Below are 72,089 nucleotides of genomic sequence, written 5' to 3'. Positions count from 1 at the left end.
CCATTGTGTTCAGAATAGTGCTGCCAGGGTCCTGATGAGGGTGCACAAGGTCCTCCTGCACACCCACCACCTGCCTCACAGAACTGCTCACCACCACTCAGGCCAACAGCACCGTCTGCTCCGGCCCAGGACACGGTTCAAGACCAAAGGGGACAGGGCCTTTTGAGGCTGCTGCTCCCCGTCTGTGGAACGCTCTACCGGACCACCTCAGGGCTCCACAGATGGTGAACTGATAATGTTCCTAGTATATTTCTGCTAGTTTCAATCTCTTGTTGTTTTTCTTTAGCTTCACAATGTGCCAATTTGAGATTTACTTGAGCAATGTTTTGTTATTATTAGATTAGGGAGAGAAAAAAATTGACTTATGTTTATGAAAGCCTCATGTTTTTATCAAAAAAGGACTCAGGTAATACAATCTCTGGCGGCTCTTTTTCATCACGGCTGCACAGTTCTCATCAAAGGCTCACAGTACAAATTTCATCAGACGAGCATCCATTGTAACCCTGAGTTTGATTGCCTTCTGTGAGAGAGTCTTTGGTCTTTGGTAGTTTCTCTAATGTAATGCTCTGTGCAGGTTTCATCACTAAAATAAATTTAATACACTACATTGCTTTGTTTTGTTTGGGTCTTGTGTTGCCAGGTTTAAAGTTTCCCTGTGTACTGCTCTTGAGCTCTGTGTTGTAATGTCCTAATTGTCCCCAGTTTATGCTGCAGTGGACGACAAGAACCAAAGAGCAGGTCCTGATCTGTATTCAAAGGCCAGACGGTTCAGAGGCATTTGAAATAATATCAGCTGCTGCAGCCAAACTAAATACAAGCAGCAGTGAAAGCAGCCAGGCAGATCGAGAGGCAGGAGGACGCAGTGATGCCCAAGAACATCACTACTGCTGGTGATGTGACATTCATGAAAGAGTCGGCTCTTTTGAACAGTTCCTTAACATGAACTGTTGTAACCAGATCTCATTTTTCTTTCTAATTTCTATGTATTTTTACACTGATTAACCCTGAACCAACACAACAGTCAGTGCAGAAGCAGAGTAAGTGACACAAGTGAGAGTTTTGTACACACCTGAGCCTTGGTTGTTTCTCTCTGTGATTATTTTGTTGTTAAACTGAGTTCTCACATTGGCTTCTGTCATAAATTAACAGTAAAAGAGCCTTTTACTGTTAATGTAACCCAACATGTAACCAGAGGCTGCTATATTATTGATTCTATGTGTTCTATGTCTGGACTGGAACTCAGCTTGAACACAACCCGAACTTGAATTAATTGTATTCAAGTTGTTTGGGATTTTTTGCACTTGCACTAAAATCACTCAAGAATACTGTGACTGCCATTAACACAGTGAGAACTACCTGGGTGTGTTATATTGTTACTTTTTATATTATCTTATAGCTTTATTTTTTACAGTTATCATATATGTTTTAAGGCTGTAAAACCCCTCACCACACAGTTTATATACTTTTTTATGCACATTAACATTTTCTCACATTTCTCTCTTGTTTAAACACTCTCAAGTAAGTAAATCAGAGTAACAGTAAATCAGATGTTGCCTCCAAACAGGTCATTTAGTAGCCTAGTATTTCTGTCAATTGCTTTTTGCTCTTTCTTTCTAGAACTATTTAATTAATTTAGTTTTAATGTAAAAGTGCTTGGTCTACTCAGTAGATGAATTCATTTGTTGGGTTAATTCATTCTCCTCAGTTTAGCAACTATAACCTACCCCAGAATGACTGCATACAAACCTTCTGTATCCTGATCATATTTATTCCATTCTAGGACATGTATCTGTGCAGGTGGCCACAGCACTACAGGACATCAGAGCAGGTGTCTGCACAGCTGTCAGCTGGGCCTACTGGAGCAAAGTACAATCCATCAGTAGGCTATTTACAGGGATCTTAGTTAGATTGAAAAAAAGGATAAACAGGTCTATTAGAAATCTGACACATGTATCAATTTTGGCCTGGATATTTTAGACTAGTGGACTTTGAACAGAGAGGGACATTCAGCAAATTGTCAAAGAGAGTCTGCTGTCCCGACATTGAGACAGGTCGGCCTACGATGCATGTAAAAGGAGCTATAGATCATATTTGACAGGCTGTAGGTTATATACACTGGTGGAACTTAACAAAGTAAACATAGTAAAGTATTGTACTTTTAGGTATCTGTACTTTACTTAAGAAAAGTTTAAAGTAAATACTTTTTACTTTTACTTCACTTCATTTGAGAGCAGTATCTGTACTTTCTACTCCATTACATTTTTTAACTGGACTGAAAGGTAAAAGTATTCTTATTATTGCTTGAGCCCTGCTGAAAAGGCTGAGGGTTTATTTTTAACAGGTTCATAGTTTGAGCAAACAAAGATATACAAATAAAAACAACTAGATTCAGTAGTTTCTATTGAGCAAAATTCAGCACAAATCTACGGAGCCCCGCATAGGACATTTGCGAAATATAATATTAACGCGTGGCCACGAGATAATATCACGTTCCCACACAAAATTATCTTGAGGGAACGAGTTAATTATCACGAGGGAACGAGATAATTATCACGAGGGAACGAGATAATTATCACGAGGGAATGAGATAATTAAAATGGAGCCCCGCATAGGACATTTGCGACCTCTTGGTGGCGCACATGTGCTAGAAGTACAGGTAGAAAAGGGAAGCACGGTAAAAAAGAAGGGAAGAGGGGCTTGTATGATGGATCGGGACAGTCGGGACCTCAAAATCAAGCATTATTTTATGCTGGGGATGAGCTACAATGACATATTAGCAACGGTTGCTTTGGACGGCTATATTTTAAGCAAAAGACATTTGATGAGGATATTACGGACTTATGAACTCTACCGTCGTCAATATGCTAACTTTGAGCTAGTTGTTGACTTCATACTTGGGCAATTGGAAGGACCAGGGAGACTCAATGGTACTTCAGTCAAATGGGGTGATAGGGCCACAGAAAGACAGCGTATCCACGATCACGCTGCCCAGATCTCTCTGCGCAGCACTTAGTACCCGCACTGAGAGGCGCTTCAATGCCGCCCCACGAGAAAAACATGGGCAAAAACAAGGAGCCTATCCTGTTTCTTTGTGGTGAATTTGTATGAACAGTGGATATGTTGGCCCATTTCCTTGTGGAGCTGCGCTCAGAGCCCTGTGCCAAGTGCCCATTTCTTTTCCCGGGCCCAGGCACCGGGTCCCGCACAGAGGTAAAGCCGCGAGCAAATGAGGGGATCTGGGCAGGGTGATCGTGGATAGGCTGTCTTTCTGTGGCCCTATTACCCCTATTTGAAACCGAGCAGTCAGAAGCAGCGCTAGTATCACTGCTTGAGGCTGCGACAGAACGTGTCTCTAGCAGGACGGGGGAGCGCCCGCTGCGGCTGACTCGCTGCGGAGGCCGGCCGGGTTTCTCGGACAGTCCGCTGGCGGATGCCCCTGTTGCTTGCCGACGTGGACACTTTGCACGCCGTCGTAATGGGATTTGTGTGGATATTTGTTTTATTACAACATTCATGAGTTTAATTAACAGCTTTTGGAGCTGTGCGTAAACACGAGAGTAAGGTACGCCCCAAGCAAGCGTGCATGGCAGGAGGAGCTCACGAGAATTTGGAGACGAGCATAAGGCGTACACTTTAATCCATTAACAGCACCGAACGGGGTGCGCGCTCCGTAGCCTTAAGTGGACCAGGGATGAGGATGGTCGTGCCGCGCCATATGGTCAGTGTAGCCGGTGGTTTGTGTAGCTGCAAACAACTCAACAACGGAGCTTATACCACAATGAAATTGTCTCTAAACGTGACAACCCGCATACAGCTGAACCAAAAGGTACTCACCGTCCGAGGCTGGCACATGGGGCCATGCGCCAGCCTCGGACGGTGAGTACCGCTCTGAGCATATCCACGATCTGCCCAGATTTCCTCACCTGCCTGCGGTTTTGCCTCTGCGCATCACCGGGTGCCTGGCCCCGGAAGAGATGCGCTTCACTGGGCACTTGGCCACAGGGCTTTGAACAAGGAAAACATGAACAAAAACGAATATATCAAATTTCCAAACAAGTTCACCACAAGGACTTGTTTTGAATTTAAAACCAAAATTTGAAAACGAACAAATTCCCCCAAAATCCAGATTTTCTATTTAGTCTTTAGATTGGGGGAAACGGGCAACAGCCGTTTTTCTATTTTGGATTTCCCGTTTCAAAAAGAAAATGTATGTATGATGATTTTATTATAGCTTGTACTATTTTATTAACATATCCATAATTTTGCAGGAGGACCTAAATGACATAAAAAATGTTTGGAACTCACATTGTATCAGGCCTTCAAGAGATACAAGTGTGCCTTCAGGAATACCCAACGTTATGCACCATGCACCTCACCTGTGGGGCACAGTGGACTTTCTTGTACCCTTAAATGAGGACATTTCTGCCTGCAAAGAGCGCTGCAAGTTCCTTACTTCTGTTCCTTGTGATGAAGATGTATTTGATTGTTGCACTATTACAATGGAACAGTTAGGTCAGACTTTTCCAGGCAACAGGACAGAAGCACTTGATCTGTATGTATCACTACGTGATAATATTAGGGCCCAGCTGTCTGAATAAAGTAGATAAAATTGCATGATGGCTGATTTGTTGCCATGTTTTATCAAAACAAAAACACCACAATAAAACAAAGTTTCAACAAAGGTTTATTGACAGGCTGTATTTCAAAGCCTAAACATTATCTTTTAAAACAAAAAGAGCACAAAGCTTTTTCCATTCTGTAATGCGGTAAGACTGAAATAAAATAATGTATTTCTATACATTGTTGTTTTTATAGCTGTGTAATCCAAGTCCAATTGGCACAATAAAACAGCTGTTTCAGTTTGGAATGTGCATATCAAGTACAGTAACTCAAGAGACTAGCTCTTTTAAGTGTAAACATGTCACTTTTGAACCCACCAAGAACAAGTTTTAAGCATTTTTGGCCTTCTTATGTAAATTATGGAAACAAAAGTTGCATTTATCAGCCACCAAAACAAATTAAAATCCGCAAGAAACAAAAAATAAAAATGCAACTCTAATGCATCATATAATGTCCATAACCCAGACTGAACTCATGAGTACAGTGTCAAAATCACTTCTAAGATCTGGATAGTTTTGGTAGTTTATAGGTAGCATCAAAAGAGACCCACATGTGTGTGCTTGAGGCCTACACTGAAACTGGGATGTCTCAATGAACTGAACAGTGATAGGCTGGTCAAATAAAATATCTGCCCCTGTGCAGAAGCGGAGGAAGCATTTAAGCATTTTATTGTCACATTCCCCTATGTATTTCTTTAAGTGTCTGGCCACAGTGTTCTGGAGTGAAGTCATATTTTCTGGAGATTTCAGAAGTTCACGGACACGTCTTGATGTGGGTACACGCTCCTTTGTTATTTCGACAAGTCTTTCAGGATACAAGGTGTCAGCCAGAGTGTTCAATACTGGTTTCCAACATTCTATGACATACATTGGAGTTTGAATAAGTGTTTTATGTGCCAACTGTGACACAATTTCCTTAATTGTGTTCTCTGTGGGAAGATAGTGGCAGTCGTGAGCATCTAATACATCAAAAAGTTCCTCTTTGATAACAGAGTCAAATGATTCCAATGCATTTGAGAGAATCTCCTGTTCTTCTTTAGTCACATACAGGAGGAAGCTTTCCGTCAAACTGGTATAGGTTGTGCCGTACAATATTTCTTCCAAAAAAGGAAGGGAGAGAAAAAGAGGGAAATATTGCACACTTTTCCAGCCAACTAAAAGAATCCTTGCCACTGCTTGCCATTCCTGGGCTTGGTATTCATGTCTGAGGTATGGCACTTTCACATTCCTCCCAAGGGTGCATTTGCTATAAAACTCACCCCAGAACTCAGAAAGACAATCCCGAAATACGCCTGAACCCTCACCTTCCTCTATCTGTCCATTGGGGAGCCTTCTTTTGACACTAACATCTTTGTTTATTATTTCAGGGTCAGCAAAGGCTTGTAAAAGCTCAAAGAGACAATTGCTTCTACTTATGACAAGCACTATCTTTGTCTTTGATACATCCCAAGGCAATGTGTCATCCAGATTGACTGAGTTATTCAAAGATGCCCCCAAAATCACTTCACTCTCAGTTGAATTGTCATGTGATACTGCTGCATTTTCGGTCGCACTCACCTCTGAAATTTCTCCATCTGTATTTTCATGTAGCACCATTGCCAACGCATTTGATTGGTCCACTGCTTCATCAATGAATACAATTTCAGTCTCCTCATTTAGGTCCAAATTAATGATTTCAGCCTCAGATTCTTCTTCTTCTTCTGTTGTAGCTTGAATTAAGCGATGCTTAGTGTAAAGGTACAGTCTGAGCATTTTTACCTTGTTTTTTTCATATAACTGCTCAACCGTGATCTCAAGATCAATCTTTTCCTCTAAAAGATCACAAATGCTGCAGTCGTACTCTTCTAACTTCAATGATTTGCACTTTCCATTGGGGAAAAAGAGAGATTCCGCCATTACTTTTATCTCCATAACCTTAGTGTGTCTGTCAACAGATATGTGTCTGGTACCACCACCTTTTGCTGTGCGCACCTGTTTGTTTTGATTATTTTCATTGCTAAAGTTCATCCATCCAAGTTCTAGTCTTCTTGTCTTTTTTTTTGCATTCCTATTCCCCATTTGTCTTTGAACATTTTGAATTCTTTTCTCAATACTGGTAGATGAGATCTTTGTTTTTATTTTACCCAGCAGCTGACTCCTTGAAATTCCTGGTTGACTTTGACGGCAAAAAGCCACCACTGCAACTCTGTCCCCAAACCGAGGGATATACTTTGCCAGATCTACATCAGACATGAGGCGAATGACAGAAGAATCAATCTGAAAATAAGCATAACATTAAATAGTTTGATTGTCATCTTAATTTGCAGTAGAAACAATTCTCAATTGGGTATATGTTTTCAATTACTCTTTTGTCTTTTATTTCAGTTAATTACAACACACTCTCACAAAATGGCTGCACTTATTAGAAAATAAGCTACCTTATCATTTTGGAGCTTCAAAATGATCTCTTCCTCCACATTTCGCTTACGTAGGAAAGCAAACAGCTCCTCTTCTTCACTCGCCATTACAAAAGATGCTGTAACACAGCAACACAAAGTTAAAAACATTGCCTACAATAAAAAGGCATCCTTAATTTTAATAATCCACACTTAGGCTACTCTCAAGTTGTTATTGGAGTGGGTTAGTTCATAAATTATCCTGGAGCGCCCTCTTGTGACTAAGCGTTATTACTGTTGCAATAAACAATAGCTCCCACATTATCACGTAGCTCTGTCTTTTACTGTAGCCAACACTGATAAACACATAGACATCTCAACAGACTGCTCCAGTTCTGTTGGTATCATAGACTGTATAAAGATTCATAAATTGACTGTATATAGTCTATGGCTACCGTATTAACAAGTGATTAGCATGGCTGCTAATAAACTTGAAAGTTTAACAACATTTATTAACCACTGCTAAAATCTGTACTCTCACCATACGTGGACAAAGGGTCCACGTAAGCAACTTCATTCTTTTTTCTAAGCTTTTCATGGTTTACCGATGGTTTGCCTGTTGTTTATTTCTTGTTAAAGTGTTGGGGAGATGTTCTTGCTAACCTAGCAGCTAGCTCCGTGTCATTCACGTAACCTAAACATGCACTATTTCTCATTAATACATGCAGTTTTGTGATTTAATGTTATTACCTTCATTTAACAGAACTCTCCGTGGATCGGTGCTCTCCGAGGTGCTCCTTCTGATCCTGCACCTGCTGCACGCAAACTGCGCATGTCTTAATTAAGTCGTTCCCTCAAGAAAATATCTCATTCCCTCAATATAATTATCTCGTTCCCTCATGATAATTAAGTCGTTCCCTCAAGAAAATATCTCGTTCCCTCACGATAATTAAGTCGTTCCCTCAAGAAAATATCTCGTTCCCTCACGATAATAATCTCGTTCCCACAAGATAATATATTTTTTATTTTGTAAATATTACTCTTCTCCTTTCCGTCATCTGCGGGGCTCCGTACCATTCGTTATCAAAGTCAATACATTTGAAACCTTACAGGACCTCAAAATATGAGCAAACTTACTTCTTACTCTTTAAGTACATCTGAAACAGGTACTTTCTTTGCTCCTGTATGTGAACTTTTACTTAATTAACAAAATAGAGTATGTCATCCAACCCAAAGCACGTCAGCACGCGCGCATCCACGCAAAGATGCGCGCGTGCTGACGTCAGTGCGCACATGCGTCCTGTTTTTGTTGTGGTTGTTGTTGCCAAGCGCCTCACTGCAAACTTTGCAAACCTCGGCTGCGCCAAAACCTGCACTTGTGAACTTCATTTGACGATTTCATCGAAAAGACATCACTTTGGGACCCAGACTTCACCCACACTTCTACTGACCGCCTCCTGACTCTGACTGCGAGACTTCTGGGAGAAAAACACGTGAGGTTTGTGACTTTCCATGTTCACGTTAGTCCTTATGTCAGAGGTGTTCATTACGTCCATCGCGAAGGCATTTTGGGTAGACCACGTCCCGTCATCCATCCAGTCACACGACTAATATACAGGACAACAGTCATACAAACCTTCAGTCAGATTACACCTGACCGTAGGTCACATCATGGGCGCTGCACACGCATAAACAAGCGCGAGTTAGTTTAACCCTATAGCGTCGGATCCTATCGTCGCCGATAGAGCGCGGTTGCGGACTTTTCAGCAGCGTAACTCCGCAACCAGTCGTGCTCTCATGTAAATTCAAACGGCGTCTCAAAGCGGAGACATGGGGCTATCTAAATATTTTACCATCATTACAGTAATCTGCCTCTGTTGTCCCTCGAAGGTGACGAATGAGAGCGCGGGGCTGCAGGGATTTTCCCAATCATTTATTCGATGCGTAAAGGCAAGGCAAGTTTATTTGTATAGCACAATTCGTACACAAAGTAATTCAAAGTGCTTTACAGAATAAGAAGGACGTTAAAATCACACAAATAAAAACATGAATAATCACAAATAATCATCATAAATCATCGTAAAAGAAAAAATACGGATGGATGTGTAAAATAGAAGTAGTTGTGTGAAAAAATGGCGTAAATTCTGATACTTCGTTTAACATGATTTTTATGGCTATAAAAAAAAAAGACAAAACCGTAATCAACATGATTAGCTCTGTTATCGCTTTCAAACGAAAAATGCAATTTTACTCCTGGCTGGCTGTCAGAAGCTACTGCCCGAACTATGCATCCCTCACTCATCCCATTCAGTGTCATCAGAGCAGTAATCATCATTCAAGTAATTATGAACATGTAAGAGGTTCAATTGTGTTGTGCAGTATTATCTCATGACGTTGTGCAAGGTACATCAAAATGCACTGTACATGTAAGAATTCATAATACATTTACAAATAAATATATGTTTAACATTTTTGTATTAGGTGGTAGATCTTTCAGACGCGATCAGTGTGTGTGAGTTTATGATTTCCGTTTCATACAAAATGAAAATGATTAGGCTGTGTGTATAGGCCACAGAGGCTGGGAGTACTCAGTACTCAAATACAGTACCATATTTACTCTAGTAACTTTTTAAAGAAATTGTAGTTATTTCACAGTGCTTTTCTAGCAGCATACTTTTACTTGAGTAATAGCTTATTATTGGAGTAACAGTACTCTTACTTGAGTAAAAGTTTTGGCTACTTTCTCTTCTCACTGTGAGTAAGATTACAAGTTTTTGTTGACAATACAGTACTACATTGTTTGAACATTTGTGTTTCTTGCAATATGCCTCCAGATGTGATTTCATTTTGCTAATTTTTATGGTCTGTCATTTGAAAATACCAGATTTTGTGCATTATTGAATATTTTGTCCTTTCAAAAAAACTATTAACCTTCTGGACTTAACGTTAGACTACCAGAAGACCATACATTTTCACCTACTGCTTTTTGCATTGTTGCCTTTCAGTGGCTGAGAATAAAGTGTTGTACAGGACACTTTTGAGGTCCACACAGTGTGTCAAATGAATGTGTATGTTGAAATAGAGATGCACTCACTAATTGGGTACCTCTGTGCATAAAAGCATTGTAACATGTGTAACATGTCTTCGCTCTACAAATATAGTTGACCTTAAAACATTCACTTTATTAGTTCAGAGTAATACATAAGTTACATAAATCAATCAAAATACTGTTGATCAAAACCACTGTTGATCTAGTACTGCAGACAGTGTGAGGCCAAGCATATATATATATATATATATATATATATATATATATATATATATAGTGAGGCAAATAAGTATTTGAACACCTTGTGATTTTGCAAGTTCTCCCACTTAGGCTGTCATTTCTCAGCGACAGCCCAGAAACTTTACTGATCTAGAGAAGATCTGTGTGGAGGAGTGGGCCAAAATCCCTCCTGCAGTGTGTGCAAACGTGGTGAAAAACTACAGGAAATGTTTGACCTCTGTAATTGCAAACAAAGGCTACTGTACCAAATATTAGCACTGATTTTCTTAGGTGTTCAAATACTTATTTGCAGCAGTAACATACAAATACATTATTTAAAAAAATCATACAATGTGATTTCCAGATTTTTTTTGATTATGTCTCTCACAGTGGACATGCACCTAAGATGAACATTTCAGACCCCTCCATTTGCTGTATTCTTGTATGTGAGCCCTGTTTCATCAATGTCTGACACAAATGTTTCTCTCATTCTCTCAGGTCCAGACCTCCTGCACAGGTCCAGACCTCCTGCACACGTCCAGACCTCCTGCACAGGTCCAGACATCCTGCACAGGTCCAGACCTCCTGCACAGGTCCAGACCTCCTGCACAGGTCCAGACCTCCTGCACACGTCCAGACCTCCTGCACAGGTCCAGACCTCCTGCACAGGTCCTCATATCTGGAGCTAAGTCCTCACACACTCATGGACATAGTCGTATACACATTTTGGCAAACACACACCTACATAAGCACACACATATACACTCACCCACTCATGCAAACACACACACTGCCTCCTTCTTTCATTGCTCCTGCTATGCCCACCTTTGCTGCTCCTTCTGTGCCTCTCCCTCCTGCTATCCCCCTCGCTGCTCCTGCTACCCCCATCCCTGCTCCTCCTGCTAGCCCCCTCCCTGCTGCGCCCCTCCCTGCTGCTCCTTCTATCCCTCTCCCTGCTGCTCCTGCTATTCCCCTCCCTGCTCCTTGTGCTATGCCGCTCCCTGCTCCTCCTGCTATCCCCCTCCCTGCTGCTCCTGCTATTCCTCTCCCTGCTCCTCCTGCTAAGCGCCGCAATGTTCCTCTTCTTCTCCCTGCTCGTCTTGCCATGGCCCGCCCTGTTCCCTTTGCTAAGCCCTGCGTTGCTCCTCCTGCTACTACTGCTGTGCCCCGCCCTGTTCCTCTTGCTAAGCCTCTCCCTGCTGCTCCTGCTATGCCACTCCTTACTTCTCATTCTCTCTCTGACCCTGCTCCTCCTGCTTTGCCCTACTCTGCTCCTCGTTGGCGGCTCAGGCTCCCCCCTGCTCCTCCAACTAGGAGACCAAAGTACCCCTTTCCTGCTCGACCTAAGCTCATCATTCCTACTCGTGTAAATTCTCTCGCTGCTCCTCTTGTTGAGTTCCTCACTCCTCCTCCTCCTCCTCCTCCTCCCCCTCCTCCTCTTAAGCCTTTCTTGGATCCTCTTCCTATGCCCCTCTTTCCCTCTATCGCTAGGCGTGCAAAGCTACCCTCTGCTCCTCCTACTGTGTCCCTCTTTGCTCCTTCTGCTAAGCCCCGCCCTGCTCCTCTTGCTAAGCCCCGCCCTGCTCCTCTTGCTAAGCTCCACCCTGCTCCTCTTGCTAAGCCCTGCCCTGCTCCTCTTGCTAAGCCCCACCCTGCTCCTCTTGCTAAGTCCCTTCCTATTCGTCACCCTGTTCCTTTTGCTAAACCCCGCATTGCTCCTCCTGCTAAGTCCCTCTTTGCTCCTTTTGCTGCTGCTATTGCCAGGCCCTTCAGACCATTCATCTCCCATGTTCTATCAGTGTTGTGTGTTTTAGTTATCATTGTGTTATTTCTGTTGTAAATCGATTGTAAATAGTGTGATTATTGTGTTTTTGTGTGAAACAAAAAACAAAAAAAACAAAAAAAAAACATTTTTTTTAGAAATCTGCCAAAATATGACAGATGTTTAGTATAGTGTTGTGTGTTTTAGTTATCATTGTGTTATTTCTGTTGTAAATCGATTGTAAATAGTGTGATTGTTGTGTTTTAGTGTGAAACAAAAAAACACAAAAAAAAAATAATTTTTTTTGAAATCTGCCAAAATATGACAGATATTTAGTATAGTGTTGTGTGTTTTAGTTATCATTGTGTTATTTCTGTTGTAAATAGTGTGGTTCTTGTGCTTTAGTGTTAAACAAACAAAAAAACAACATAAATAAGATGTTAAGGATCAGATATTGTGTTTTCTGCTCCTCCTCTTCTTGTGTTTGTTCTTACAGAGCTGGTGGTGACGAGGGCTCCTCCTGCAGCAGACCAGACCAAGCTCCCCCATGCAGAGATGGAGAAAGACGGATGGCCCAAAACAAAAAAACAAAAAAAAAAAGAAATATCGATCAACTTACAACAAAAAATTACTTTAATAACATTGTTTTTTAATCTGTAACAGAAAATACGTAAAACGCATCAATTTCCATAAAATTCATAAACAATATAATCCTCATTTAAACTATAGATATTTTTTAACCAACTGATTATCGATACTGAAAAAATATATATAATAAAATTAAATAAATATCAAAATAATACATTTAAATTAAATATCAAGCTAAAAAACATTCAAATTAAATAAATGTCAAAATAATACATTTAAATTAAATATCAAGCTAAAACATTCAAATTAAATAAATATCAAAATAATACATTTAAATTAAATATCAAGCTAAAACATTCAAATTAAATAAATGTCAAAATAATACATTTAAATTAAATATCAAGCTAAAACATTCAAATTAAATAAATGTCAAAATAATACATTAAAATTAAATATCAAGCTAAAACATTCAAATTAAATAAATGTCAAAATAATACATTAAAATCAATATCAAATCAACATCAAATAAAATCAATAAACTTTTAAATTAAATGAAATTGTGTTTGTTTTTTGTGAGTTTTGCCAAATGCCATTTGAGATGAAATAAGATCAGGTTTATTCTTAACAAAGATGGAAGGTAGCACCAATTCAGCAAGAGAGATCTCCCTTAAGTTTCCAATCGTAACATTATTGTTCTGCAGGGTTTACATTCCAATTTGTCAGCTCGTCATAATCTGTCTCAACTTTTCTTTGTCCTGACTGCTTCTTTGTTTACACAGTATTCTCAAAGTACTTAAGCATAGGAATACTACTATATACTTTCCATGCTGCAAAACTAGCACCCTAAGCTAAATCCAAACGCATTGTTCACTTCATAGCATTGGCTCTATTTTTCGAATGCTCCTTGCCTGTTTGTTGTTTGGGTCTTTGCATTGTATACCTCTAAATATATTTTTAGAGGTTTTATTTCTTTGAAGTGCCATGAAAAGATGCATCCTTCAGTCATTCAGCGACCCAAATCCTAGTCGTTTTCCACTGTGAAAACCATGTCGGGTGCTGGTACGGAGAACATCCAAGCCATCAATGCCTCCGTGCCAGCGCCGTGCCAGGCAGAGACAAGAGGTCAAATGGAGGGCCCGGCAAGTCCCACTACAGCGAGAAGTGGCATTAGGATGAAACATATCAAGATCAGGCAGAGTTTCACTGGATGACTGAACGATGCGCTGGGATCATGTGTTCTTAAATCAAAGACAGCAAAGCGCTCTACTGTTATTTTGTTCATCTGTTTTGCTCTAAAAGAAGGATTTAACTTATTTGCTGGGATAGTAATGGAAAATTGTAAACTTATGGGATGGGAGATGGGTATCAAGTCTTAATATAATGCATTCAGCAGTTTTATTTTATTTTATTTTTTTAAGAATATCTTTTTTGTGTTGGCTGCCTATCAGTTAAGTATAGTTCAGGGCACCGCTTAAACCACAAACAGGATCTGTCTGCACAGTGTCTCTCACCACAGCAAATAATAATAATAATAATAATAATAATAATAATAATAATAATAATAATAAGTATAGTATTATAAAATGAAATCAATGTTTAGGCTATTTTCAAGAATATTGCCCAGTATCTTATTTTCCTTTGCCTAATCACACAGGCGCTACAAGTGGGTTATGAGTAATCAAACATGTGACCACCAATTAGACAGTTTACATTGTCTTGACCTTGCACTAGTAGAAGCACTAATATAAGTGTGTGTATACATTGACTGTGAGTTTAATGAACTAGATGCACCAAAGCACTTTAAGATTAGGATTAAGTCAATTGACTTTTCTGCGATGTATGTACCATGTCTTATAAACGACTCTTTAAATTGATGGAGAAAAAGAGATAATCTTGTGAACAATTCTTTAAAGTGCACAGATCCTGAAGGTTTGGATCCTTTAAAAGAGACATTTTTCATACATCACTAGCTACACATGTGCTTTAAAACTACAAACTACAATACAGGCTGCTATATTATTGATTCTATGTGTTCTATGTCTGGACTGGAACTCAGCTTGAACACAACCCGAACTTGAATTAATTGTATTCAAGTTGTTTGGGATTTTTTGCACTTGCACTAAAATCACTCAAGAATACTGTGACTGCCATTAACACAGTGAGAACTACCTGGGTGTGTTATATTGTTACTTTTTATATTATCTTATAGCTTTATTTTTTACAGTTATCATATATGTTTTGAGGCTGTAAAACCCCTCACCACACAGTTTATATACTTTTTTATACACATTAACATTTTCTCACATTTCTCTCTTGTTTAAACACTCTCAAGTAAGTAAATCAGAGTAACAGTAAATCAGATGTTGCCTCCAAACAGGTCATTTAGTAGCCTAGTATTTCTGTCAATTGCTTTTTGCTCTTTCTTTCTAGAACTATTTAATTAATTTAGTTTTAATGTAAAAGTGCTTGGTCTACTCAGTAGATGAATTCATTTGTTGGGTTAATTCATTCTCCTCAGTTTAGCAACTATAACCTACCCCAGAATGACTGCATACAAACCTTCTGTATCCTGATCATATTTATTCCATTCTAGGACATGTATCTGTGCAGGTGGCCACAGCACTACAGGACATCAGAGCAGGTGTCTGCACAGCTGTCAGCTGGGCCTACTGGAGCAAAGTACAATCCATCAGTAGGCTATTTACAGGGATCTTAGTTAGATTGAAAAAAGGATAAACAGGTCTATTAGAAATCTGACACATGTATCAATTTTGGCCTGGATATTTTAGACTAGTGGACTTTGAACAGAGAGGGACATTCAGCAAATTGTCAAAGAGAGTCTGCTGTCCCGACATTGAGACAGGTCGGCCTACGATGCATGTAAAAGGAGCTATAGATCATATTTGACAGGCTGTAGGTTATATACACTGGTGGAACTTAACAAAGTAAACATAGTAAAGTATTGTACATTTAGGTATCTGTACTTTACTTAAGAAAGTTTAAAGTAGATACTTTTTACTTTTACTTCACTTCATTTGAGAGCAGTATCTGTACTTTCTACTCCATTACATTTTTTAACTGGACTGAAAAGTAAAAGTATTCTTATTATTGTTTGAGCCCTGCTGAAAAGGCTGAGGGTTTATTTTTAACAGGTTCATAGTTTGAGCAAACAAAGATATACAAATAAAAACAACTAGATTCAGTAGTTTCTATTGAGCAAAATTCAGCACAAATCGTTATCAAAGTCAATACATTTGAAACCTTACAGGACCTCAAAATATGAGCAAACTTACTTCTTACTCTTTAAGTACATCTGAAACAGGTACTTTCTTTGCTCCTGTATGTGAACTTTTACTTAATTAACAAAATAGAGTATTTCATCCAACCCGGTTATAGGTCACGCAAAGATGCGCGCGTGCTGACGTCAGTGCGCACATGCGTCCTGTTTTTGTTGTGGTTGTTGTTGCCAAGCGCCTCACTGCAAACTTTGCAAACCTCGGCTGCGCCAAAACCTGCACTTGTGAACTTCATTTGACGATTTCATCGGAAAAGACATCACTTTGGGACCCAGACTTCACCCACACTTCTACTGACCGCCTCCTGACTCTGACTGCGAGACTTCTGGGAGAAAAACACGTGAGGTTTGTGACTTTCCATGTTCACGTTAGTCCTTATGGCAGAGGTGTTCATTACGTCCATCGCGAAGGCATTTTGGGTAGACCACGTCCCGTCATCCATCCAGTCACACGACTAATATACAGGACAACAGTCATACAAACCTTCAGTCAGATTACACCTGACCGTAGGTCACATCATGGGCGCTGCACACGCATAAACAAGCGCGAGTTAGTTTAACCCTATAGCGTCGGATCCTATCGTCGCCGATAGAGCGCGGTTGCGGACTTTTCAGCAGCGTAACTCCGCAACCAGTCGTGCTCTCATGTAAATTCAAACGGCGTCTCAAAGCGGAGACATGGGGCTATCTAAATATTTTACCATCATTACAGTAATCTGCCTCTGTTGTCCCTCGAAGGTGACGAATGAGAGCGCGGGGCTGCAGGGATTTTCCCAATCATTTATTCGATGCGTAAAGGCAAGGCAAGTTTATTTGTATAGCACAATTCGTACACAAAGTAATTCAAAGTGCTTTACAGAATAAGAAGGACGTTAAAATCACACAAATAAAAACATGAATAATCACAAATAATCATCATAAATCATCGTAAAAGAAAAAATACGGATGGATGTGTAAAATAGAAGTAGTTGTGTGAAAAAATGGCGTAAATTCTGATACTTCGTTTAACATGATTTTTATGGCTATAAAAAAAAAAAGACAAAACCGTAATCAACATGATTAGCTCTGTTATCGCTTTCAAACGAAAAATGCAATTTTACTCCTGGCTGGCTGTCAGAAGCTACTGCCCGAACTATGCATCCCTCACTCATCCCATTCAGTGTCATCAGAGCAGTAATCATCATTCAAGTAATTATGAACATGTAAGAGGTTCAATTGTGTTGTGCAGTATTATCTCATGACGTTGTGCAAGGTACATCAAAATGCACTGTACATGTAAGAATTCATAATACATTTACAAATAAATATATGTTTAACATTTTTGTATTAGGTGGTAGATCTTTCAGACGCGATCAGTGTGTGTGAGTTTATGATTTCCGTTTCATACAAAATGAAAATGATTAGGCTGTGTGTATAGGCCACAGAGGCTGGGAGTACTCAGTACTCAAATACAGTACCATATTTACTCTAGTAACTTTTTAAAGAAATTGTAGTTATTTCACAGTGCTTTTCTAGCAGCATACTTTTACTTGAGTAATAGCTTATTATTGGAGTAACAGTACTCTTACTTGAGTAAAAGTTTTGGCTACTTTCTCTTCTCACTGTGAGTAAGATTACAAGTTTTTGTTGACAATACAGTACTACATTGTTTGAACATTTGTGTTTCTTGCAATATGCCTCCAGATGTGATTTCATTTTGCTAATTTTTATGGTCTGTCATTTGAAAATACCAGATTTTGTGCATTATTGAATATTTTGTCCTTTCAAAAAAACTATTAACCTTCTGGACTTAACGTTAGACTACCAGAAGACCATACATTTTCACCTACTGCTTTTTGCATTGTTGCCTTTCAGTGGCTGAGAATAAAGTGTTGTACAGGACACTTTTGAGGTCCACACAGTGTGTCAAATGAATGTGTATGTTGAAATAGAGATGCACTCACTAATTGGGTACCTCTGTGCATAAAAGCATTGTAACATGTGTAACATGTCTTCGCTCTACAAATATAGTTGACCTTAAAACATGACAAATTCACTTTATTAGTTCAGAGTAATACATAAGTTACATAAATCAATCAAAATACTGTTGATCAAAACCACTGTTGATCTAGTACTGCAGACACTGTGAGGCCAAGCATATATATATATATATATATATATATATATATATATATGTATGTATATATATATATATATATATATATATATATATATATATATATATATATATAGAGGCAAATAAGTATTTGAACACCTTGTGATTTTGCAAGTTCTCCCACTTAGGCTGTCATTTCTCAGCGACAGCCCAGAAACTTTACTGATCTAGAGAAGATCTGTGTGGAGGAGTGGGCCAAAATCCCTCCTGCAGTGTGTGCAAACGTGGTGAAAAACTACAGGAAATGTTTGACCTCTAATTGCAAACAAAGGCTACTGTACCAAATATTAGCACTGATTTTCTTAGGTGTTCAAATACTTATTTGCAGCAGTAACATACAAATACATTATTTTAAAAAATCATACAATGTGATTTCCAGATTTTTTTTGATTATGTCTCTCACAGTGGACATGCACCTAAGATGAACATTTCAGACCCCTCCATTTGCTGTATTCTTGTATGTGAGCCCTGTTTCATCAATGTCTGACACAAATGTTTCTCTCCACAGATCTGTGTGAGCCAAAACCCAGACCTCCTGCTCAGGTCCAGACCTCCTGCTCAGGTCCAGACCTCCTGCACAGGTCCAGACCTCCTGCACACGTCCAGACCTCCTGCACAGGTCCAGACCTCCTGCACAGGTCCAGACATCCTGCACAGGTCCAGACCTCCTGCACAGGTCCTCATATCTGGAGCTAAGTCCTCACACACTCATGGACATAGTCGTATACACATTTTGGCAAACACACACCTACATAAGCACACACATATACACTCACCCACTCATGCAAACACACACACTGCCTCCTTCTTTCACTGCTCCTGCTATGCCCACCTTTGCTGCTCCTTCTGTGCCTCTCCCTCCTGCTATCCCCCTCGCTGCTCCTGCTACCCCCATCCCTGCTCCTCCTGCTAGCCCCCTCCCTGCTGCGCCCCTCCCTGCTGCTCCTTCTATCCCTCTCCCTGCTGCTCCTGCTATTCCCCTCCCTGCTCCTTGTGCTATGCCGCTCCCTGCTCCTCCTGCTATCCCCCTCCCTGCTGCTCCTGCTATTCCTCTCCCTGCTCCTCCTGCTAAGCGCCGCAATGTTCCTCTTCTTCTCCCTGCTCGTCTTGCCATGGCCCGCCCTGTTCCCTTTGCTAAGCCCTGCGTTGCTCCTCCTGCTACTACTGCTGTGCCCCGCCCTGTTCCTCTTGCTAAGCCTCTCCCTGCTGCTCCTGCTATGCCACTCCTTACTTCTCATTCTCTCTCTGACCCTGCTCCTCCTGCTTTGCCCTACTCTGCTCCTCATTGGCGGCTCAGGCTCCCCCCTGCTCCTCCAACTAGGAGACCAAAGTACCCCTTTCCTGCTCGACCTAAGCTCATCATTCCTACTCGTGTAAATTCTCTCGCTGCTCCTCTTGTTGAGTTCCTCACTCCTCCTCCTCCTCCTCCTCCTCCTCCCCCTCCTCCTCTTAAGCCTTTCTTGGATCCTCTTCCTATGCCCCTCTTTCCCTCTATCGCTAGGCGTGCAAAGCTACCCTCTGCTCCTCCTACTGTGTCCCTCTTTGCTCCTTCTGCTAAGCCCCGCCCTGCTCCTCTTGCTAAGCCCCGCCCTGCTCCTCTTGCTAAGCTCCACCCTGCTCCTCTTGCTAAGCCCTGCCCTGCTCCTCTTGCTAAGCCCCACCCTGCTCCTCTTGCTAAGCCCCGCCCTGCTCCTCTTGCTAAGCCCTGCCCTTCTCCTCTTGCTAAGCCCCGCCCTGCTCCTCTTGCTAAGCTCCACCCTGCTCCTCTTGCTAAGCCCCGCCCTGCTCCTCTTGCTAAGTCCCTTCCTATTCGTCACCCTGTTCCTTTTGCTAAACCCCGCATTGCTCCTCCTGCTAAGTCCCTCTTTGCTCCTTTTGCTGCTGCTATTGCCAGGCCCTTCAGACCATTCATCTCCCATGTTCTATCAGTGTTGTGTGTTTTAGTTATCATTGTGTTATTTCTGTTGTAAATCGATTGTAAATAGTGTGATTGTTGTGTTTTAGTGTGAAACAAAAAACAAAAAAACAAAAAAAAAAAAATTTTTTTTAGAAATCTGCCAAAATATGACAGATGTTTAGTATAGTGTTGTGTGTTTTAGTTATCATTGTGTTATTTCTGTTGTAAATCGATTGTAAATAGTGTGATTCTTGTGTTTTAGTGTGAAACAAAAAAAACTAAAAAACTAAAAAAATATATATTTTTTTTAGAAATCTGCCAAAATATGACAGATGTTTAGTATAGTGTTGTGTGTTTTAGTTATCATTGTGTTATTTCTGTTGTAAATCGATTGTAAATAGTGTGATTGTTGTGTTTTAGTGTGAAACAAAAAAACACAAAAAAAAAAAAAAAAAATTTTTTTTGAAATCTGCCAAAATATGACAGATGTTTAGTATAGTGTTGTGTGTTTTAGTTATCATTGTGTTATTTCTGTTGTAAATAGTGTGGTTCTTGTGCTTTAGTGTTAAACAAACAAAAAAAACAACATAAATAAGATGTTAAGGATCAGATATTGTGTTTTCTGCTCCTCCTCTTTTTGTGTTTGTTCTTACAGAGCTGGTGGTGACGAGGGCTCCTCCTGCAGCAGACCAGACCAAGCTCCCCCATGCAGAGATGGAGAAAGACAGATGGCCCAAAAAAAAAAAAAAAAAAAAAAAAAAATATCGATCAATTTACAACAAAAAATTACTTTAATAACATTGTTTTTTAATCTGTAACAGAAAATACGTAAAACGCATCAATTTCCCTAAAATTCATAAACAATATAATCCTCATTTAAACTATAGATATTTTTTAACCAACTGATTATCGATACTGAAAAAATATATATAATAAAATTAAATAAATATCAAAATAATACATTTAAATTAAATATCAAGCTAAAACATTCAAATTAAATAAATGTCAAAATAATACATTTAAATTAAATATCAAGCTAAAACATTCAAATTAAATAAATGTCAAAATAATACATTAAAATTAAATATCAAGCTAAAACATTCAAATTAAATAAATGTCAAAATAATACATTTAAATTAAATATCAAGCTAAAACATTCAAATTAAATAAATATCAAAATAATACATTTAAATTAAATATCAAGCTAAAACATTCAAATTAAATAAATGTCAAAATAATACATTTAAATTAAATATCAAGCTAAAACATTCAAATTAAATAAATGTCAAAATAATACATTAAAATCAATATCAAATCAACATCAAATAAAATCAATAAACTTTTAAATTAAATTAAATTGTGTTTGTTTTTTTGTGAGTTTTGCCAAATGCCATTTGAGATGAAATAAGATCAGGTTTATTCTTAACAAAGATGGAAGGTAGCACCAATTCAGCAAAAGAGATCTCCCTTAAGTTTCCAATCGTAACATTATTGTTCTGCAGGGTTTACATTCCAATTTGTCAGCTCGTCATAATCTGTCTCAACTTTTCTTTGTCCTGACTGCTTCTTTGTTTACACAGTATTCTCAAAGTACTTAAGCATAGGAATACTACTATATACTTTCCATGCTGCAAAACTAGCACCCTAAGCTAAATCCAAACGCATTGTTCACTTCATAGCATTGGCTCTATTTTTCGAATGCTCCTTGCCTGTTTGTTGTTTGGGTCTTTGCATTGTATACCTCTAAATATATTTTTAGAGGTTTTATTTCTTTGAAGTGCCATGAAAAGATGCATCCTTCAGTCATTCAGCGACCCAAATCCTAGTCGTTTTCCACTGTGAAAACCATGTCGGGTGCTGGTACGGAGAACATCCAAGCCATCAATGCCTCCGTGCCAGGCAGAGACAAGAGGTCAAATGGAGGGCCCGGCAAGTCCCACTACAGCGAGAAGTGGCATTAGGATGAAACATATCAAGATCAGGCAGAGTTACACTGGATGACTGAACGATGCGCTGGGATCATGTGTTCTTAAATCAAAGACAGCAAAGCGCTCTACTGTTATTTTGTTCATCTGTTTTGCTCTAAAAGAAGGATTTAACTTATTTGCTGGGATAGTAATGGAAAATTGTAAACTTATGGGATGGGAGGTGGGTATCAAGTCTTAATATAATGCATTCAGCAGTTTTATTTTATTTTATTTTTTTAAGAATATCTTTTTTGTGTTGGCTGCCTATCAGTTAAGTATAGTTCAGGGCACCGCTTAAACCACAAACAGGATCTGTCTGCACAGTGTCTCTCACCACAGCAAATAATAATAATAATAATAATAATAATAATAATAATAATAATAAGTATAGTATTATAAAATGAAATCAATGTTTAGGCTATTTTCAAGAATATTGTTCCCCCCTGCTCACTAGGCTTTAAACGTACCTTATATAAACTAAGTCCCAGTAATGTCTGTTACCTGTGTATCTGTCAACTATTCATTACAATTTTGTCAGCTTTTCCATTTAAAGTTAACTTGACTGTGACTCTTTTTACTCATCATTCACCCCTCCTTCAAACCTATAACTGGCCCAGTATCTTATTTTCCTTTGCCTAATCACACAGGCGCTACAAGTGGGTTATGAGTAATCAAACATGTGACCACTAATTAGACAGTTTACATTGTCTTGACCTTGCACTAGTAGAAGCACTAATATAAGTGTGTGTATACATTGACTGTGAGTTTAATGAACTAGATGCACCAAAGCACTTTAAGATTAGGATTAAGTCAATTTACTTTTCTGCGATGTATGTACCATGTCTTATAAACGACTCTTTAAATTGATGGAGAAAAAGAGATAATCTTGTGAACAATTCTTTAAAGTGCACAGATCCTGAAGGTTTGGATCCTTTAAAAGAGACATTTTTCATACATCACTAGCTACACATGTGCTTTAAAACTACAAACTGAAGTTGGACTATATCAACCATGTCCCAAAAACTATGTCCTAGATGCAGGGATGTCCCATGTTAACGCATCAGCACCTAGTCGCTGTTTGTTGTTTATCACTACAGCAAAGGGCATCAGTTTGCATGGTTACAGACGGCATTACATCATTTTAGGCCAACAATACTTAATATAGATGGGGACATGAGGATTATTAGTTTGTAAAGTTGCTGTACCTGAGTTTTACTTTTAAAAATGTGAAAAATAACTGGTTCATTTTAGACAGTTTGCAGTGGCCCAGAGTTATTTCTCATTTACTTTTATGGATAAGTTTATAAGTGCTTCTCCCAGTTCTCAGAGACCAGAGTGGAGTTTTGCTGTCACTGTATAACTAACAACAACTAGCATGCTAACAGTGCACAACCTGATATTAGACAATAGAACTCTGGATGATTGGATGCAGACAGGATGCAGCGGACATATTTTGAAGAGCTGCTAACACAATAAATCTGTACTGGAGATTAATTAATTTTAGACGACATATTTTACTCAGGTGACAGCGGGGCAACAGTGATAAAGGTTAAATAGTTTTCATCTTTCAGGACTGCGTCGCAGGCCCTCATGTGCACGTCGACACGCTCAAGCACAAGCACTACTTTTGCTTGTCACCTCGTTACAGTAGACTGGTGATTTTGGCATTATTGCACAAGTTCCATTGGTATCGGAGAAGGAGTAATTTCGCCCCCAGACCTGTCACCATAATGACTACAACAGCTTATTGTTCAGTGCATTAAAGCTGGAACAGTATATTTTTGTGCTCAGTATTTATCGTATGGGCATTTTCTTTGCAATAATGGGGAGATTTTTGTTATTTTACTCACCATAAGATTTGAGCTGTAAATGGGTGAATCATTGTCTAATTATTTGATTGTTCTGCTGTTTATTTGTGGTAGCTCAGGCCTTTTAATGTTACTGTCTATTTTTTATTCACTGGGATTATCCTGCTTTATTTGAACTGCTTGAGTGACATAGTAGTTTTAAGTATTATTGTTTATCATGATATTTCTCTGTAGCAATATGTCGTGCTTCAAAATTTGTAAAATTTGTACCGTGACAGGCCTGATAATGTCACTCCATGTTTGTTGAGCTCACGCAGAAAAGAGTACAGTTTACCTCAACTGTGTACGGTCTGGTCCATGACAATTCATCAGCTGAATCTCCATGATCCACACACTTTTACAAAAGTTTACAAAGACACGTGGGTCTGAAATCATATCCTGTCTCCTTGATTTCTGATAGGTGAGACTGACAGGTGGATCAACCGGTCAGGGAAACGCACAGGCTGTGTGAAAAAAAAATGTGTAAAGTTTAATGTTATACCCTGGAACATTCCAAGTGAAACAAAAACATTTTTTTATGGGGAAACAGGTCACTACCAGAAAATGTATGTCATAATGTTACTTTAGATCAGGGGTGTCAAACACATTTTCACCGAGGGCCACATCAGCGAAATGGCTGCCCTCAAAAGGCCAAATGTAAAATAAATCTAACTACTTTTTTTTAACTCATTAATTAACTGTTTCTCTATTTATTACTTATTCAAGTTACAAATGTTGTATATTCATTTGCCTAGATGTAAAAATATGGCTGTGTAACTGCGTATCTCCTGATAAAATGACATTTTAAGACCATCATACCTTTTAATTTATCCTCTTGAGGGTCACATAAAATGATGTGGAGGGCCACATTCAGCCCGCGGGCCTTGAGTTTGACACATGTGATTTAGATGTTAACGTTAGATTTTGACCAGCACAGTAATCTACAAACACTTAGCAGGATGTTTATGTTCTCTTGAGACCAATTGTGGATTTGTCAAAAGTTGTGGAGTTTAAATAGACCCTTAGTCTGAGCTTGAACTTGAAAAATAGGCTCATGTGAGGCTCATTCTGGTTTCTGACTGAACTAAAAAAAAGTCATTATAATATAAACAGCATCGCCGTTATGTTCAATGCTTTTGTTATCATGAATAAAGTCATACAGAGAAACATTCCAGGTAAAACAAAACATTTTATGGGAGTAAACTGATGACCACCTGAAAAGTTACACAGTGCGCCTTAAAAATGTGAACAGAATGCAAAAACACAGGTCGTTGTTGTTGATAAGTTGAACAGTTGTTTTGGTCAGACTAATGCAGGTGGCCTGTTTGTGAACAGATCCAGTCGACTGCAACTTGAAGATAAATGAGGTTTATTATGGAAGCGTGATCGATATTTTGTGAGCGGTTGATTTATTGTAACACAGCAGTAAAGGCGTATGTAGAGTGAGTCTCATGTGTTTGTCTCTGGGGCATATGGAGTGTGTCAGCCAGAGAAATGAATGTTACCACTGGAGTTGAAAGCTTGACACTCCCCTGGTGCGCAAAGAGGAGCTGTACTTTGTTTACTTTGTCTCACATTTATGGGGATTTTATTTTAGAAAGTTGGAAATTGAAACGATGTCGTAGAGCACACACATTCTGAGCTGTGCAGTTTGTCACTTTTTAATTATGATCAAATTGGTCCTACACTGCAATTATTGGCTTGGAGCTTGACTATTTTTTGTGTGCCGGAGTCCCAGCGGAGGAGCTGGAGGACGTGTCTGGGGAGGGGGAAGTCTGGGAGTCCCTGCTTAGACAGCTGCCCCCGTGACCAGGCGGGGCATAAACGGAAGAAAATGGATGGCTTATTATTGACACATTTTAAACATTTGAAAAATGACAATATTAATCTGCTATATAAATGTATATAATAATTGATGTGCATTATTGAAAGTGCACATTTAACAGTGTGACAACCCTGGGAAAGAAACCATCTCTTAGTCTGCTGGCGCTAGCCTGAAGACTCATGTAGTGTCTCCTGAAGGCAGGAGGGGGAGTGGTCTGTGAGCAGGGTGAGTAGAGTCCTTCACAACGTTACAGCCCTACACACCCCTCACTTTGGATGTCTTTAAGGGCAGTGAGAGGAGACCTGATCATGAGCTGGGCATCGGCTCTGGTTTAACCCTGGTTTAGTCCATTTTTAGTCTTTGTCTTATAAAGTGTCATCTAAAATGGTATGAAAAAGTCCAGAGTCTCACCTCTTGAGTGTAGTGATTTGTTTGAAGCAATAAGCTGAACAATAAACAAATTTGCAGAGACATGCATGCACTTTTCTTCAGCTGTGCTACCTCTTTCTGTATTACCATTGGCTTTCATCTGCTCTTTGGTGGCTATGTGTTATTATTTGAAAGAATTTGATGATTTAATAAAAACATCTGCACAAGTTGTTGACCCTCAGTGTGTGGATGCATAACAAAACAGCATCTTTTTTATAAGAATACTCAAAAGCGAAAGTGATCCAGAGGTGGACCAAAGCGAAGACATCAGCGTTCGTGATGGATCTAAGGGTCCAAGAGAAGGAACTGTTGGCAACGTACCAGAATAATTGGGTCTGGGAGAACTGGACCAAGGCGCCTGTCCGAGGTGAGGTTGTTGTGGGATCCTTCTCTCTGAGTCCATGGAGGTGACAGTGGCAGGAGTGAGCCACTGTGACCCCCCGGAGCCTTGCCACCGAGGAGCTTGCCAACCACCTCAGTGACTTCAGCCAGGGTGATGGACGAGTCCACCTCTGGGTCCCCAGTTTCTGCTTCCTCCTCGGAAGACGTGACAGTGGGATTGAGGAGATCCTCAAAGTATTCCTTCCACCGCCCGACAACATCCCCAGTCGAGGTCAGCAGCTCTCCACCCGCACTGTAAACAGTGTTGGTGAAGCACTGCTTCCCCCTCCTGAGGCGTCGGACGGTTTGCCAGAATCTCTTTGAGGCCGTCCGATAGTCCTCCTCCATGGCCTCCCCGAACTCCTCCCAACCCCGAGTTTTTGCCTCTGTGACTGCCCGAGCCGCAGCACGCTTGGCCCGCTGGTACTCATCAGCTGCCTCAGGAGTCCCACGAGCCAAGAAGGCTCAATAGGACTCCTTCTTCAGCTTGACGGCATCCCTTACTTCCGGTGTCCACCACCGGGTTCAGGGATTGTCACCGCGACAAGCACCACAGACCTTACGACCACAGCTATGAGCAGCCGCGTCGACAATAGAGGTGGAGAACATGGCCCACTCGGAGTCCATGTCTCCAACCTCCCCCGGGATCAGGGAGAAGCTCTCCCAGAGGTGGGAGTTGAAGACCCCCCTGACAGAGGGCTCCGCCAGGCGTTCCCAGCAGACCCTCACAATGCGCTTGGGCCTGCCAGGTCTGTCCAGCTTCCTCCTCCGCCAGCGTATCCAACTCACCACCAGGTGGTGATCAGTTGACAGCTCAGCCCCTCTCTTCACTTGTGGATGTTTAAACAGACACTTAGTTGTAAGATCTGTCAACACAAATGAGAAATTGCATAATCATCCAACCAAAAAAAAGTAATTATAAAATAAACAACATTGCCATCATGTCCAGTGCTTTTTTAAAGAAATGAATGAAGTTTTTTTTATGTGTTTTGGTGAGCTGATTATGGCTGTGGAGCAATAATGTGGAAGAGGATAACACAGCAGTTACTCCAGCTGAGCTCCACCTCTGAACATCTCCAGCCAGAGTTGGCCTCTGCTCTCAGGAGACACACTGCAGCGCCTGTAGCCAGAGCCAGAGTCTGAGTCTCAGTCAAAGGAACATGGGGTGTGCTGAGCTTAACAGGACACAATGCTGCCTATAAAATGTAAAAAGTCCTTTCAACCGACAAGGATCGGGTGTATGGATTCAAAATCTGTTCACTTTTTAAGCTAAAACATAATTTCAACTTTTTTTTCCCATGCAGATAATCACAATAAATACAGATACATTAGCCCAAAATCTTGTCAAAAAATCTACTTTTTGGAAAACCCATCTTCCTCTTTATTCAGGACCGGGTTCTGGACGTAGCAGTCTAAACAGGGACTCCGAGGCTTCCCTCACCCCGACACTTCCTCCAGCTCCTCCTGGGGGACCCCTAGGAGTTCTCAGGCCACTCAAGAGACATAGTTCCTCCCATCCTGTATCTGCCCAATCCAATAGGACATGCTTGGAACACCTGCTCAGGCATCCAGAGGCATTTTTAGAGAATCCTGCCATAGAACTGTGACCTGCCTTCCAGCTCAAAAAAATGCATTCACTGTTGAACCTTAGCATTGATCATTTGGGATTGGCTTCACAATTAAAAAAACTTGCCATATTAATCTTGAGGTTTAAAGAAAGCACGTTTTTGGAGTTGAATAATGGCTCTACTATCTAAAACTGTTACGAAAAAGTGGTGCCTGATCTGAACACATTAAAGCTGTGATGGAGACTTGTTTGAGTTGTGTCTGTTAAGAGACGTCTGTTCTTAGAAATCCAAATGTCATTTCTTCTTTTGTGTCAAATGTAGAAGGCTAATATCAAAGAAAACAGAGTTGGCCTATTATGTGAATATGTAGAAAGGACATACATTACGCACACATGTACACTGTAATTACAGGTGTCCCAGTCCCCAGAAGAGATAGGAAAGGGTCTGATGTGTAAACCCACAAAAACAGATGGTAGAAACCAGAGCATGTGTGTAATGGCCTGAAGCATTCACAGTCAGGAGCAAAACTATAATCTAGGTCTCAAATTGCATGTTTTTTAAATGTATTTATTTTATTTTTTATTTTTTAACAGATGTAGTGCACCTAAAAGACTGCTAATACTTTTGGGCTTTGAATTCTTAACACGATCAACTATAAGTTACGTGCTGTGCTGTGTCATCAAACTGGGCCAAACTGGGATTTACTGTCCCCCCAAACAAACTGGATGGTGACATTAAATCTCTCAACCAACCAGAGCTTTGCCTGTGTTGACTCATAACATTACTATTGCATTACCTTACAACCAGATACTTAAATCAACAATGTTTACTTTTCTTATTCTTTTTTTAGTCCCAGTCATGACACTCACCTGTTTCCAATTAACCTGTTCACCTGTGGAATGTTCCAAACAGGTGGATTTTAAGCAATCCTCAATTTTCCCATTCTTTTGTTGCCCCTGTCCCAGCTTTATTGGAATGTGTTGCAGGCATCAGTTTGAAAATCAGTGAATATTTGCATAAACAATAAAGTTTATCAGTTTGAACATTAAACCAACCTGTCTTTGTAGTTTATTCAGTTCAATATAGGCTGAAAAGAATTTGGAAATTATTGTATTCTGTATTTTGTTTAAGTTTTACACAGCGTCCCAACTTGGAATTGGGGTTGTAACATGTGCTGAATGTACATATAAATCAAGAAAGTTCTACAGGTGCTTAAGACCAGCACAGATCGTCAAACTTTCTAATTACTTTCGTTAAATGTGAGAGGTTTGAGAGACATTGTGAAAAGAAACACAATTTTTTTTTTATTTAGAAGTAGAATAAACTCTTGAAAAAGACATAACATTTTGGAAATCTCAGGGGAGAACAGTTTTGTTTTGTTTTTTTTTACAAAATTAGGGGTGATACTATCCAAATCATAAAATCTGAAGAGGGCAGATGGATAATTCTAATCCAAAGAATCATTAATGTTAATTTTATCATATGCAATGTTAATTGGTCTAACAACACGAGCCACACAAATGTTTACACAGCTATGTCTTAAGATTCAAAATGCACAGTGTAAATATCAAAAGGCCTATATCATTATCAGAGCTGACTGCCACAATGCCCCCGATGGTAATAATAATCATAATACATCAGACTTATACAGCGCTTTTTTTGATGCTTTACAGGAGAAGACAACGGTGGAAATCCCGGTGGGAAAAGGCCAGATTGAACAGGTGAGTTTTTAGTGGTGATTTGAAGTGCTGGAGTGAGTCCGAGCTCCTGATGGACTGTGGAGTGAGTTCCAGAAGGCAGCGGGGGACACAGCAGTGGCCTGGTCCCCCCAAGGTTCAGTGCTTTGACCTGATGGTGGAGTGAGTTTGTAAGTAATAATCAGTGTTAAAGTATTGTTTGGAAAAGGGGGAACAGATTACTCTTTGTTCTGCTCTGTTTTATTCATTTCTCGTATGTTTAACTTTACAGCAGTGTTGATGTCTTATATTTTATGAATGAAATCTGCCTGATTGCTGCTGTCAAACAGGCAGATTTAAAAGCACAAACTACATAATCACTTACATCTGGTAGACGAATGGAAATTAATCCTAATGTTAATGACTTCACATGGAACAATCCCAGTCAGTCACGACGCTCTAGGACAGATTTATGGTTCAAATCAATTGAGTGTTTACAATGCATAAAAAAACATGATTATGCCCCTCTGTCTCATTACAAAGCCAGACTCATTCACATTTTTAGAACTAAACCTAATAATGGAAACTTAAGGGGCTATGGGAAACGAAATGACAATCTATTAACTGACAAAACATTTTGTGAGCTCCTAAAAAGAAAAAAGCAGAAGAAATATTTAAACAAGCAAAATAAAGGTCCTGTATTACACAAAACTGACTCTTGTGAGCTTTAAGCCGTGTAATAACATTAAAACACACTGGAGTTGTGTTTTGTTTTATTCACACACACGTTATTCTGCATTATATCCATATCTACATCTCTAAAGCTCACAGTGCTTTGTTCCACTCTGTGATGTCATGAAACGGTGACGTAGTTTTCAGGTTACCACTACCTTTTACCTTTTGTTCAGTAGAAATGGGCAATTCCAGGACTGAAATCCTCCAGAAGATTCTAGTGAAGGTGTGTGGAGTTTAAAAACACTGTGGCAGCACAAGGTGGAACAGAGTGTTTTCAGTTTGAGAGAAGAACTCAGTCAGGTTTGTGTGAATGAAACAAAACAGAACTCCAGGTCTGTTTGTGATGAGGAAACATCAACATTATAACATAGATCAGAAAATGTTGTAATATGGCCCTTTAATTTCACGTGAGAGAGGCTGGTATGCAAAGAAGTAAAGAGATAAAAAGAAACAACTTAATGAACAAACTTTGTGTCCTTTTGGGTGAATCGACTGACTGAGGTATTACAAAGTATTTATATATATAAAAAAAAAAAAAAGCAATTAAGAAAAATTTGAAAATAAACAAAATGCAAATTTTAAGATGCATATTTTATATTTTAGTTTATCATCAGATATATTTATTTTTATATCAGTTTAAGATGGGGTGGTGCATAAATAATGACACCGAGGTAAAATTTATAGTTATATCTAGATCGATATAAAAGTCGCTGGTGTCATCACTAATTTGAGGACTATTTCTGTTTCAAAATGGATAATAACAGATTGTTTTTCCACATTTAATTAAAGCAGTGTTAAAAGAATAATTTGATAAAAGTAAGACTCATATTTCTGTGTTAAAATGGGCTCGTTATAATCTAAAGCTCTTTATAATATCAGTGTGGACCCAGTCGTCAAGATAAACAACTAAATGTTACAAGATTAAAACAATCTCATGTCTGGATTCATAAATGTGTTTCATCGTATTGTTCTGTTTTTACTCTTGATATCATTGTTAGTAATTATTAATAAAATGTTTTTGGCAGAAAAGATCAGAAGAGATGGATTATGGTGCAGGTTAAGGTCAGTATCAGTGTGACTTTATAATCTAAGTGTAACTATGCCTTTATAATGGAAGTTAACGGGAAATATTTTGTTATTAACAATGTAGCAAAAGTCTAAACTTTACACAAAAACTAGAAGTGCAAATACCTCAGTGTTCTCATGAATATCAAAGTGAAAGCCACGGATCGTCCAACTATAAAAGTGACAGGATTTTACAGCAGCAGAGTTCACAGCTGTGGATGTAATGGCCCAGAACATGTGTCTTAGTCTTATTTAATGTTTCATAATGTTTGTTTGCTATGAAGGAAAACAGGAAATAGAAGATGTTTTCAATAAGGCAGTATGTCTATGGGACACAAGGCCAATGATCCACTTTACAGGACGATCAGTAAAATGATATAACTCTGACAAAGACACAGACCTTTTCGTTGAGAGTGGGGTGACATCTCCACAGATGTGACTTATAACTTGGCTGGTCGTGCCATCTGCTTTTCCCCATGGTGAAAGATAAGTTAAATGCCATACTGTGGAACATTCCAGACAAAGAAATAACTATGGAACTGGCCTGGATGACGATAAATTTACATCAAAATGGAAAATTATAATCTGCATTTTTAACCATCGCTCCTTTTTCTTTTGGTCTGTGGCCTCTTAGAGAAGCCCTGCTGCTGTCCTCTGAGGAGAAGAGGTCCTGTAACAGACACTGTGTGGGGCCAGTCCCTGCTCCTGAGGGCCCCTGTCGCTCTGAGGAGCCGGCCCCTGTTCCTGTGGGCCCCTCACAGTCAGTGCAGTCTGTTGTTCAGCCCATAGCGTCCACAGTGAGAAGAAAGAGACGCTGTGTGGATCTGGCCCCTGCTCCTGAGGGCCCTCCCACCATGACTCTGACAGTAGGTTTTTCACCACTACAACTACATTATCAACATTATTTACTGTACAAAATGTCACCTACCGTCTTAAAGATATATTTTATATACATTTTATCACACATCCACAACATTCAAATAGAGGTGCTAAACTGGGCCGTGCCTGGAGAACTAAAGAAGAAAGTGACGGGGAGGAGGGGCAGGGTCTGGACATGTGACAGTGTGACTGGTCTAATTGTATCAACACAAGCTCCGCCCCCCAGCCAGGTGTTTGTAATCAGAAACACCTGGCTGTGAACAAGCTATTTGTATACATTTTATTTTATTTTTTTTTTTTTACCACAAAGCTACAAATTTATCTACTAGGAACAGTAGATAATGATATTTAAACCCCATCTACACAGTTTAGTTGCCATAAAGGGTTGATATAGTGTTTAGTTCTACTTTGGCACATAAATCCTGCATATTTAGTTTCTTCTCAAACAGAACACTCTCTGTTCCACCTTGTGATGTCATGTGGTACTACAGGAAGTGCTCCACTGTGTTTTCAAAGTCCATACACCTTGACTAGAATCATTTGGATCATTTCAGCCCCGGAATTTCAATCTGTACTGAACAAACTGTAAAAGGAGTTGTTAACTTCAAAAGTACCACTTCATGACATCACAAGGTGGAACAGAGCGTCTTGGGCTTTGGAGATATAGACAGACTAATAATAAAGGTTTGCTCAACCATGTGAAAGAAAACACAACTCCAGATGTTTTCAATGACTTAACGTTATAACATGGCTTAATCATCACAAGAGTCCATTTGTTCTTAAAACAGGACCTTTAAGAATAAGGCAGTGGCTCATGTTATAAGTTTCAGTGCAATAACAATGTTAGAAAAAAAGACACAGTCTGAGTCTGAGCTCCTCTCACTACTTTTAATGATTTGAACTTCATCTGTGTGAAGTCTGAGCTGTGAGCGTTACTTGGCCTGGTGGCATCACCTGCTTGTCTCTATAGAGATAACTACAATTTTATTACCATACTGTACTATTTTAAATCTTTAAACAATCAACCTGAGGACTTTGGGGAGCACCAGAACTGTGGTAGAAGTACTTTGATATTTTAGATATGCTGACTATGTAATTTGACTAAGAGTAATATCACTCTTTTTCTCCACAGCCTCAGCCTGGTGATCTCAGAGTCTCCTCCTCAGAACAAAAGGAGTCCAGCATAAAAGGACTCCGCTGGAACCAGAGGAGGTCGCAAGAGGAGACAGCCCCTCCACTAGACTGCAGTACCTGGAGGACTAAAAGAACAAACAGATGAGAGCAGTGGCAGTGTCACGTCTGTTTGGAGATTACAGATCTCTAAAGAGACGTGAACCAGTCCAGTCTGGACCCAGCCGTCTGCTTACACTACCCATCATAAGTGCAGTTACTTTAAAGGGGGTATTCTATAAAGTGAGATTAGGCCAAAGCCTGGTTTATTTGGCCAATCCAGGCTCATCAAATCCTCATTTGTTACTTTGGCAACTCAGCTGTTGTAGTAACAAAGGCCCAAATACCTACTTTTATAAACATAGAAGCTTCCTCTGGTGTAGTACATTGTAGTGAAGGTCTGAACATGTTGTCTGTGATTATACATCTGTAACTTGTGGTCTGCTGATATTTGGCCCTTGCCAGTTACACTTAACTCAAATCAGGTAATAGAGAGGAAAAGACCCATGAACCAAAACATGTTCTCTTTGGAAAGAGCACCTGCTTAGTCAAACATTAAGTCTTATAACAGTATTTTATAGGGTATACAAAAAATGACTCCACAGTGCCACCTAGAAGTGGACCCCTATGGGAATGGAGGTGGACAAATTTTGTCATAGACTGACAAAATGCTCAACAGTGACAGAGCCCCATAAGACAAGCTAGAAAATGAATGGGCACACTGTGATGAACAGGAAGTCGGCCATATTGGCTTCCACTTTTCCTTTTATTGATTACCCCCATCATCCGGCTCCTGACATTTGGCTCTCAGCGTTCTTTGCCCTTTGATTATTTAATAAATATGTTTGAATTTACTAGTTTTTGCCCTACATTAAATAATAAAATAGGTTATAATTTATTTTACTCAATTAAATATGGCAAAATATTCAGCCTGAAAATGACATTTAATTTTTGTGTTGTACATTTTGTCTGCCTTAAACTTCATTCAGTGTCTGCAAGATAGCACCAGTCTCTCCAGAGTCCCTCATCTTTAGAGACGAGACACAGCAACAAATCCAACAGTGAGATTCAACTATTAGAAATCTGTTTGTAAAGGTTTGGTTCAGTAAAGACCAGAGGTGCGTGAGTATACCCAAAAGTAAGAGTAAAGTTTCTTCAGGTAAAAGTACAAAGTAGTGATCCAAAAAATTATTCAAGTGAGAGCAGAAAAGTACCACTCGAGTAAGAGTAACTGTTGGGATGTAACATCTGATTTATAATTTGAAGATAATGTAATTTAGAGGACTGTAGGAAGTTACTGATCTAAAGATAAAGGAATAGCAAGGTAAAAGCTATAGGCATTACATGAGTAGAGGGAGGATTGCAGACTAACTTATTTTTCCCCATTTAGCCACCCTTCTCCTCTTGTGTAATCAATCACCTTTTGGCAACTCTTTTATCATACAGAATCTCCTTTTGTCTAATCAATTGGGTCAGTAAGACATAAACAGCCACCTTGAACCCACAACCTTTGAATGTCCTTGCCATTGAAACTTTTTTTTTTCATAGGGATTCTCCTTTTGTGTATGTAATCAATGGGGTAAGATATAAACACTGACTCTGGTGCAACTCAAGCCCACAACCTCCAATGCAAGAAACATTTGCAGAGATGATCACTTTCACAAAGAAAAAAAGCTTTAGGTATTACATAAGTGGAGAGAGCACTGCAAGTTATTGCATTTTGGGACATGTAAATGTGCTCACTTGCATTTGACTTTTGCCGTGTCTCAATTTGCACACTTCATTGGCTGCATCTGAAGTGTGCATCTGAGAAGACTTTGTGCACTTCTGTATCCCATCATGCACCACGTGTGACTTAAAGTTATGTAATACTAGCTACAATTGAGAAGAAATCACCTATAACAATATATTCATTGATATTCAAAGGGAAACATTAATTCCTTACTTAATTCAAACTACCGTAAATTTCGGATTATAAGCCGCTACTTTTTTTCCACGCTTTGAGCCCTGCGGCTTTTACAGCAGTGCGGCTTATATATGGAATTTTACTGGATAACGGCCCCTGGGGGGCGCTCTCTAGCTGTAAACGTAAAAGTGAGACAGACGTGGGGAAAGATTCTGCTCTGAAGAATTCACTAGTTTTGATTTTGAACGATCATTTTGCGCATCATGAAATGGATATGATGCCGTTTTTAAGATAAAGAAACAGAAAGGAAACAGAGCAGGGGTCGGCCTTTAACACGCAAAGAGCCATTTGGACCCACTTTCCACGTAAAATAAAACACTGGGAGCCGCAAATACTTTTTGACATCTAAAATGAAGATAACACTGTATAATAACAATAATGTAACGGAATAATGTAGGTTTTACTTTCACGGACAAGCCTTCTACACGTGGCAGATAAATATGGCAAAAACAACTTAAGTGCATTAAAAAAATACAACTCACCAAACCGCTGCATCATGCATCGCGCTGATTATGTGATTATGTCTACTCTACTCCGCAGTTTCTTTAAAAAACAACAACAAAAAAAAACTCGTAGCGTATCATTTTATCCCAGGTGCTTATTCTCCATGTGCCAAAGCAGTTTTGAAGGTTTCATTGCCTTATTTGCTTTTCCCGTATGTTACGCAGAGCGGACTCTGTGCGTGAGTCACCTGTAGCGACAAACCCAGATTTTAAGTAGGCATTGTCTGTTAAATTTATCTTTCTTTTTCTTGGAGGTCGTAGTCTCCTCTTCTGGCTCCTCAGTTGTCCTTTTCCCCTTTGTTAAAAGCTCTCCAAAGACTTTTGTTTTGGCTCATTTTCACTCGCTTGTGGCTCTACTTTTGTGCGTCGTGTCTGATGTGTTATACGTGATACGTCACCGCGGAGACAAGAGCAGATAATATACTTGCTACTACATCAAATAGATTTCTGTGGCGATTTCCAGCAGGATTTTCATGATACATCTACGGACGAGCTTATTAGTGTGTCATTAGGGACGGGCCAAAGTTGCTCCTGACCCCTGTGCGCACAGCGTCTGAAAATCAGGGCTCTTTACGCAGGACTGTGAGCTGTGTCAGTGTCAGTTCCCAAGCCACGCAGAGCCGCAGTATAAGGCTGAAAGAGGCGCATACGGCTCCGGAGCCGCGGGTTGCCGACTCCTGAAATAGAGCCACTGCACGTAAGCTCGACATCAATGAATCCAACTTGGTCAATGTAAAAAGACGACAAAAGTTTTCAGAGGAAATAAAAGCAGATTTTCCGTGTTGGTGCAGCTTTATTTTCTAAACCTGCAGATGTGTTCATCCCGTGTTGTTGTCGTGTTGGTGCCAATTTTCAGGCACAGTTTAAAAAAAAGCGTGTCGGTGCACCGTCTTTCTGTGTAAATGTCTCATGTTACAATATGAAAACCTGCGGCTTACATTCAGGTGCGGCTTATATATGTACAAAATTGATTTTCTCTTCAAATTTAGCTGGTGCGGCTTATATCAAGGTGCGCTCTGTAGTCCGAAATTTACGGTAAACAGAAATAAACGCCTGTGACAATGATACCCTGACTCTTTTTCAATTAAATAATAAATAATTAAAAATAAAACAAATTATTTCAGAGTCCATTTTCAATGTTTAGTTCATTAGTCAGCGGCCATATAGCTTATTGTTTTGGTTTTTTTTTGTTTTTTTTAGTCATAGAAAAGTCATTGTTATGATGGCAAGATTCAAGAAACACATATTATAACATAACAAATAGAGACATAGGTGGAGAGACATAGATAAAAGTGAATTAAAAGAAGTTGCCAAAATTTACATGTGGGCTCTGTGGCGCAATGGATAGCGCATTGGACTTCTAGGCTTTCAACTGCAACAAGTTTCAGGAGCACTGCAATTCAAAGGTTGTGGGTTCGAGTCCCACCAGAGTCGCTGTTTATGTCTTACCTACCACACACGTGAAAGGAGATTCCTTATGAAAAAAATTTGCCAAAAGGTGCTTCCATACACGAGTGCTCTATGTTGCAATGGATAGCGCATTGGACTTTTAGGCTTTCAACAGCAAGGATGTTCAAAGGTTGTGGGTTCAAGTCCCATCAGAGTAGCTGATTATGTCTCATCTACCCCATTGATTGCATGGATAAAAAGGGATTCCTTATGATTAAAAAAGTTGCATTTGTCTTCTAGGCTTTCAAGTACAAGACAATTCAAAGGTTGTGGGTTCAAGTCACACCAGAGTTGCTGTTTATGTCTTACTTCATTGATTACAAACACAAAAGGAAAATCCTTATGATGAAAAAGTTTTAATGGCAAGGACATTCAAAGGTTGTGGGTTTGAGTTGGACCAGAATCAGTGTTTATGTCTCACCTACCCCACTGACTGCATGGACAAGAGGAGAAAGGTGGCAAAATGGTGTGTTTATGGTTCAATACCCATCCAAACTGAAGTTACAAAAATACGCAAGCAAATGTGTTCAAATCACTTTGAAATTAGTTAGCTTGCAATGGACATTCAAAGCTTGTGGGTTCAAGTCCGACCAGGGTTGCTGTTTATGTCTCATCTACTCGAATGATTATAGACGGAAGGAGCTCCCTTATGATAAAAAAATTGCCAAAAGGTGTTTCAGTGCACAAGGGCTCTGTGGCGCAATGGATAGCGCATTGGACTTCTAGGCTCTCAATTGCAAGGACATTCAAAGGTTGTGGGTTCGAGTCCCATCAGAGTTGCTGTTTATGTTTTACCTACCCCATTGATTGCATCGATAAAAGGGAATACCTTATGATTAAAAGAAGTTGCCAAAAGTTACATTGGTCTTGTTACAAAGGTTGTGGGTTCCAGTCTAACCAGAGTCAGTGTTTATGTCTCACCTACCCCACTGACTGCATGGACAAGAGGAGAAAGGTGGCAAAATGGGGTGTAAAATGGATCTATACCCATCCAAACGGAACTTATGGAAGAGAAGGTAATTCCTGACAATAAAATAATTGCCAGACAGTCATAGAGTACGTGAGGACTCTGTGGCGCAATGGATAGCGCATTGGACTTTTAGGCTTTCGACTGCAAGGACATTCAGGAGCACTGCAATTCAAAGGTTATGGGTTTGAGTCCCATCAGACTCATTTGTTATGTCTTACGTACCCCACTGATTACATAGACGAAAGGAGATTCCTTATGATAAAAAAAGACATAAACAGCAATTCTGATGTGACTTGAACCCACAACCTTTGAACATCCTTGCTGTTGAAAGCCTAAAAGTTCAATGCGCTATCCATTGCAACACGGAGCACTCGTGTATGGAAGCACCTTTTTATCATAAGGAATCGCCTTTCACGTGTGTGGTAAGTAAGACATAAACAGCGACTCTGGTGGGACTCGAACCCACAACCTTTGAATTGCAGTGCTCCTGAAAGTTGTTGTAGTTGAAAGCCTAGAAGTCCAATGCGCTATCCATTGCGCCACAGAGCCCACAGGTACTTTGTGACTATCTGGCAATTATTTTATTGCACATTTTTGTAACTTCAATTGGGATGGGTATAGAAACATTTTGCGACCTTCCTCCTCTTGTCCATACAGTTAGTGGGGTAGGTGAGGCATAAACACTGACTCTGGTTGGACTGGAGGCAACAACATTTGAACTACCTTGTACTTGAAAGCCTAGAAGACCAATGTAAATTTTGGCAACTTCTTTTAATTTGCTTTTATTGACGCAATCAATGGGGTAGGTAAGACATAAAGAACAACTCTGATGGGACTCGAACCCACAACCTTTGAATGTCTTTGCAATTGAAAGCCTAGAAGTCCAATGCGCTATCCATTGCGCCACAGAGCCCTTGTTCACTGAAACACCTTTTGGCAATTTATTTATCATAAGGGAGCTCCTTCCATCTATGTAATCATTCGAGTAGATGAGACATAAACAGCAACCCTGGTCAGACTCGAACCCACAAGCTTTGAATGTCCATTGCAAGCTAACTAATTTCAAAGTGATTTGAACACATTTGCTTGCATATTTTTGTCACTTCAGTTTGGATGGGTATTGAACCATAAACACACCATTTTGCCACCTTTATCCTCTTGCCCATGCAGTCAGTGGGGTAGGTGAGACATAAACACTGATTCTGGTCCAACTCAAACCCACAACCTTTGTAACAAGACCAATGTAACTTTTGGCAACTTCTTTTAATCATAAGGTATTCCCTTTTATCTATGCAATCAATGGGGTAGGTAAAACATAAACAGTGACTCTGATGGGACTTGAACCCACAACCTTTGAATGTCCTTGCAATTGAGAGCCTAGAAGTCCAATGCGCTATCCATTGCGCCACAGAGCCCTTGTGCACTGAAACACCTTTTGGCAATTTATTTATCATAAGGGAGCTCCTTCCATCTATGTAATCATTCGAGTAGATGAGACATAAACAGCAACCCTGGTCGGACTTGAATCCACAAGCTTTGAATGTCCATTGCAAGCTAACTAATTTCAAAGTGATTTGAACACATTTGCTTGCGTATTTTTGTAACTTCAGTTTGGATGGGTATTGAACCATAAACACACCATTTTGCCACCTTTCTCCTCTTGTCCATGCAGTCAGTGGGGTAGGTGAGACATAAACACTGATTCTGGTCCAACTCAAACCCACAACCTTTGAATGTCCTTGCCATTAAAACTTTTTCATCATAAGGATTTTCCTTTTGTGTTTGTAATCAATGAAGTAAGACATAAACAGCAACTCTGGTGTGACTTGAACTCACAACCTTTGAATTGTCTTGTACTTGAAAGCCTAGAAGACAAATTCAACTTTTTTAATCATAAGGAATCCCTTTTTATCCATGCAATCAATGGGGTAGATGAGACATAATCAGCTACTCTGATGGGACTTGAACCCACAACCTTTGAACATCCTTGCTGTTGAAAGCCTAAAAGTCCAATGCGCTATCCATTGCAACATAGAGCACTCGTGTATGGAAGCACCTTTTGGCAAATTTTTTTCATAAGGAATCTCCTTTCACGTGTGTGGTAGGTAAGACATAAACAGCGACTCTGGTGGGACTCGAACCCACAACCTTTGAATTGCAGTGCTCCTGAAAGTTGTTGTACTTGAAAGCCTAGAAGTCCAATGCGCTATCCATTGCGCCACAGAGCCCTTGTGCACTGAAACACCTTTCGGCAATTTATCTATCATAAGGGAGCTCCTTCCATCTATGTAATCCTTCGAGTAGATGAGACATAAACAGCAACCCTGGTCGGACTCAAACCCACAAGCTTTGAATGTCCATTGCAAGCTAACTAATTTCAAAGTGATTTGAACACATTTGCTTGCATATTTTTGTCACTTCAGTTTGGATGGGTATTGAACCATAAACACACCATTTTGCCACCTTTATCCTCTTGCCCATGCAGTCAGTGGGGTAGGTGAGACATAAACACTGATTCTGGTCCAACTCAAACCCACAACCTTTGTAACAAGACCAATGTAACTTTTGGCAACTTCTTTTAATCATAAGGTATTCCCTTTTATCTATGCAATCAATGGGGTAGGTAAGACATAAAGAATGACTCTGATGGGACTCGAACCCACAACCTTTGAATGTCTTTACAATTGAAAGCCTAGAAGTCCAATGCGCTATCCATTATGCCACAGAGCCCTTGTGCACTGAAACACCTTTTGGCAATTTTTTTTATCATAAGAAATCTCCTTTCATCTACGTAATCATTCGAGTAGATGAGACATAAACAGCGACTCTAGTGGGACTTGAACCCCCAACCTTTGAATGTGCATTGCAGGTTAAATTATTTCAAAGTAAAGTGAACACATTCTCTTACATACTGTTGTAACTGATGATATTGAACCAAACTGTCCCTTTTTAAAGACAAATTCTAATATGCTGTGCTTCTCATTTAGATATTAGTTTTCTTCACAATAAGTTTCACTGTCTCAGTTCACTGCCCTAATATTAAAGCGACCTCAGCACTTTGCATTATGGGAAACAGGATGACGTCAAGACCATTCAGACCATTCTGTTAATGCAAGTTTAAAATTTGTAAGGAATTGGAATGAATCCCACAATGTTTTTGTGCAATGTAGAGGTTGTTTGACAGAGCGTTTTGTGTCTTGCTGTGGTCAATAGAGCTGAGTCAGTGTACATTACTGAGCACTTACCTGGGGCTTGGAGCTGATGAGCAGAAAGTAACAGTAACAGTTTGCCCCTGGGAGAGTACGAAAGCTGAGGCAGGGCTGATCAAGTTAAAATTGGACTCTAGTTGGAAGTCCACACCTGTTGTACTATCCACCATGCACTCCAAAACTATTCTTTGAGAAAATTTGAGCTAAAGGCTAAACTGGTGGTAAGTGTAAAAGGGTCGATTAGTAGATCATTTATCCCAGGCAGAGGGAAAAGCAGTTGTAACTGAAGTCTACATTACTCCAGATGTAACTGCAATGCGTGTCCAGTATGTACTTTCAGCAGGTAACTTGCTGATTGCCTGTTACATCAACAATTACAAGGCTCTGCTGTCACTCAAAATATCTCTTACATTCAGCCTAAACGTGTCGGCCTGTCACGATCACAAATGATGATACACGTTAGAAACAATATAATGCCACTGACAAATAACTATTCCAAATATACAGTATCGTTAAAAGTTAGGTAAAGGTTAGGTAGTTTGTATCTGTAAAAATTATAGAAGTGATTTATTCAACCCTTAAAAGTTCAAATCTAATTGTAGTCGTTAATAGTTGCTAAAAGTTATTTTTCATGGCCCATGCTACTATCAACAGAGGGGCACATAAATGTACATCATCACTTGGAAATGCAACCTTGCTTTGAGTTTTTTTCTTAACATTTCAACACTCCCACTTCACCGCAAAAAGGTTCTGGGTTTGACTCCCGCTATGGCCTTTCTGTGTATAGTTTGCACGTTTCTCACTGTGTTTGAGTGAGTTTTTTTGGTTGGTCAACCCAAAACATGCACAATACACCAAATCCTTCAGTTAGCTCAAGATCTGGAGGTCCCCAATTGTAGTCTGACATCAGTTCGCTGTTCCTGAAGGATGGGTCAAATGCAGAATTTCCTGCACAAGGGATTAATAAAGTACATTTTAAAACATAAAATACAAAGGTGACCAAAAGCGTGTGAACAAAGGCTTGTAATGTTAATTTTCAGTGTTGTGTAGTGAATCAGTGTGTAATTATTAGTCAAAACATGTGTCAGTGCATGATCCACTGGCACACACTGATAACCTTTTTTACACTCTTTCTGTTTGTTAAGTCTTGCAGCTGCGTGCTCTAGTTTCCTCCCTGCACACAAGAGGCAGACTCTCCCCAGCACACCACACGCCTACATTTGCATACGCTGCTTCACATTGTGCGTATTACCTAGTGTTTGTGGGTGTTAGCGGCTGAAGCTTGATTACGGCGCGTCTGACGAGCACCCCCAAAAACACTCATGTATTGGGCTCATTCACACATGCTGATTAATGGGTCGTGACTGTGCAGCGTTGTAGCTGAGGAACTTGAGAAACTGATTGCCGCGCTCCGAAAAACAGCAACTCATCCTTAAAGAGGGAATATTACACTTCTATGGGGAATTAATTGGTAACACATAACCAGTGGCGACTGGTGGTCTTTCAAATAGGGAGCCATTAGATTTTATTTTTATGTTGATTGATTGTAGCAAAAGAAAAATATAAAATCTGTCAACTGGACATGACTTTTTAGGAGTGAAGACGTTGCGCTGCTCATCTGAGCCGCTTCTTCAGTTCTGGTCAGATTGCTGGTGGACACTACCTTGTATCTGTCTGAAGGGAGGGGCTAACTACACTGAAACTCAAAACAGCTATTTTTTATAGTTTCTGTTTGTAGCCTTGGTCTATTGTGCTACCCTAACTGTGCACTGTGCCTGAGTCCTACTTAGCAAAATCATTCAGTCCCCTAATGAGTGATTTCACACCTATTAGCATCGTGGCTAGCCCTATTGTTTTATTTGTTTTGCTTTGGGTCTAAGAATTGAGTTATAGATAATGGATAGATGATGTCTAAGGCCCCCATTCCTGTTCAAATAAGGAATGTCTGTCCTAACAAAAATAGCTTCTTTAACTCCCCTCTCAAACCATTTATTTTCTTTGGCAAAGATCTGTACCTGTAAAGACAGAAACTGACTCCAGTCATTATAGTGAAGAATGGAGTGAGAGAGAATAAGAGAATGTACCAACACCGGCGGGAGAGCTCCTCTGGACCCCAGTCTGCTGTGCATCTCCATCTCAAAGCCACTAACCACTCCTTTGAAGATAGTGAAGTTCAGATCTTAGCCAAAGAATTGGTTTGAGAGGGAAGTTAAAAAGGCTATTTTTGTTGGGAAAGACAATCCTTCCTTGAACAGGATGAGAGCTGCCAGTCAGCACCAGTCCTCTGAGCGTTTGACCCGCCCCCACCCCACTCACATCTGGACGGGACACACAGGTATGGACACAGTTTGATTAAGATTACCATGTTCACTTTTATTGCTTTGATAATGTCATATTTGCAGAAAACAACATATTACATTTTTTAATTAGTTTGCTTTTGCTTTTGATGCTCTGAGTCCCTCCTTTCCTTGCTCCCTGTGCTAAGTCACTCCCCCTTCAGAGCGCACCACAGCACATCCCACCAATGAAACTACTCCACATTGCATCAGGTTTATGAAGCTGTAGTGCAGGGGTCGGCAACTTCGCTTGGCTTCGGGCCAATTTTTTTCAGCGCCCACAGGTGGCGGGCCAGATGGTAAAGGTATTGGCTTACATATATTTATAAATACATAAATATGAATTACATGCATTTTAACTCACCTAAAACAGCCAATTAAAAAATCCTCGGGCAAAAGCTTTTGCTCCTTTTATTATGGTTTTGGTAAGAATTATGCCTTTGTTGAACATGGTAATATGGATACTAAAGGCGCACAGTATCAGGTAGAGCTATGAAAAACTTTTCACTTTAAGGTTTTACCTCATTTATTCAGGTCTTTGTCTCATGATATTAATTGAAACTAATACTTTTGTGGTTAAAATGTGCGGATTTAAACAAGGATAAAATCTTTCTAAGACGGTTACTTGAACCAGGAAGCTGTGTAATTATTGCTTATCGTCAAATCTCTCCATCAAAATTCTTTTCTCACGCTGTCTTCTTGTGACCATCGCTGCGATTTAGCTCTGCCTCGAAGGTTAAACTACGACAGGCTTTTAGTCGTGCGTAATACCGCACTAACGGCTTCCTTACTCCGCATTTGGTGCCGTAATGACCTGCACCTTTACGCACGACTGTGGGAGAGCTGTAGGACTTGGATGATGCCAAGTGCAGCAAGGATCGTGATAAAATCACAACGTAAATGAAAAATGTTTAAAATTGACATGGCTAAGTGGATTTATGTTGTGTCAAACATGAGCAAAGGTCGGGAACAATAAAACCTGACATGCGGACAAAAAGCAAGTCCCCACCCCGGTTAAAAGAACTGAGTATTTTGACAGTTTTGTGATTAAGTGATTTATTTTAATAAAATGGGGAATTTTGAATAACTAACCACAGAAGTGCAAGAAGGCTGTAGCGTAACGGGTACACATTCCTTGAGCTGCGCGCAGTCTGCACACTTGCCTCACCAGATGTCCAAAAACAGTTAGCCACGATTTTGACTGGTGAAGGTGTATGTACACACCAGTTCATTGTTTGCTTTTAATGTTGTGTTACGTGCACATCATGGGCAGTGGAATGCCCGTAGCAGTGCCCACATAACTTGGTATTTGTCGTAACGGTGGGTGTAGCGGACCAAAGGATGCAGACTCGGGGAATATTTACAGTATTTATTAAAGAAGTGACAAATGATGCAGTTCGAGGGTTGATCCGGCGGTGAGCAGGAGGTGAGGCACGGACCAGGATCCAGGAGCGGAACGTGGAGCGCAGCGGAGATGACGATGCGGGCAGCACCAGGGCAGGACGCAGAGTGCTAACCGGGGTCGCGGAATGCAGAGATAAAACAGACAGTACCAGGGCTGGGAAGCAGGGTCGGAGCTGAGCTGGGAGCGCTGGAGCTGAGACGGTCCAGCAAGCTGGGTGGAGACGCACATACGATCCGGCACCGAACGGGATGAGGCTGAAACGAAGATGAACCGGCACTGAACAGGGTGTAGAAACGCAGATGATCTCGCCCTGAGGGTCTGGTCCTGCCTCCTCTTATACACAGTAGGTGGTGGTGATCGCGCTGATGAGCTGCAGGTGCGCGCAGGAGGAGCCAGGAGCTCAGCCCAGCTCGGCAGGTGAGGGAGGGAACGAGCAGGACAGGAGGAAAAACGTGGAGCAGACGGAGCGGATCATGACAGTATTAAAGAATCAATGCCGGAAGAAAGTCCAAAATCCTCTGGCGGGCCAAAATAAATTGGCAAAGGGCCAACATTTTCCCGCGGGCCGGACGTTGCCGACCACTGCTGTAGTGTAATGTTTTGCATCCTGCTCTAATATGAAAACAGGCCGTGTGGGAGAGTTACAGAGTGCTTCCTGGTTACGTTGGCTTGTGGGCAGAGCTTTGTACAAGAGGCATTGACTTATACTGCAACCAGAAGGAGGAGTTTGAGAGAGATCACCAGATTATTCAAACATCCATGGATGACATATAAACCTACTTTATGCATGTTTTTGCTGAGGTAACAGAGTTGATTTTGCATAATGGCCTCTGTTTAAAAGTTGTGGAGGGCACACATTATGCACTGGAGGATCAGAGAGCACAGACTACAAAGGCACAGGCTGTAATTGCTCAGCGTGGGGGTGGCCTCGGCATATTTCTGCTGTTCAGTGTCGTCCCAACAGCACACCAGGAGAGCGGGTGATCCGACGCCTTTTTATCTGCACACGTTCCCTATATTTGAATTGGTCTGATCTTTCTCTGTGTGGTTCAGAAGAAAAAGCAAATGGACTTTGGCGTACTATTCACAAAGAAACAGCGTTAACTTTTAATGGCTAACATGAAAAATAATTGAACATCCAAAGAGAAAAGATGAAATGCATATGACAGGTTTTCATGTTTTACTAATTACTACTTTGTTTGATGGGACAGTACATCGAGTGAAGGTTTGTGAAGAGAAAGAGCTCAAAAGCTCAAAAATGTAACTTTATTCCTGTTTCCAGATGCACTTTCTTTATCAATGACCCGTTTTCTGTACACATTTGAATGTAGACAGACTAATAATAAAGAGTTACTCAAACATGTGTGAATGACAAAACACAACTCTGGGTATGTTTTCAATGAGGTAACAGCATTATAACATGGCTTAAAATTAACAAGAGTCAAATTTGCATAATACAGAAGCTTTAAACTGTAATAATAATATATGTATGTTTTGTTTCCAAGCCACTCTACTAATGAAGATTAGATAGCACTTGTGTGTGTCTTTGTGTCTCTGGGCAAGTTATTTTTTGGCCAATATCTTTTGTTTTTATCCTGAACTACAAGCATTGTGCAGTGCAACACTTTGTTTGTTTAGCTAGCTGGGCTTCTCCTGAGGATTTTGGGCAAACAACAGCCAGCATGATGGGATTATTTTGGTTTTTCCATCACCTGTGTCCACTCCGGTCCAGAGCAGGTATGAAAATCCATGTCATGTGGGTTTTTTATATTCCCGTCATGAGTTTATGTGGCTAAATGTGTTCCCACCTTCAAAAAAGTGCTTTAATTATTATGATTTTAAATCTAAAGCGAATAAACATTTATGCAAATTAAGGGTTCTTAAAGTGATATTTTGCATTCCCACCTCCTGTTACTTATCACTTTAATGTGTATTTAAAATAAGACGATGGAAATGCAACTTATGTCATCAAGATACAAATATCTAAAATGCATGGACAAATGTGACGTTTGATTATTCATTTAAGAAAATAATAAGTGTTTTCAGACTTTCTGTGTAAAGTAAACAAGCTTTGGCTCTTGTTGTGTTTCTTCTCTACTCAGGATGCCAAGTCATTTTAACTGTAGTGAACCATTTTGTACATTTTTTGCCAAATAAAAAAAAAAACAATGAACTTTTATAAATAAAGGACATTTCTTGTAAGGCAAAAGTGTCTTCCTGTGATGTCAGTCTTTTTATTCCCAATCACCCCTACAGGAGCAAGCAGCTGCAGAAAGCCAACATGACCAGAATTCACAAACTAGGAACTTTCTTTGGTGTTGTGCAACATTAAACAAAGAATAAAAATATAAACTATGATACAATAAAAATAAGGCCATACATAAAAAATACCACTGCATTATAAATATAAAGTGAGCATGGGTGTGAAGTGATTCCTTCGAGTTCTGTATTATTTTGCTATTTTGTCCCTAAATTAAGATATGATTCATAATAGATCAATCAGGCCCTTCTGTCCAAGAGTCTTCAGTGACATGTCTACTTCTGGGGTTGGTATGATCCATCAGTCCACATGTGTGTACCTGCTTCCACCTCTACCCAGGTTCTGCATCTCTCTGACCATTTTAAATATAAAGGGTTCACTTCATCCCTCATTTCCTCACATATTTCAACTTAGACTGTTAAAATGAAAGCAGGATTTCTTAACCTTTTTGACCTTACAAACCTACAAAGTCACCTTTGACTACCATACTGTCATGTACTAACACTATGTGCTGTATGTCTCCATACATCACTCACGGTCTTCTTCATCTTTGCAGGTGGCATTGTGTAGAGCCATTTAACTTCAACTTACGATGTACTTTATATAACCATAGGCATCACTGAAGTCAGTTTACCTGCTTTTTGCTCTGTCCATGAGCTGCACTGTACATAACCATAGAGATAGTCATAATAGTTTTGTAGCTTTATAGCTTTAAGCCTGACACACACTACAGCATCATTTGCCTGATTTAGTTCCTGATTTCCTTCTGTTTGACTCTGGATCTTCACGTGTGATTTTTAATCGGTTGTGCTCCTCATGTGTGGGCTGTCAGTGTGATTCTGAGTTGTTCGGTCATATTGATTTTATGTCTGTTTTTAAATCTTTTAAAAGTGATTTTTCTTGACTTTGTTTCTCTCTCTCTCATTTGAAGTTTTTAATTCCTCCATTATGGGACAAATAGATGTTTTCTCTCATGTCTCATATGATAAGTGTGAAATTGTGGTTCATGGGTCTAAATGGACGCACTTAAAGTTTTACTCTATTTCTCACATCTCATAATTACACATTTATGATCACAGTGTAGGACTGCACATCGCTGGATGAAGCTGCACAAAAGGTTTTAATGGATCCCAAAGAGAGATCTGTTACATGCGTAAATGTAGTGTGTGGTGACGCAACGCATTTTAGCTGAAAATGTGTTCAGACAGTAAGCTAACAAATGCTATACTATGCTAATCGTAGCTCAAAAGGTCAACACTCCAGACATGGCCTGAGATATTTCCGGCAGTTTGGGGAAATACACATTCATTTGATCATGTCTCGCATTTACCCAGACTGCAGCCTGTTCATTTTGAACCATAGACTGCATGAAGAAATGGACTAAGTGAGTGTGACGTGACCCATAGCGTTCAGCTCCAGTCGAATGAAGCTCATCGAGGTTAGCAGTTATAGGAGACAATTTGGAGCTAAGTTCTATATTTTAAATTCTTGCCATGAGTGTCATAGCAACCAAAGATCTACAGAAATCTACAGACGCATTAGTTCATCAGCTGTTTGGGCGTTCAATTCTGTAAACAAAAGGTCGATTAACCAAGAAAAAGATTCATTCTGGATTCTACCTGCTGTTTATGATCAGCCACATTCAGGTACATGTCTCATTGTGCACAGCCCCTCCCATCATCATGCAGCCTAAGCATTGGCCTAAACAGCCTTTGCCACAGGTCGTGTCTGAAGACACTGTGTCATTCATTCACCAGTGTAGAGCCGCACTGGAGGCATGGTTGGTGAAATGTCTTGCCTGAGGACACAACAACAGGATGCACTAAAGCCCCTGTCTCCCAAACAAATTACTACTATCTTCTTAGGTGCAGACTACACAAGTTAGCCTCCCAAACCTAGATATTTGTATCAGTCATGTCTGTTTGTCAATCTACATATGCTTTTCTGTGTAAATAACACATTCTATTTGGTTAAATGGGTTTGTAGAATATGCCACATTGCTGAGCCCCACCCCCTCCATCCTCCAGTCTCAGTCACAGCGTGAAGACAGATGTAAGTTTACTGCATGCTCCTCTGTTGCCTTGCCTTAAGTATTCATTTCAATTCAACTTTAAACAGCAGCTGGTTACGTACTGCTGTTAACACTGTTGCCTTCGCTGGATGAGTGAATCACCTGCGAACGAGCCACGTAATTATGTTCATGATCGTTCATAATAAATGTTTTGTTCTAATGTGGGCTATGTGTACATTTGTGTGCAGATTATAAACTTATGAATATGATTAATCACCAGCTAATTAGTCACACATTTATTTAAAGTTCTCCTGCCTTTATTGAACACAAGTAACATGATCATGAAGTGAAACTAAAGTGAAAGTTTTCTTGATGACAGTGCATAGGCTTATCACAGTCCTATTTATAATGATTCGGCCTAAATCAAAGTTGTTGTTGTGCTGCAGGTGGAGTCCTAAAGCGTTGGGGCTGTGTAGAATCCATAAATGTGATCACACTTTAGCAAAGTCCAATACATTAAAATGCACTAGAAAATAGGACAAATGTCTATAATATAATATTATACAGATACATTTAGTGCAGATATTGACAGCTGTAATTTATGTTGTGGCATGTGAATAATTACTTGAACCCGAGTGGCACTGAAGTGGAAAAGCCTCATGTTAGATTTTGTTTTACGGCTCCCTGAAGTTTGGATCCGGCTCTGACCAGGCCCTACCCTGACCCAGCTTCAGAGATCAGACAAGATTGTGCATTCTCATCTAGAGCAATACATTACATTTTTGTTCACTACAGGTAAAAAGAAGTATTTGATCTAATCTTAAAATATACATACTTACATTTCTAAAGCTAAAACTTGCTTGCCAAAACAAACCCTTTCCTGTTTAGTTTTAACTGGGAGTTGATTTAAATGCACTCTGTCATTTCAGAGCATTAGAAATCCCATTTATCATTTTCTGCCCTTTCTTTTAGGTATTTAAATGAGCCTCTTGAAGTAAATGAGGACAGTAATGACTTGAGCCAGTTCAAATCTCTGCGGCCTGATTCCCTATGGCCACACATGTACAACCCCCCGACGCTGGGGGCCATCTTAATAGACCAAAGCTTCATTTAGAGTGACTTTCCTGTAATTGGAATTTTGAGTTTTTAATCAAATTCTTAGAGTATTATTATAGTTCTTTATAATTTGGTTGGGTCCTTGGGCATAAGTCAAAAAAAAAAAATCTTTTTTTTTTTTTTTTTCCAATATTCTGTGATTTCTGTACTTGGTGAGGCAGGTTTATGTGTCTATATTATGGTGGACTGAGCAGATGTAGCATATAGTGTAATGTTACATTTATTCATTCACTTTTATACTTACCATTTAAGACTTTTTGATGAAATTGTACTTGTCAGGATAGTTATCAGATGCCATACTTTTACTCCTATTTGAGTAATGTATTTTACAAAGTAACAAAACTTTACATACAACACATTTTGTTTATTCTTCACACTCTAAGTAATTTTTGCTCTTTGTTATTATAATGTGTAAGCTACTGTGTAATTGAAACAGGTCCATTGGCTGAGAGTGGGAGCGCTGGAGAAAAACAGAGCTGCATGTTTTTAGCATCTCTGTGTGTTTGTTTTCTCTCAACTGGATTTAACAAACCAGGTAAAAGTGTGTGCTGCCTCCAGTGCACTGTTGATTACACATCCAGACCACAGGGGTGAAAGAAATAGCATATATGATGCTACACATTCATTTAGCCAAAAACAATGATGTTTTAATATCAAAGCACATCAACTGGCTGCTGTGACTGGCTTAAACTCAGTTGAGAGTCCCTCCTTTTCTCAAATAAGCTGACTTCATTAGCACTGTAATATCAGTCTGTTTTTTGCCAAGTTATAATATGTCTCTTTAAATACAAATCAAAGACAAGCTACATAAAGTGCAGCCCCTCCCAGACGGTCCACACACTCGCCTGTCTGTTCTCGCTCCCTTTTTCAGCCTGACTTCTCTTGAGCTCTTGATGGGCACAAATTTAGGGTTCTCCTCATTTCCATAGGCACAGTATGAGTCAGAACGATATATAGTGTTTCCCCTGTCTAAAATGATCCACACTGCCCTGGTCTGAAGCAGACCAATAGAAGTACTTCTACCTTACATGGGAGTCTGACATAATTAGAACCTGGGACCAGCTCGTTGGGGGGCAGGACTGGATACACCTCCACGCACTCATTTGAGGACCAGCAGCACACTAGTAGAGGTGCACACAACACTGACTTGATCTTGATGATGTCAACTTACCCGTTACTACCGAGGGTCCCCCAAATGGGGGACTTTGGGAAATGTATTTTTGTTTAGCCATGAGCCAACACATTAATCACGGAGAATACATTAATGTGGCACATCAAATTAAACAGCACCGCTAGCGCTACAAGGCTATGTAAACTATTTTCACCGTCCACAAACACAACTCAGATGACACCCAAGAGAACACCACAAAACTAAATCCTCCAAACTTAATTTGGCCAAACCACTCGCCGCATTTACGGCTCCACAACAGCTGTACTTCACGCTAGCCACACAAAGAAAGCCTCAAAAGAAAGCAGAGACTCTACCGGATCCAAAGATATAAGCCCCAGCACTGTACACCAAAGCATCGCGGAGATATAAGCCAGCGCATCAGATCACAAAACATTGCTTTTCAAAACCACATTAGTAAAAATTGTCTTACCTTTGTCTTCTTGTCGTGAAAAGTTTATTCCATTAGTAAATAAACGCTATTTCCTGTTAGCCCCGGCTGTTGTCCGTCACTTCCGCCACTCTGAGCGGTACAATAGTGATATATAGGTCATACCAAGCGCTTACTGTAAACCAATGGAGGAGCGTGGCACTTTCACATGGCTGTCTTTTTCCCCTTCTGGTTGGCTGGCTGTGTTGTCAATCTTGTATTGCAAGTCATAGCCTTATTCTATTGGCTTTTACGATTCCAGAGAGGTGTCACTCATGCATATTGACCAATCCGCTGGGGAGTAAAGTCCTCGCGTACAGTAAGCACGCTTGTGTGCGTAACAGCGCCTTGACGCACAGGACACAGAGCGCACCGGACAAACTTAGATTTGCTTTTTTCACTAAATTCATCTCTAAAAAAATCATTCAAATGCTTTATGCGGTCATTTTATTTGTAGGGGAAACATTTATATACACATATATTTATTATAATTATTAATTAATAATTATTAATTTAATACAAAAAAAATTAAAATGCCAAAAAATGTTTTCTTTAGGTCTACTGAACACCATTAGTGATATAAAAATGAAATATATAACTTTTACATGACAGAAATGCAAATGGCACTATGTGTGCCAAATGGTGCCAAATGGTGCCAAAATGGACACCTCGCCTGACATTCCTGTATTAAAATCTCTCTTTTTTTGATCTGCTTCATCTAATCAGTTTCAACCTTTGCAGAGATAATGTTCACATGTTTGGTTTCTATTTTATGAAATAAAAAGGCTATGTTAGCAACATTCCAAAGAGTTATTCATCATAAAACATGTTTTTTTTAGGCGAGGCTAAAAATCTAAATTTTTGCTGTGTTTCATCCTAATTTTCTCTTTATCAGTAACACATACATAGATAAATGACATACCAAATTATTCTGCCCAATGATCCCTTTACAATGGCACAAAAATCATTGAAATCCACCTTGGGGTTGCTGAAATAGACCAGTTTATATATGGATATACATTTTTGGAAAATTTGTCTTCAAAATAGGCTTAGGTAGTAACGGGTTAAATGCTGAGCCAATATGCTTCACAAAACAGCCCTAGCCAGCTGCTTACTGTTTATCGATTCACGCCACTACTGTCAAGATAAAAAAATAAATAAATTTACAGTGCATACTGCAACTAGCACTAGCAAACCCCAATGCATTAAATAAAGAGGGATTAAAACACAGCGTAGGTGTAGTTTAGTGTTTATGCTAGCTTTAGCCTCGTCTTACAGTGCCACAAACTTGGAATACTAAATGTCTTTTTGTGATTCACTGAGATCAGCCTTATGAGAGTATAATTCAGGTACAATTTAGATTATATTTATTAAGTCAGTATTAGTTGAGGTGACGTCAGTGTCTCACGTAGCAGAGCTCTTCCCCTGGACACGGAGCCATACCTGGAGCATGGAAACACAACTTGGCTGGAGGGAGCTGCACCAAACAGACCTGCTCCAAAGTGGCCCCAAGCGAACCATGCCTCACTGACAAAGAGTCTTAATGGCAGAAAAGAACAGAAGCATTTATCACTTCTTACCTCTCCCTCTAACATAGAGACTCCATTACATCCACTCCTGCTTTGTGAGAGAGGACAGAGAAACACACAATATCTCTCCCATTTTGTGATCTGTCATAGATAATGAGCCATAATGTGTGGAAAATAGCCCTCAAAAACAGGCCAATATATACAAATAAACTATGTAGGTCTTAGCTTCTCTAAGTGAACTCTAAAATGACTTAATGTACTATGTTTGTAAAATAAATATACTTATTTGCAATGTAGTTTGTATAAAAAGTGGTGTTATTAAGTTGTTATCGACTAAATATTGACATCCAGCCCAAGTCCTGTCCATAAAAGTTGCCGCGTGCTACTGCCAAACTCATTTCTGCGATTTCCACTTCACAAAAGCTCAAGCTTATCCCACTGCAATGGACTTGTTTTTATCTGAGGATCCCACCTGGGCCCCATAAAGCCACAGGCCACTGACTGCACCACAACAAAGACAGAAGAAGAATGATGTCCTTCACAAACATTTTATGACAGTTATTTGAAGTTTCTTTGACTTTCTGAAACTTGGGAAAACTTAGCCCAGTGTCAAAAGTTTTGAGGTTGTTTGAGGCCCCTGAATAAATGACATACATCTGCATTATGACAACTGCAACTTTGTCACTTGAGGAGACTGAGAAAAGGTTGAATTGTATTGAAACCTAAACGTTCTTCCAATTGGATTTCAGAAACACTGCGATATAATGCTTGCTTTGTAAATACAGGCTGAAAATCTTTTATTGACTGTCTGGAAACCTCCTCTGCGTTTGTTTATTTCAGTGGCTGCAGTGGCGTTCACACCAAATTCGAAATATTATCAGATTTCCAGAACCTTGAAATTACTTAAAAGATCCAATATCAAGCAAAAAACAGACCTGGAGATGTGTTTTGTTTCAGTCACACCTTTATTATTAGTCTGTCTACATCCTCAAAGCTCTTATAACAGCTATCTGTTGTAGGGCTGGAATTATTCAAATGATTCTAAGGTGTATGGAGTTTAAAAACACAGTGGAGCACTTCCTGTATTACCACATGACATCACACGGTGGAACAGAGTGTTTGCTTTTTGAGAGAAAGAACTCAGCCTAAATATGCAGGATTTCTGTGTTGAACATGTGTGAATGAAACAAAACACAACTCCAGGTCTGTTTGTGATGAGGAAACATTATAACATAGATCAGAAAATAGTGTAGTATTTGCAGTCCTGAAATGTGAGGTATCATGCAGATTTGTCCTAATGTGTTTTTAAAAGGTCAGATTAAAGCCTTATTTGTCTGTTGAAAGACTGATATCATGGGTACTCTGTTTTACTTGGATCCAACTCCAATAGGTCACAAAAAAAGATAAAAGAACATGGAAAAAGCCCTCCAGCTGACTGTGCCATTCTCTTTTTGTTTTATCATGTTCGTCCATCATTTTTAGGCTGAGAAAGCATTTAAACACCATCTGTATCGGGCTCAATGGCCTACATAGATCATCATTGAGTTAGATCTATCTTACAGCAGTGGCATTTTTCCTCGGACAGTGAGCTACGCAGCTACAATAGTTTGAGTCCTCCATGCTGTAAAATCGCTAATTCTCATATACGATTAGGTTTATCTGGCGACGCAGTGCAAGAAGCTGGAGGAAATGTGCTCTTGATGGGTTGAACTTTTAGGTACAAGACACATACATAGACTTAATTGCATAACTGTTACCTAGCAACCGTTTAAACCACCCAATATAAACGAGACGCAGAAATAACACAAACTGCCTTCCTTGTGTACCTGCATTTTGGATGGATTTGGATTTGTGATTTGCATTGATGTAGAGCAGTGTTTCCTTTGAAAACTCATCACTACATCCTGTATTTTTCTTCTTTTTTCCACAAACTGACACTTAAAGGTCCTAAATTACCCCAAATTGACTCTTGTGAGCTTTAATCCATGTTATAATGTTGTTACCTCCTCAAAAACATGCCTGGAATTGTGTTTTGTTTCATTCACACATGTTTGAGTAATACTTTACTATTAGTCTGTTACATCTCCAAAGCTCAAAATGCTCTGTTCCACCTTGTGATGTCATGAAGTGATAGTTTTCAAGTTAACAGCTCCTTTTACCTGTTTTTAAGAGGAGATTGGCAACTCCAGGGCTGAAATGATCTAAATGATTCTAGTGAAGGTGTGTGGAGTTTAAAAACACAGTAGAGCACTTCCTGTATCACCACATGACATCACAATGTGCAACAGAGTGTTTTCTGTTTGAGAAAAGGACATGGTTTGTGATTTAAACATGAGTGAATGATCAAAACAGAACTCCAGGTCTGTTTGTGATGAGGAAACAACACTATAACATAGATCAGAAAGTAGCATAATATGGGCCCTTTAACTGAATATCCCAACAAACAAAGTAATAATTAGAAAAACATCAAAACCTGTCATATACGCTTAAATGTTTCACCATTTTGCAGATGGGGGAGAAGCAAACAGGCGTTTTGGCAGTAGTTCAAACCTTTTTCTGTAACTTGGCACTTTCTCATCTGCAAAGTGAAAGCCAACTCATTTTCGGGACTGGTTGTTGGCGCGGTGGGAGCGTGTTCTAGTTCGCTATAATTACTTTTATATGGTCGGCTTGAAAACCACACGATTAAGTTCAAGTTCATTCTAGTGTGGAAAGCAGCGGGAAATATTGACATTTTGCAAAAGAAGAGACGGAGAAAAACATGGTAGACCAGTGCAAACATGGTACAAGCACTGGCTGTCTAAATAAGTGCTGTCATTCTTGTCATTTTGATCTTAAAATGTTCGTTTAACCTACTCTACATGATCCTGGTGGTTTCATTTCACCATTTTGTCCGTAAATAAAGATATGAACATTAATAACAGACCAATCGACGCCCGCTAGCATCAACAACAAGTTTGATTGACACAATAGGTGTCTCGTTGCTAAGCTAAGCACCTGTCCCCAGCCAAACCAACGGTGCCATAGACATTTATAGATGTGAGTTGTTGCTACAATTCGCTCACTTGGCGAACATCAATTTGAACACTCCTTTACACAAAAAAGAAATGAAGCCAATCCTCATGTTTAAGTTTAACATGTTTATTTCATGATATTTATGTCATTTATCTCAGGCACATGTAAAATGGATATTTACCAGAACTACACAACAAATCTCAACTGAAAGTGGATTGGCTGTGCCACTTTTGCATGCTAATTATGATCTAACATAAAAAACTATTAAAAAAAACAACATTTACACACTCAACAATGACTTTAGACAAAGCTCTGACTTAATGCAAATGTGGTCAGTGGGTTGGTCCCAGCTGACACCCTCTCGATTATTCTTAATTTGTGATATTTGTGGGCTAATGCGAGCAGCTACGGGAAAAAATACAGGAGTTGTTAAGTGGATGATAGCATTACCATCGAAAGTCGAAAGTTAGGGTTTACTAATTATATGTCTATGAACGGTGTGGGCAGGAAGGGGCAAGTACTTTCAGCAACCTCACTCCTGATCGGCTCTTTGGTTGTGCACTCAGATTTAGGCATATGGGACCATATGGGTTGCAGATTAGCCTAAGGTGACCAGGCGTTTACCCGGGACAGTCCCAGTTTTGAGCCCTGTGTTCCCTGACCCAGTAGATTTAGCCAAAACCATGGATTTGTCCCAGTTTTATACAAGAAATGTCCCAGGTGTCTCTATTTTGACCAGTGGCCACCTACAGTAAAACGGTACATAGTTGTTTTTTTTTCTGAACTACACACTTTTCATTTTATTTCAACTTTATTATTTCCAGCCACCTCAAACCGGGGGTGCCCCAGTTTTCGGTCACTCTAGAACTGCTACCCTTGATTGGCTTCATTTGGCTGGAGCTAAACACTAAGGGTGACGTCACAATCTTTTATGTATCGTCTATAGATACAAGGGAAGATACAAACGCCAAAAAACATTTCAAAATCAGGCAATCCAATGTTTATGTGTCAGGATTCCTGTTTTTCCCTGTGTTCTCCTGTGCTGTCTGCCCCCTCCCTTCTGTGTCTCTGTTTGCCCGGAGCTTGGCGGAGAGTCTGGCACCACCCTCACCGACCGTTTCCACCACCCACCTGCAGCCCTTTGCCAGTCAAGCTACAACCTCTGCAGAACAAAGTCTCAGCTCATTCTTCCACTGTGGTATAGTCACAGCTTGGCCTAGTTTGTTTTGTTGCATTTTTCTCATTAGTTAGTTTGTTTTTTCATGTTTTCTTCAGACCGTTTTCTGAACCAGACCCACACCCACAGACCGCCTCAGCCTCCGACCCAGCTTTCTCTATTTTCCTACAAACCATGTTCATTTTCGAGTTTCCACTTTCAAAATATATAAAACCGATATAAAGTTTAACACTTCTTTGCAGCTACCTCAGCATTGCCAGTGTATTGGAACATAGGATTAGTCAGTTACATTACACTTTAGCAGCTTTTTAATAAAATTGTACTTCACAGAGCAGTTTCCAGGTGCCATGTTTCATATTTGCGGCTACTCCTGAAAGCCGTTCCACATCCTGCTGATTTTCTAAAAGCCCGCGCCGCTGTGTCAGGCTTTTTTGGGGTAAAACCGCTTGTTCTGATTACGCCCTGCGCTGCTGTAAAACGCTCTAAAGTGCTGCAAAGTCAAAAACCCCTCCAGTGATTCAGAGACAGAGTTTAATTATGGTAGAGTTTCTGTACAGTGCAAACTTTTCTCCACAAGAATAAAAAGCGTTACAAGGAGGTTTTTGTGCGTCACCAACTTTGACCTTCTGCTCAGCACTAGCACTACCGCATCTGAAAATGACACTTTATTTGGAGCACAGCTTTGTTTCACCACTGTTATTAGAGTTTGGTAAAAGTGCTTGACAGAAAGACAGATGCAACATGTAGAGTTTATATTATTTCGATTGTAAAAGAACTGTAGGTTTTGATTTTAGGCCCTGTTTGTACCGCAACTGTGATGTAGAATTAGATGTGCTCTACAAACCTAAGTGAGAAGTGCATCTTTTGAGAGTGTGTGTAGTGCAAAGGGCGATCTATGGCGATCTTTTCCTCCTTATCTTTGCTGTCCCCTGCTCCACTGATTGGTCACTCTCCAGGGCTGCTTTCATCTTCTGCTTCTTTTTTGTCCCGTGATGAAGAAGCAGACTGGTTTGATGCTGGACTTTTTGTCTTTGGACCGGTTGGATCTTATAAAAAGTTTGAACTGAAAGAAAGATTTACCAAGCTCCTGCCATTGTTTCTCGTTACATTTAGCACAGCAGTCGGTCCCTTCAGGCTTTTGTATTGTCGTAATTGTATCTATTAACACTAAATCTTTCCATTAAGTTCCCAAAGCCCTTGCAAAATAAAATCTGAAGAGCTACTGAAATGGCCTTAGTGGATTGTTAAACCGTTTCACAATAACTGTTGCACTGTTTTATACAAGCCAGAGACAGTAGAAAGTGTAATTTCATTTAAATAATATGTTTTAAAGATATAATAATGCAACTTTTCAGTGTAACTTTTGAAGCTGGTATGGCTGCACCACCTTCGCTCAAAGTGTGGAGCAGGTGTTTGGTGAAGTGCAGATCAAAACATTCCACAGATTTGGGACACCTTGTGAACTTCAGAGTCTCGGTGTGTTCAAACTTTTGACTGGTAGTGCATGTATAGAGCTCCTGTAGTTGGCGTTATGCAATCCCAGCATGCACCTCCAAACCCCACACTGGCAGTGGTCGCAGGCTGAGATAGAAACAAGCAGCGTCGGCCGTAATGTACAAACTTTATGGGAGTTTCGGAGATTGTGGATTATTGTTGTGCACTGGGATGTTCGCATTATCAAGTGTTGAAGAAAGTCTGAGGTTTTTACCGGGTTTACAAAGCTCCAGATCGACAAGAGAAGTGGATTTCTGCAGCTGAACGGGCTAGCAGCTAATCAAGCATTAAGCATTAGATTAAATAAGATATTAATAAGATTTTACAGCAATATTTTTGTCTTTATTTTATTCAGCCATTGTCTCATGTCAATTCTAGTATTGTAAGTGGAGAGAAACATATGGAAATGGTCTGACTGTGCATTGTGGCTGTGTCTGAATGTCTCCCCCAGTCCCTAACCCCTCATTCACTACATAGTCCTGCACTATTTAACAAACTCTATACTGCACTCATTCACCGAGCAATTTGGACACACAGCTCACTACTTTTGTGTCACGTGACTCTAGCGTTTAGGTGGAAAAAAAAGATCTAAAGGCTAAACTCCGACTGGCACACAAATATTCATGGACTAACACTAACCACACACATTTTTGTCAAGCTGGATCTCACATTATTTGCTTTTTGCTATTTGCTTTGTAGTTAAACACCTGTCTCCATTGTTATTTTTCCAACTTCTGCAATGCATTGTGGTCTATATCAACAGATCTAGTGACCAGCGCTGGACACTTCTTGGTGCGTTGTGGGAACTTTAGTGCACTACATTTTCATCTGCTGGTCATTCGGACACTGCTAAAAATGGCGTGACCCCTACTTAGTGCTTTGAGTGGGGGATAGCGTGGAGTGGACATTTGAAGCTGCAGCACTTGAGAGTTTGTTTGGCCGCAGGTTGTTGGTATGAGGAGGGGCTGTGTGTGCGGTGTGTGCGGTGAGCGGTGTGTGTGGTGTGCGGCGTGGCTGTGGGAGCAAGAACAATCAGGCTTGTCACCGTAACGACTGAAAGCTGGAACAATCTTTTATCTGTGTGTTTCTTTGCATTTGACGAGATATTTTGTCACTTCTTTCTGCAGATTTGAGCTGTTGGAGGTTGAATAAATAACATCTATGACTCATTATAGATGCAAACTAATACTAAAGTGTTACTCTGCTGTTCATCTATTGCATCGCATGGGTCATTTTTTTAATAATATTGTACATTTAGAGTCGTTTTTTGGAGATAATCAGTTTCAGTATTCTCATTTATCATTTATATTTTCATCAGCATTATATCGCACTTCAAAATTTGTTATTGTAAGAACATTATTACTGAGATGGTGACTATCAGCGGGCAATTATACAAAGCTTGAGCTGCAAAGGAAATGTTATTTTGTTTTGCCCCTCTCTTCTAGCACCAAATTCTGGGCCCTAGGTAAAAATCATCTTGGGGGGCCCGCACTACATATTGTCTTATGAAAAATGCACATTACAGACTTTGTGAGGGGCCACTCCCTGCACTGGGCCCTGGGTAAACAGTGCCCTTCATCTCCCCAGTCAGATGTCCCTGCTTCTTTACCTTCATCTGTGTTGCATATGCCTCAAATGACAGGAAACAGTTGGGATTTATAAGACAGAGAGATGGAGAGTCTTTGGCAGGGTAAGAGTTAAAGGTTAAAAGGCCTGTATGAATCCCACAATGCCACAGGTGTGCTCTTCCACATATAGACCCATGAGAGCACAGTGAAAAGCAATTCTGAAGCTCTCCTCTCCAGCCCGCAGATGCACCGAGGCGCCGTGTGACATGTGATTTGAGCGCCGGGCTTTGGAGATATGAGTGAGAAATTGGCTTGGACGGGCCCGTGACATTTGGACTGGAGTGGCCACCTGCCTCTGCCCAGCCCACCAAGAGCCAAGAGCAGACCGGAGCCAAAAAGCTGCACGTTGCGGAAATGGCTCCGGGCTCGTTTTGGGGAACAATCTGTCCCTGTGAACCCAGAATGTGATAAGTGCTTCTATTCTGCAAATAAACAAAGCATCAGCCAAACCACAATGGAAATGATGCAGGGGTTTTGTGTGGTGTAATTGTTTTATTGTGAAAGTGAAAGTGCATTGAAACAGAAGTGTTGCAATGGCACAGTGGCACAATAAAAACAAAGCTGTGTGAGTCTCAAATGTGCTTTTAGGGCTAGTGTCGCTAAATGCATAAACAGCTCTCCTGGTGTTAAGAGGGGGTATTAAGAGAAATAGATTATTTTTAGCTTTCAAAACAATGTACCATGTTGTAAAATGTCAAAAATAAGAAGATTTTATATGTCATCCATGCATGCCCTATTCGAACCCTCCTCACGATTAGCTGTACGATTCTGTGGATTACATGGATTTATTGTTTTATATGGAGTTATATACGGATTTGTTTTGTTTGTTTTGTTTGTTTGTGTTATTTTTTTATCTAGGCACCCATGAAATCGTGCAAACTGATTGTGTTGTGATGGTGACCTGAAGGGGGAGTAACTTGGCACAGGGAGCAAAGGGAGGGAAGATTCTCTGAAGTCTCTGAAGTCCTATAAATATAAATAATAGAAATAAAAATACACAATTACAAAAATGTGAAAATCTCTTTATGGTTGTTGGAGTTGTTAGCAGTAAATCCAGCAGAATGCCAGCACCTGAACGCCTCACGCCTTGATATACAAGTGTAATCTTCATACATCACCAGCGCGTGGGGTTGTGTTCAAGGACACATGGAGAGACAGGTAAAAGTACAGACTATATTTGTATGTCCATGCTGCCCGGAATGTTCACATTGGAAGAAGCATGAGTTTTAAGGGATTTTTTGGAACGGACCCCAAATGACTGTCCTGTACTCTATAGACTATACCCCTCTGGGTCAGACTATGTCCCTCTATTTGTCAATCTCTTGCCTTTAAGTTTAAATGTGTTTAGTTATTTTTACCAGGTCAGTAAAGAATAGGGATGCACCTATCCAGCTTTTTCAGTCCAGATTTCATTACTATGGCCCTAAGTATCTACTGGTACTCGATATCAACCAGTGCAGAGACTGAAAACAGCATTTATTTCCTGAAAACAAAATGAACAGAAGACAAAGCTGATTCAAATGTGGTAGCTGTTCTTATCTCTCAAGTAAGATCGAAGTGTAGCAGAAAGTGGAGGAGAGACTGAAAGGAGAGCACAGAGGAAACAGCCACTGAAGGAAACGAAACAGACGGACAACCAGGGAAAACAGTAAAATAGACCCATGGGAGTAGTTTGCTTATGCGTGATGGGGCACATGGAGGGTCTGTCACCCACTCGGCCTCCTGGTCTTGCTCCCCCTACAGGACTGAGCATCAGTTGAGCATCAGAGCATCAGCGCAGAATGACACAGTAAGAGCCTTGAGGTCAGGTTATAAAGCAAAATTACTCAAAACTGTCATGTTGATTAATTTATACAAATAGAAACATTTTTAACATACAAAAGTAGATGATTCATAAATGCAAAAAGATGACTAAAACCATTGTGACTTTAAAACTGTGCTTTCTGATTGGATAACAGTCATATAACATAAACAAATTGAAAATCATATCCAGTGTTTTTGTTATTAAGAATAAATCAGCATTTCCATTGTTCAGTAAAATCTATATTAGATTTGAACATGTTTACCTCATATCTGGGGACGCAGATTGAGTCATCAGTTTATGAAATTTAAAATCAAAATCTTACAAACAGCTCCTTTTATTCACATTAATCTGCTAAATCCTAATTCTTAAGACCCTCCTCCACTGGGCTTTTTGTTTTTTGTTTACTTTTTGTAGAAAATATGGATTTCCAATTTGCAGGATGGCCTTTTCTTCAAGGACAGCCCGTTGGAGTGCACATCATTTTGTGTGATAAGGATCGGGCAGCACACACAGATACACACACAGATGTACACACGCACACACACACCACACACACACACATGCAGATACACAGATATAAGCGCAGACGCCTCTCCAAAACCCTCCCAGCGCTTTGTCTATTAAAAGATGAAATATCTGAAGACTAGATTAGCGCTGCTCCAAGGAAATAGGGCCATTACCAAACAAGAGGCGTTAATAAGACAAATAGCAGCAGATGCAGCAGTGTAAGTCTGGAGCGCACACAGACCATACAAGGACAAACTGTTCAGGGAGCGACAGACAGAAGCAGTGCCACAGGAAATAAGGATAATGGGAATATGTAAGAATATGACTTGAGTAGATTACAAACGGGGTTGGGCTAGAGGTGAATCAATACTAAGAGTAACTGCATTTAAAGCACAATATTGGACTGTAAATAAGAACATCTCTGAGTTCACATAGCTCTGATTGACTTCCCTGAGCTGCCTGTCCCTTCTACATTCTGAGGGAATCCAGAAGGGTCAAGAACTGGACAACAGAGAGTGAAAAACCTCCAGTCGAACAATCACACTCGCTCATTTATATCACATGTCTCTCAAATGCAGAAGACGTCTCCTCTCAAAAAGTCCCGTAACATTCAGAACAAAATATCACTTATTTTACCTGAGATAAGAGAGTTTGGTGCTTCCATTGTCGATTCTGCAAAAATCAGCTCTGTTTCTCCGTCATTTATGTTGTTTTTTGTATTTGTTTTGTTTGTTTTGTATGTATAAGCAGCCATGTTTGTTTTTGACATGAACAGACCATGTGTCTCTCTGAGAGGTTAATCCACCTGTCAATCACACCCTCTGGAATCAGGGAAACAGGATCCAGTTCCAGATCCACTCGTGTTTTTATAGTTTTGTCAAAGCTTGTGGTTCTGGTTGGACAGGTAAGTGATTGACAGGTGGACAAGCCAATCAGGACATACATGGTCCAGCTATATAAAAACAAATATGGCTGCTCAGAAGGAAAAAAGAAAGGAAAAAATATCACAGTTTGTTTGTTTGGTCAGACTCAAGACTCAAGAGGCAAATACGAACCAGTTCACACTGAAAACCTCAGAGACCGGCCTCCTGCTGTAGTTATGAATCTAGTTCTGGTTCAGTTCTGCTTTAGTCCTGGTTTAGTCCCGGTCAAACATGAGGCATCAGCGTTTCAGTTTTAGGCAGCTAAAATCTGGAACAGATTCAAAATCAGACAGGACAGAAAGGTCTTTATGTTTTCTGTCTCTTTTAATGTTAATTTTATGATGATTATTTATTTATTTGTATTGTGATTTAATGTTTTTCTTATTCTGTAAAGCACTTTGAATTACTTTGAGTTGAAACTGTGCTTTACAAATAAACTTGTCTTGTATAGTGAATCTTGTACTTAGTCTAAAAGAAAGCAGCTGCTCTTTCAATCTTTTCTTTGATATTAAGTTCTTTTTTACTTATCCAATCATTTCAAATGGTCCATGATCAGCTTGGGTTGTTTTAATGCAGAGGGCTAGAGTCAGTCATCTGTCAGTAAAAGACCGTGGTTTGAAGCAGACTTTGGAGAAAGAAATTTGATTATTTTATCTCTGTCTTGTTTGTGTAAATTAACCAAAATATTTTGAAGAATGGGCACAAAACTTTGTTATTTTGTGGTGAAAATGACATTGTCCCCGTGTCCACTGGGTCAATCTTTATTTGACGTACAATGTCATCTTCCATAAGATTAAAAGATCACTCTGCAACTTTTCTGGTGGGGAGTCCACCACCTGCTTGTCTCCATGGAGATATTGTTTTGCCTTGAATGTTACGCAGATTTGCTTTAAACTTATCTATCTCTGTGGAGACAAGAAAGTAGTGCTACCAAGCCAATAAAAGTAATAAAGTGATTTTTAAAAACTGCAGTTTTGATAAAAGCAGAAAAGAGGAGTTCATTGCCAGGCTGCGGAACTCACAAAACAATTCAGATGGTTGTCAATGATTGTGAAGCTTCAAACTGGTCTGAACAAATGGATCACTGCACCCTCTACAGGACAGTTACATGAAGGTAGAAAACATTTTTGCAGTTTGGTGTTTGAATATCAATGTCTATGCAATACTGTGTCCAAACGAGTTTTAAAAAGCTGCTGCCAAACCAACTCTTGGGTTGTCAGCAAAAGCCAGGATCACTGAGTGACCTGTCGTCAGCACATCTCAGACAGGGCAGGACAAAGATCTTGTGACTTGGCAAATACTGGTCCAGCAAAGGGTCAACCCATAACTGAAATGTAATCTCAGTAATGGTTAAGTGTCTTCAGTGCCAACTTCAGAAGCCCAATCTGTGCCACCAGTGATGCCAACCCAACAGCTCGGCCTCAGCAAGTCCCAGCATTTAGAACAAGATACTGTCTTATTAGGAAATAATATTAAATCATTTATCTAATTGTGAGCAATGGTCATTTATTATTCAGTCACTGTGGTGACACATCGGTTTAGACTGTAACAAATCACACATATGTGGGTGAAGTGTCTTGCCCAGAGACACAGCAACTGCTAAACTTTCTTCATGGATTAGGTCTCAGATGCCCACTGCTGAAAACAGGATGGAGTGATCTACTGTAAAATGACATTCAAGCAGCATATCTAGGACTAACTAAGCATTAAACAAAGCTTATAATGTCAATAGCTGCGCTCAAAGGCACCTGTTCCATGCTCTGTCCTGTAGTGTACAATACACTGACCCTGACAGAGGGCTCACCATGTCACAGCTCTGACCAGTCAGCATGAGAGCGGGCTGGGGAACTTGAACAGGTGGGGTGAAGCTCAAGTGGGCTAGGGTGGAGCTTAAACGGGCGGGGTAGAGCTTGAGCGGTTGGGGCTTGAGCAGGCGGGGTAGAGCTTGAGTGGGCGGGGCTTGAGTGGGCGGGGCATGAGCGGGCGGGGCTTGAGCGGGCGGGGCTTGAGCTTGAGCAGGTGGGACGGAGCTCAAACAAATTGAAGCTAAAGAATAAAACATTACAACTGAAGGAATTTGATCAAATTGAAAAAGTTTATAACCTGAAAATGGTTAAGACAAAATCCAACATTTCTGAAATGTGTCAAAACCCATCACCCAAACACAAACTTTATGTTGCAATTCACTGGAGTGTGTTTGGGAGACAAGGGACAAGTGTCTTGTCTGAGTAAACCTATGTTCTGAGTAAACATGTGTTCAGACTGATGGGACTGGACTGGTGACATGTGCCTGGATCATTTTAAAAATGTGGAACCAAATGCTCCTACACAGGAAATGTGAAAGAAGAGAGTGATACTCACATTATACACACATCACCTCAGCAAATATACTTAGTTAAAGGACATGCAGGGTATGTTTTTTTGTTGGAAGAGAACCAGACGTAAACAATTAACTATCCCGGACAGTCCATACAGTCCATTTTCAAAATGTTCTTCATTTAAGGTTCAATACTGGGTGTTTATGCAACAGTCTCACTCTCTGCATGTTCTTGGTGTGTATAATCAAAGGCTGACCTGTTTAACATACAGCGGACGTCTTCTTTAAGGTCCAGGAGGTAAAGTATTGCACCATGAGGATCTACATGAAGTGATTTGACATAACAGACAAATGAGCCGACATCCTGCTCTCCGAAACACCTGGAAAGAGTTACATCATGTGAGCACAGGACAGGGCCTGGAGTTTAGCCCCGTCACTGTAAACTCAAATCTACACATCAGCTCCAGTCTGATCCTGAGGCCTGTCAGAGGGAGACAGGAGCTCAGCGTGTCAGAGATCTGCGTCAATCTTTGCTTTTATATTACATCACAAATTCTTCTAAACACCAGATTACAATACAGTACAGGTAATACTATCCTGCAAATATGAAGTAAAGAATGTACTTAATTAAAGGTCCTATATTACACAAAATGAACTCTTGTGAACTTTAACCCTATAGCATTGGATGCTATCACTGCTGATAGACTCACAGTTGTGGACTTTTCATTACTGTAACTCCACAACCAATTGTGCTTTCATGTAAAGTCAAACGGCATCTCAAAGCAGAGACTTGAGGCTCTTTAAATATGTTACTGTCATTACTGTCATGTGCTTACATTGTCCCTCGAAGACGACATCGCCGCTGGGATTCTCTCAGTCAGTTATTTGATGCATCAAAGGAAAAATAAGGGTGGATATGTAGAATAGAGATAGTTGTGAGAAAAAAGGCAAAACTACATGCTGATACTTCCTTTAACATGAATTTTATGCCTGAAAAAATAAGAAAAAAAGTCTAGGTGAGCTACAATGGTCTATAATGTGCTCAGTCCTTAAAGAGCCCCATGCCTTTGCTTTGAGATGCTGTTTGAATTTACATGATCAAACAATACCATAGGAGCTGGAGGACATGTCTGGGATGAGGGAAGTCTGGGAGTCCCTACTTAGACTGCTCCCCCGTGACCTGACCCTGGATAAGCGGAAGAAAATGGATGGATGATCGCACAATTGGTGCGGAGTTACAGTAATGGAAATTCCGCAACCGCGAGTCTATCAGCGGCAATAGCATCCAACGCTTTAGAGTTAAGCCATGTTATAAAGTTGTTACCTCCTCAAAAACAAACTTGGAGTTGAGTTTTGTTTCATTCACACATGTTTGAGTAACACTTTATTATTAGTCTGTCTACATCCCCAAAGCTCAAAATGGTAATTATTTATCACGAGGAGTTTATAATCACTTTTCACAACTCAAGGCACAGAAATCAGAGCAGAGTTTGCTGTCACGGTAAAGCTAACAACAACTAGCATGCTAACATGCACTTCCTGGTTATAGGACAATAAAGCTGTAGACAGCACACAGCACTCTCATTTCGACCTTAAAATATGCTTTTTTTTTAGCATACATACTTTTACAGTACTGTATGAGTTAGAGGGCCTTTAAGGTTAAAAATGCAAATAGGAGAAAATGAAACTAGAAACATTTGAAGACAAATCAAGTCAGCTAATTATAGTCTAATTAGAGCCATGGTGCTGCTTGACATTTTGGCTCAGCACAGTTCTGTAAATCTTCAATAATAAATTAATTGCTTGCTGAGAATAATTAGTCTTGTTTTCCTCTTTTTGCATTTTACAACCTGAGCCATATGAACACACTTGGAGTTTTCTTTTGGTGTTCACATAGACTGTATATATACATGGGCATAACTAACCTGCTAACTGCCCCGTTCCAAATAGGAAGTGAGCATTGGCACGCTTCCGGCTGCATCGACTCTGGCTCCAGTTCACTTTACAATGATTGCCCCTTTCTCTGTAACTGCTGCCGTGAGCCTCGTGATTTAGAGTTCTTATTAACACGCTCTACATCAGGGGTATCAAACATATTTTCACCAGGGGCCACATTAGCAAAATAGCTGCCTTCAAAGGGCTGGATGTAAAATAAATCTAACTACATTTTTAAACTTGTTAATTAACTGTTTCTGTATTTATTACTTGTTCAAGTTACAAATATTGCATATGCATTAGCCTGGATGTAAAAATGTGGCTGTATAACTGCTTATCTCCTGATAAAATTACGTTTTAAGACCATCATATCTTTTAGTTTACCCTGTTGAGGGCCACATCAAATGATGTGGAGGGCCACATTTGGCCCCCGGGCGGCCTTGAGTTTGACATATGTGCTCTACATGATCCTGGTAGTTTTACCTTCAACAGCCTCGCTCCAGATTGGCTTTTTGGTTGCTAATACTCATGGTTGGGGTTCCAAATATGAAAATCGGCTCCAAATTCGCCCTTGTAACCGCTAGCCTCGATGAGCTTCATTTGACTTGAGCTGGTGGGTTTGCATAACACACATTGACTGATATAAAGGGGACATGGTGTGTTAAATTGGCTTTTATGAGCTTTTAACCAAGTTGATTCATACATGTTTGAGTAATCTTGTATTGTCCTGCTCGAGTACTCCAAAACATTATCTTTTTCCCTGCCCCGTATTCCCGTCCACTGCTCTATATTTACTTGTGATTATTTGAAAAATGCATACTCTGGGTCACACATGTAGAATTCAAAACTTTTCAACCACAAAAACGTTTTAAAAAAAGGAACCAAATGTAAAATAATAAACTACCTCTGCCATGTTCGTTCCGCTCGCCTACACCTGAATAATTCTCCCTGAACCCGTACCCCGCTCCAGCTCTCTTTAATCTCTATTTTGGTGCGCAGTGGCGTCTTCACTGTGATGTTTAGCCTGGTTTCGATTCCCCTCTCCTCCCCGTGCATGTGGGGCGCACAAGTTCTTTGTAGGTGTGGAAATGCGTGGAGCAGATGGCTTCCTATAGATCTGTATGTATCTGGAGCTGACACCTACAGCGCGAGGGGTCGGGGGTGAGAAGAGGAGGTTTCCGAGCCGATAATGCACCCGACTCGATCTGCCTGTGACACCCTTTGATTCACAGTGGACACGTGGCCCGGTGAGGTCAGACAGCGAGCCGGTCACAGTCAGGAAGTAAATGTGTGAGAACAGAGAGAGGAGGGAGAAAGACCGATAGGATTTATAATGGCATTGTTGAAAGATGTGGTTTAAAGTGTGTTTGGCAGATTAGGGTCAGTGTTAGGTTAGGGTTAATGCTTTTCTGATTATGACTTGGTTTGGTGGGATAGTTTACCTGTTACCTGCCTTGTTTCAAATAGGAAGTAAGCATGGGTGCACCTCTGGCTCCATTGACTCTGAAAACTGGCTCGTTATTTTGGTCTTAAAAGGTTTAATAAGACATAATTATAATATTACAATTTACTCCAAATCAAACTAATCCTGTGCAAATTGGGCTCAAGGTACAGTGCCCAGGTTTTGGTGAAATGAGTTATCTAACCTTTGTTGCCTTCAAGGGCGAATATTACACTATGTTCAGGTACATGTTGTAATGTTTCCTCATCACAAACAGACCTGGAGTTGTGTTTTGTTTCATTCACACATGTTTAACACACAAACCCTGCACATTTAGGCTGAGTTCTTCTCTCAAACTGAAAACACTGTCACAGTCACATGAGATCATGAGGTGGAACAGAGCATTTTGAGCTTTAGAGATGTAGACAGACTAATAATAAGGTGTTACTCAAACATGTGTGAATGAAACAAAACACAACTCCAGGTCTGTTTTTGAGGAGGTAACAGCATTTATAACATGGATTAAATCTTACAAGAGTCAAATGTGTGTAATATAGGATTTTTAAGGTAATATTGGTAAATTACAATTTCACTGCTTCTCATTACATATGTATATTATTTGCATTTAAATGTCATAACATGTTACAGCAGTACACAGTCACATATGTAGGTCAGCCCGCCTCCTGACAGAATGGCAGTGTCAGGGAGCAGATGACAGTGTTGTTGACATGATGGTTGCACTGTGCTCTACATATGAGTAAAGCTAAAACCTGGTCAGATTTACAAATCTCTTTTTCTCTCTTTTTTCATTTGGAAATGCATACTGTTTTTGTGTCCTTGAGCAAAGCAAACCACCGATCTCTGAATGTTTAAAGCATATATGGGTTTACAGTCTGTTATGCAATAATGTGGGGAAAATCATTCAAAGTTGGTCTCATAAAGAGGTATAATGAAACAAGTATGACAATGCAACTACAACTTTTTTGATGAAATGGTTTAAAATATTAAAAATAATAATAATAATAAAAAGGGGGGTATTTTACCATGGGTTGTTTAGTCATCTCTTCAGAGCACTATCACAACACAAATGTGCATCTCACTAATGAAACTACTGCACATCACATTAGGTTTGTCAAGTTGTTGTGTACAGTTTTGTATCATGTTTTTGTATATTTATGGAGAATTGTTGTGTGGGAGCACAGGTGATGTAGGTTTGTGGGCAGAGCTTTGGACAGGATCTTGCTGCTAACAATAAGTAATTGTAAGGAGGATTCGAATAAAGCATGGGAGAGATACATGCATGAAAGACATCTAAAACCTCTTGTCTACATAGATTTGGCATTATACCTCCTCTTTAAAGAGCATATGACTTTTCAGTCTATTGGAGAAAATCACAGAAAAATAAATAATGATAAACAGATACGGAAAAACATATGAATGTAGCAAAATACAACTCCAGGTTTTGGACAGCATAGTTTAAAATAAATAAATTAATGACAACACTAATGTTTTATTTTACCTATTGTTACGATCTGAGATACTGTATAGTGACATTTACCAAACCACTCCTCCCTCTTGTGAAGTGTGCTCTGATGTTTACACTCGTCAGTGGTTCCCATGGGAGTGTGTGTCTTCTGCCTGACTTCAGCATGTGGAGGTGAGCATCAGAGAGCGAAATGGCCCTGGTGTGTGGCCCCTGAGACCCTTGACAGCTGCTCAAAGGTCCCCATGTGTGCGACACTAAGGTAAAAGTACAGAGGTGACAGCTCGGTGCAGATAATGGAGGCAGTTCAAAAGCACATACACTGTAGAATATCAGCCTGACCAGCCAGGCCCAAGATCTATTTGTATGCAGAAGAGTGCGACTGGACCGTAAAGTGTGTCCTTATTTGGGATGTTATATAAACTCATTGTTCCTCATTCATCAACAGCAACACACCTGTCTACGGTTATGGTACTTATTGTCCCCATAGAGAAATGTGTCCTCTACATTTC

The 72,089-nt window shown here is 40.0% G+C and overlaps 7 non-coding genes across 7 annotated transcripts; 2 read left to right on the top strand and 5 right to left on the bottom strand.

The window, feature by feature from the left end:
• Positions 1 to 37,296: 37,296 nt before the first annotated feature.
• On the top strand, positions 37,297 to 37,404 carry trnar-ucu (transfer RNA arginine (anticodon UCU)). The gene is made up of 2 exons: positions 37,297 to 37,333; positions 37,369 to 37,404. It is a non-coding gene; the product is annotated as a tRNA-Arg (tRNA).
• A 703-nt stretch (positions 37,405 to 38,107) lies between these two features.
• On the top strand, positions 38,108 to 38,199 carry trnar-ucu (transfer RNA arginine (anticodon UCU)). The gene is given in 2 exon segments: positions 38,108 to 38,144; positions 38,164 to 38,199. It is a non-coding gene; the product is annotated as a tRNA-Arg (tRNA).
• A 631-nt stretch (positions 38,200 to 38,830) lies between these two features.
• Positions 38,831 to 38,938, bottom strand: trnar-ucu (transfer RNA arginine (anticodon UCU)). The gene is made up of 2 exons: positions 38,902 to 38,938; positions 38,831 to 38,866 (listed from the first exon to the last, which is right to left on the bottom strand). It is a non-coding gene; the product is annotated as a tRNA-Arg (tRNA).
• Positions 38,939 to 39,210: 272 nt separating this feature from the next.
• Positions 39,211 to 39,302, bottom strand: trnar-ucu (transfer RNA arginine (anticodon UCU)). Its single transcript is given in 2 exon segments — positions 39,211 to 39,246; positions 39,266 to 39,302. It is a non-coding gene; the product is annotated as a tRNA-Arg (tRNA).
• A 410-nt stretch (positions 39,303 to 39,712) lies between these two features.
• Positions 39,713 to 39,804, bottom strand: trnar-ucu (transfer RNA arginine (anticodon UCU)). Its single transcript is given in 2 exon segments — positions 39,713 to 39,748; positions 39,768 to 39,804. It is a non-coding gene; the product is annotated as a tRNA-Arg (tRNA).
• Positions 39,805 to 40,509: 705 nt separating this feature from the next.
• trnar-ucu (transfer RNA arginine (anticodon UCU)) lies at positions 40,510 to 40,617 on the bottom strand. The gene is made up of 2 exons: positions 40,581 to 40,617; positions 40,510 to 40,545 (listed from the first exon to the last, which is right to left on the bottom strand). It is a non-coding gene; the product is annotated as a tRNA-Arg (tRNA).
• A 410-nt stretch (positions 40,618 to 41,027) lies between these two features.
• Positions 41,028 to 41,119, bottom strand: trnar-ucu (transfer RNA arginine (anticodon UCU)). The gene is given in 2 exon segments: positions 41,028 to 41,063; positions 41,083 to 41,119. It is a non-coding gene; the product is annotated as a tRNA-Arg (tRNA).
• Between the last annotated feature and the right edge of the window lie 30,970 nt (positions 41,120 to 72,089).

Source organism: Periophthalmus magnuspinnatus, chromosome 15 (assembly GCF_009829125.3).
Source record: "Periophthalmus magnuspinnatus isolate fPerMag1 chromosome 15, fPerMag1.2.pri, whole genome shotgun sequence".
Classification (NCBI taxonomy): Eukaryota; Metazoa; Chordata; class Actinopteri; order Gobiiformes; family Gobiidae; genus Periophthalmus; species Periophthalmus magnuspinnatus.
Note: the sequence above shows the minus strand (reverse complement) of the source record. Positions and strands in the feature narration are given on the sequence as shown.